The sequence below is a fragment of the Wolffia australiana genome, chromosome 9 (genome assembly GCF_029677425.1).
Source record: "Wolffia australiana isolate 7733 chromosome 9, ASM2967742v1".
NCBI classification, from domain to species: domain Eukaryota; kingdom Viridiplantae; phylum Streptophyta; class Magnoliopsida; order Alismatales; family Araceae; genus Wolffia; species Wolffia australiana.
In genome coordinates this window covers 7,667,805-7,739,893 of record NC_135843.1, presented here as the reverse complement: position 1 = coordinate 7,739,893, position 72,089 = coordinate 7,667,805, and the positions used below count along the sequence as shown (strand labels likewise).

Here is a 72,089-nt window from a genome sequence, read left to right as displayed (position 1 = left end):
TCTCAATCGGACTTCTGGATCAAAAGTTATAAATAAATGAATTTAAACCAATATTAGCCATTAGATTTAAATATATTTATTTTTATATATAATTTTTAAACTACGCGCTGATGTGTCGCTCTCCTACTGGCCGGAAAATTTTCAACTTCTCCAGGCGGGTTTCTTTGCGTTGCGCCTCATACCCCCCTGGTGAAAATAAAAACAGAAAAAAACTCAAAAATCACATTTTAAATACGTTTTGATACGCACGTATGCATGCGTTTAGTCTTTGCCCTGACTGATTAGAGCTCGCCACGTCACTGCCCAGTGCACGCGCATTGTACGCGCCATGCGGGCGGTGAACTTACCTCCCGACGTTGGTCTTCATCAAACGCCGTCAGATTCTCATCCAACCGCAATGATGGGGTCACGTCAAGCAGTTGAAAACTTCCCTACGCTTTTGTAAAAAAAACCTTAAAAAAAAAACTGGAGTTGCAGTCTGACGCCACCGATAGGTAATTGTGTATATGCCCTTTGCGCACTCTCTCCTCCGGTTTCTCCTAAAAACATTAAAACAATTATTAAATCATTTGCAATAAACCCTAGAAGAATTTAAATAACATCTTTACGCCTGCAACCACGACCGAGAGCTTTTTTGAGGGTAAAATTGCAACGAAAATTTACGAAAAGCCCTTCAAAGTTCAAAAATTATCTTAATACTCATTTTTTTCTTATAAATGTCTTTTTTTGTTAGAAAAAATACATTTCTTCTTCAAATAAATCTCAGAAAATTCCTAGAAAATCCTAGAAAATTCTAGAAATTTCAGTGATTCATCCCCATACTGATAATTCTCAAAATTAAATATTAAACTTGCCATTTTCATTCCAAAATAATTATTTGAAGCTCAAATAAATTCCTTAAAATTCATACAATTAACAGAAAATTAGGGAAAAACCAGAAATCACTTGAAAACAATGTTTTCATGTAAATAGATGATAACAACCCCATTTTAAACTCTTTAAATGCATAAAATTGTGCTAATAGCATGAAATAAAGACCGAATCAGGGTGTTATCACAGATCTATGTAAAGGAATGTGAAGGCAAGAAACCAATGTAAGGCAAGAGAGTAACCTTAGATATCTATGTTCCTCTAGGATCAAGGCATTTTCTGATGCAGATCCGCCTCTCCATTTCTGCATTGATCTTCCCCAATCACTCAAAACACCAACAATATCTTCATGGACCTTCAAAACCCTTACTCTCTTTCAATCAGCCTCTTTAGGAGGAAGTGAGTCCAAAGATAATTCTTACAAGAATTACGAGGCTTTATTTATAGATCCAACCATATGGATGGAAAGAAGTGGAACAAATGAAGCCCTACTCAAACTTTCAGCCCAAAACTTCTTCTGGATCCTCAGATAACGTAATTTGAATTTGGATCATTCTATGTCCTCCCGATTCTCTCTTTCCTCTAATCTTCTCGCCCCTAAAATTTCCGAGGAGTCTAAGAGCCATTAAATAATTCAATAAAGCTAGATATCAATTCATAAAAAGTAAGAAATATATATTTTGAATTTAAAAAATAATAGCTCCTCGAATGTAATGCCAAACAACTCAGGAAAAATAATATTTTGGCTCCAAAAATTATTTTCTAATAAAATTTGACTCCAGAAAAATTATTTAAAAACTGAGAAATTCATAAAATTCAAAATTTGTTTTACGCTTGATAACACGCATATATAGTTAATTTAATGGGAATAAACATGTAAATATGACCATATTAACCTACCGAAATGTGTGTTATGGAAAATAAAAAGAAATAAAATGAAATTACCTTTCTGAAAATACTTCAAAGTGCTTGTACTTATGGAGGACTTGATATTGTGCATCTTATATGTATGTTATACAACCTCGAGTACTTGAATTCAAATTAAAATTTAATCTCAACCTTTAATCTTCTTGAAGGTTTAAATATTTATCGGCCGCTAAAAATGAGAAAATATCATGTTTAAATGCAGGCCACCTCAATGTGGTCCTTGGAAGGCCGTTGGATCTTCCAAAAGCCATCATGTTGTTAGTGTTGAAGAATAATGAGTTTTACTCTTCAAAGCACAGAGAAAACGGCTACAAATCAAGAAAAGGAAATCACAAAATGAGGGAAACGGTAATGTTCAAAATAAGGAAAGTGTAGTGGTTACTTCCTCTCACTCACCCCTATAAATACCTCCTCTTTCTAATTGTTTTGACACGGGATTTCATAAGTACTATCGATTCTTTCTTTCTTTCTTTCTTTCTTCTTCCTCTTCTCCCTCCTCTTCTTCCTTGTCTAGAGTGCATTAGTTCCTTTTGCAGTTAGAATTTGGCGACCAGATGAAAGGAACAATGGCTATGGGTGGAGAAGGACGGCTCTACTGCTCTTTGACTTATTTCTCTAATGGGCGGGGCCAACTGCTGTGATTAAATCACAATCATAGACATTCTCATAAATAGTGCTCCCCCAGCCTCCTCATATCCACCGTCAACACCATCAAATTGCCACCCAATCATCTCGTTGCTCAAGTGGGCCTTGGCATCATTGTTAATGGCTGCCGACCAATCCCGACATGCAATAAAGAGAAAATATGACACTTATATTAGGTAGTTTAATCTGAACCTTCAATCTTGTTCAATAAAGTCGGATGGTCAAGATTATTGTTATTCCTAATGAACACATCTGTTATGACACGCTTAAGGCTGGGTCAGCTCAAAACGGGTTCAAGTTTTATATATGATTTCATTAAGATCAGGTCTTGTCGTTTTCATTGGCCTTGTCTGTGCTAAGACATAAAAGAATAGCAGGTTAATTCCACTTCTGACGTAGGACGACAAAGGAAAAGGGCGACTAAGGAGATGGATGGGTTGACGATGGGAAATGGGTCTCTAGGGACGGATAAAACAATCCACAGAAATTCACACGGTCGGATTCGGACTTTAAAACCGATGAAGATTTGGTGGTGCAGCTCCGACCCTTATCGAGGGCGAGAGTACTGTCTTCCCCCACTGCGATGATGCCTAAGCACCAAAATCAATACCCGAATTCACTTCGCGAAGAAACACTGGGGAAATAGAGAGAGAAGAGGTGGAAATCCAAACCAAAACTAATTCTGACGGCGGTGGAAACTTCTCGAGAACACTTTCGACACCAAAGAGTTCAGGCGTACCTCGACACCGTAGTGCGTGAAGAGGATGCGGGAAATTCTGATCGTGACGAGGCTGGGTGAATCTGGGCGTTGAGTGGCCCACTGGACGAGGACGATACAGGGCGTTCCGGGCGTTGAACGGCCCTGGTTGAGTGCGGATGTTGTGGTCGCAGGGTCAAGCGTAGGCGAACACCCGCGCGCGCGAAGCGCGCGCGGCTTGGAGCGTCGGACGACCTCGACGACGACCGACGGCCTGGGACGCTCTGGGTGGCGGCCTAGGACGTGGCTTGGGCGGCCTTGGCGAGGACAGCCTAGGCGTCCTGGCGGGGCTGCCTGCGCGGCCTTGGCTGGGGCGGCCTCGGCGTCCGTGGCGGGAGGTCTGGGCGGCCCTAGCTGGGTGGCCTGGGCGTCCTGGTAGGGCGGCCTGGGCGGCCTCGGCTGGGGCGGCCTGGGCGGCTTGGTTGGGCGGCCTGGGAGAGAGAGAGAGTGTGTGGGAGAGAGAGAGGGGAAAGAAAGAGAATAGGAGAGGGAGAGAGGATGGTGAAAGAGGAAGGAGAGGGGACGGGAGGCCGACGTCGCAAGGCGGCGGCGGCGGCGGTGACGGCTAGGGTTCAGAGGGGTAGGGAGGTTGGGCAGTCCTCCAAGAAGAGTTAAACAAAACTCAACTCTTGAAATTATGACTGCCTAAGAGTTTCTTGAAAACAATGGCCTTTAGATAGGCCTTGGAGGAAAGAGAAATTGACGAGAAAGTAAAGACGTGCGCCGTGTCACGCCAAAGGGCAGTTGTGGATCTGCCTTTGGCGTCGTGTCATGACGCGTGTGGAGACGTGCGCGGGTGGAGACGTGCTAGTTGGCGGTTGTGGCGTGTCGGCTTTAGTGTTGACTCTGGTTGACCGTGGTGGGTTGACTTCTGTTGACTCCGGTTGACTGTGGTCTATAGCAGGCATGTTGACTCCGGTTGACCGTGGTCCATAGCAGGCATGTTGACTCCGGTTGACCGTGGTGACGCGTTCGTCGATGATATGTCGGCGTCCTCGCCATCAATTTCTGAAAGTTTCAAATTCAAAACTGCTCTATACATTGGAAGTCAGTCACATTTTGAAATGCAAAAATGAAACCTTTCCTCACCGTGTGAGCTCCATTAATGCGCCTGTAGCTGGCTTGAGTCTTGCACTCGCTGGCTATGGTAATGAGCATTCTCTGCCCGCTGCATATTATTAAACAATGTTTGCTTTGACAGTATGACCTCAAGGTCATGGCGCTGTGCCTGAAATAAAGAGAGTGACTGGCCGTGGAAATAACGGATTATTCAGAGAAGCATCTGCCGTGTTTGAACTAGTCGTTGATAACCACACAGATCAAACCAAATAGTCCAAGCAAAGGATAAGGATAGTCTACACTCTACAGAAACCCACGCATTGCTCCTATAAAAGAGAGCAAAGGGAGAGTACCCAAACCGTACAAAGTGAAATGCAAAGACTGTCTCCCATAAGAAGAGAAATATGGTTCCCAAGTGCCTATTTATCGTCATTACTGTTCTAGTTGCCGGACAGTTCATCTCCCTCAGCCGAGCCACCTCTCCCACCAGGTAATAAAAATAGGAGAAGGAAGAAGAGAGAAAACGTGATTTAGACAACATACTAGTTTGAATATAAACTATGTTGATAAACGAAAACTCATGCAAAATATATATTGTTTTGTACAGGTATTTTTCCGAGTGAATTGTGTCATTTCTTTTTGTTCCGTCGGTTGTTTATAATGTTCTTGCCTCTAATTACACGTTTAGTGTCTTCACTTCAGAGATGCTTGTGACTGACCACTAAAATTAACTCGATTAGTATTTATGTCAGTGTTATTCTCCATGTAAGTGTTACTCTCCTCGATGTAAAGTGCTATTTAACTACTAAAGACTAAAATTAAAATTAACCTAATTTGTAAAAGTAATTAATCTGGACATAAATGTTATTCTGTTGTCTATTTTTTTGACAGGCGGGCCCTTCGGCTAAGCCTAGTTATTGTGGGGAGTGATAAATGTATGATATGCTTAAGTATTTTTTTTTGTTGCAGGTGCCACGGCTGTGGCAGAGTGGAGGACCCCAGATTTCCTGCCAAGCGCAGCACGCTATCAATTATGTTGTTACCGATGCTGCCTTTACATCGGCTCCAGGTGCTTTGCTTGTTGCCACCGTCCGATAATACTTCCCTTGTGTTGTTCCCAATGCTGCTTCTGGTCTGGCGGGTACTGTCGTAGATGCTGCTAGAGGCCCAGCGAAGTTAGCCCGTCAGCTTCCTCATTCCAATACTTAGTCAAATAAAAGGAAGAACTAGAAGGAAGATAAGACTGCATGAAATTAATAGAATAATTGTCTCTACGAGAACTACCTAGTATTAATCTCCGTTGATCTTGAATGTTGTCACTTAGAGTTTCCTTGGTTTGTATGGGGTAGAGATATCAATGCGATATCCCCGTGACTTTCATAAATCAGGACAAGGCTGTATGCAAATCTAGCTGACTTCTGAGTCCATAAAAATACTGAAGCGTTTGCTTGATTAGACGCCAGTGGCCATAACTTAGCCTAAAACTATAGAAGTCTGTTAAATGAAACGCCTAATTGAGCAGAGTCATCGTGCTTATTCGTCCTGTTTAAGAACAGACGGGGACGGCACAGTTGTGGTGCTAACGAACTGTACGCGATTAGAAAACAGCATCAAAACGGAAATGAGCTAACGGAAAAATAAAATGTTACTAAAAATGTATGTTTTTTATCTTTGACGATGTGATGATATAAACGATATATAAATGAAAGTCGACATAAAGGATACAAAAAACAACAGAAAAATAAACTTGTTTTGTTGTTTTTGCATTGTTAGAAGTTCGCCTACTGAAAAATGAATACACGTCGTATCGACGGAAGTCCAAGAGAGTATCTGACGATCAATATTAAGTCCAAAATACGACGTTCTCTGTGTAAACGTGATTATGCAAGAACGATTTCTTCAACCATCAGCCTTGCCTATCCATCTATCGCGTTCTACGACGATACTTCCTCTTTCACGTGGTTATGCAAAATACTTTTCATGTTTGACAGGTAATTCGTGGGTCGAAAAAGGCATAGTTTTCTCAGAAAATAGCTGCTCACTATTTTGGGGGTTTTATATCATTGTTTTAAGTTGGACTTGGCCAACAACAGTTCTGAAATTTTTCCATTCACGTAATTGATAATTGATACTAATAAGTGAGATCCACAAGGACGCAGAAAGTTAATTTCGAATTTTTTCTTAGCTTAAAAATGACAGAAACGAGTTAGAAACGAGCCCTATATTAAATGACTTTTGTGAATTTAATTTATTCCAGGATAACTTTCTTAAAATAATGTTCAATCACAAATGAAACAAATACGACGACATAACTTATATATTACCTTTCATAATTTTCATTAACATTTTAAGTGCAGAAAAACATTAAATCTAATAGTAGAAATGATATATACATTAGATATTTAGGAATCGTATATTTTAGAGATTTTTTAAAATTAATTTTAAAGAAAGAATGATTAGAAATGAGTGGTATTATTTCGGGGATTTCCCACTTTTAATATCTTAAATGCAGAAAATATCACAAATTACCTCTATGATGGTCTATGGCAGGTAGGTCTTGGGCATCCTGGTTAGGGTTGTGTATTGCTGGGTCTGCTAGCCCCGTTCAAATGGTTCGGCCAGATTCATCAGGTTTGCCAGGTTCCAGGCTATTAAATTTTGACAAAGTCTCAATGGGGGCTCCCTTTGGACCACTAGGCATGCTACTGCCCTCAACATGGGGGGGGGGGGGGGGGAAGATATAATATTTTTGTGATTCTTTAGAGAGAAAAACTAGAGGTCCAGAGGGTGTCGAGACTGGTAGTGTGGTGAATTATAGAGAGAACAGCTGATCTACATGAAGAGATATATATAGAAACATAGAGAATGAAACACAAGGAAGGTGATGATGGAGATATAATTTGGATCTGCTAATAGCTGAATATTTTATGAAATTAAGGGAAAATAAACAAGAGATATGGATGAAGACTTAGAATCAGAATAAGATGGTTATAGAGAGACAAATAAGGGGAAAGAGGTTAAGAGAGTAAATGAAGGAATGAATGGGGAAATGGATACAAAATAATAGAATAATGTGGATAAGAGTTTTTAAAAAAAATTAGTGATTATCTCTGGGTCCCTCAATGGTTTCCTCTCAAGTCTGGTTCATTCTCTTCCACTGGTATCTGATTTTCATATCAAAGAAGAGAATATATTGAAATAAAATCTCAGAAAACTCCAACAGTTTGAACTAACTCAATCCAAGAGAGCCTAGTCCTGCTGGTCAGCCTGTGTTTGAACGCATCCATGAATAGAGAAAATGAGAGGCTAAGAGACAAGTTATACATTGGGGATACTTATTAAATACTGCTTCAAGGATTGTATATTCTATTTTATTGTTATTTTTTTTCATTCCCTCATTAGTTGAGGCCTTTTCATAAATTTCATATGCCTTATTTTTGGAAGTAATTTGGGGTTAAATGAGTGGATGAGGTTAGATCCCAGGATCTTATGATTTATTCTTTGAAAGCCAAAAACTGAAATTGAACTGTTCAAGCCTAAAGGTTAGATGAAATAATGCTCCAGTTTCATTCCTATGAATTCTTACACGACTGAAAGTAAAAATTTTCATCAATAATAAAACCACTTTACTCCTACAAATTGAAGTAGGGTATGTAAAGTATCCATAATGTGGAGAGCCTTAGATTTATAAGCGATGCAAGAATATTAGAGGATAAAACCAAGTTTAATGACTCTAAATTCATTTACAATATACAAAGAACATAAAAATTAGTGTGTTATCACCCACACAATATAATATTGCGAAAAATTATAAAGGAATTGATATAATTTATCTGCTATGTTAGTCCAATAATAGGTAAAACTGTGAAGGCGAATGTTTTTTTAAATTTATCTACATACTATAATCTTTTGTCTTTCCTAGTTGAATGCTTCCCATTGGAGATGAACACATTATCACCTCCACTGAAGGTTCATCTAAAACATGAAAATTCAATGCCAATGTACACATTGAGGGGATTTTATGAAGTTAATACTTTGATCTTATAAGCATGTTGGCAAGATTTTCATGATAAGCTAGTTTGTTTGGGATTGTGGTTCTTCAATAATTTTATTTTATCAATCAACACTACAAAAAATCAATTTCATAGTCATGCGATGATAAACCTTTTCATAACCCAATATTTAATTTCTATTTTATATTTTCTGCTCAGCACCTAATGCACTTATCAATTATTCTCAGTTATGCTATTCTTTAAGATAAATCCTACAAGCTAAATGGAAAACATAGGAACTGACAGCTGCACAAGTTGGATTAGAAATATAATTTTTTTTTAATGTGTATTCATTATTTCACTTAAACAGATGAATCTGATTAACACCCTAGCATCCTTTATTATTTTAAGAAACACATTATTTATATGAAAATCCCTTATTCATATTACGTGTAAAATATTTCATTAACTTTAAAAAATAAACCAATGTCTTGATTTGAAACACAGAATAGAGAAATAGGAACATTACTTATAAATTCACATTATTTTTCATTTTTATACCTTTCTTTAATTTCTACACTACATGGTCATTCATAGTAACCTCACAGAAAAAAATACAATTTCAAGGTGTTTAGGTGTTTGCTTATTTATATTATGTTGTCGTCAACCAATCACACATATTTGTAAATTTTTAGTTCATTAAGAAAATATTAATTAATTATTGTGTGATATTTGTAATTAAGTTCATTAATTTGACAATGACTTTGTGAATAGGATTAAATCATAATACATTGATCACTAATCTCTAAGTATGTATTATACCTGTTCCTCTCAATGCATACTCAAGACATACATCAAACTATCTGGAAAGGATAGTCCTATCTAATCCTAATTATACAATAGTTAAGGTTGATCATATGACCATAAGTGTATAGACACTAAGGACAAATGGTGGGTGCTATTTAGAGAAAGACTTAACGACATTTAGCCTTCACCTCAATAAGGTTCATTAATGTCATGACGGTATAAGTGCTACATATATGTGAGACTCCTAAAACGTGGATGGCTGTGTTGTGACTAAAAATTATGAGTCCCTTCTCACTGGATCCAACCCTGAATCAAATAAGTAAATGAAGTATGTGATTGAGTGTTCAAGATGGGATTGTGCACCCTCAATATACACTATGTATTTGCCTCAATGAAAAAAATGCATTAAATTTTTCTCTGGGTTAGTAGGGATGGTGGAAAAGATAGAAGACATTATACAATGATCTCTATAATGCATCAATACTAACCTGAATGACGGTTTGGGGTTTCACAGAGAATCATGCCCAAAGTCACTCTGGAGTATCACATTAATAAAGGACTATATGTATATGAGAACTAATGACAGTAAAGGGTCAACTAAAAATTTAAATCATTACTATGGGTATTATATAATATGAGGTCTACAAAACTTAGCCTATCTATTGGGTTATATCGATCCTTGATTAATTAATCTATACGTCAATATAGCTAACTAATGAGATCGGCCAATAAGGATTATTGAGACATTTAACTTTCTAACTATACTGAAATATGAGCCTATAGGATCACACAAATAAAATCTATGGACACTGATGGATCTATTTATGCTATAAAGACTTTTATCGAAAGTTCCAAAAGTACGTAGAAATAGGAGGAGGCACCCATTTTTTGTCCCCATACCAGCCATATTATGTCCCCCTCATCTTCTGTTCCACTCAGAACGATACGTCTTCAAATTCTAATAAATGTTATAATCACTGGCATTAAAATATGTATAAACGGAACACAACGTAAAGTTAAATGAATTAAACACATATTATGACACAATTATAAGTATTTATATAATTAAACATATATATATCCTGACTAAAAATATTATTTTCTGAATTTAAAATAAAAATTTTCTGATATTCTAAACTAGCTCTATTATATTTTTTATTCAGATATCTAAAAAATTATTCCTTATTTCCATTTTTATATGTATTATTTATTCCAATATGCTAATAAAAAATTTTCAGTACCACTAAGTATTATGAAACCATATAATATATTTAATGTATTCATGAAACCATTGTAAAAATATCAACTTGCATATGGACTTAAAACATTAAGGCGAGCTAACCCTCCCCACAGTCAACACGTAGTTCAACATTATTCATGCCTAATTTTACCAACTTGAGAATTATTGGATATTTTTTATTCGTTTTCTCTTCTATTCTTTCTCACCAGTGTTTTTCGTTGATCGAGTGGATTGATAAGAACCTAAAAGACTTCTAATGCAATGCAACAATTTTTGAGATTCATGACATATTTCATCATTTGTTAAGCATGACCTTTCAGGGCCATTGATTGAAGAAGTCTGAAGAGAAGAAAGACAGAAAAATAAAGTTACAAAAGAAAATTGAAATATGAGTCAGAATATTTGTTATAAGATTTTATAATGTTTTGTAGTTATAGAATGACCAATAGGAGTCCATTTGAGAAGATTTCACCTTATTTGTGCAGCAGCTATATGTTTTGAATTTTGATTAATGGCCACACCTGGAGATTTGTAGAGTAAACTAGAGGACCCATTTTAGAAGTTGTTACCTTATTTGGACAGCAGATATATGTTTTGAATTTTTATTAGCTTAGTCAAATAGTAGGCGGGATACATGTCTTATTGTTATTGAGTAAGGCTTCTACTAAGTCCTATTCACTTCAAAAGTTATATTAGTCAGATTCATTAATGGGTACACCTGGAGCATACTTTAACTATTGACCAAATAATTAATAATTGGGAATGATATTGAATCCTTAGAGATTTTAGAAATTCGGAAATCAGCATGGTGAAAAATGATGGAAATATATGTGGCCGGCAAGCCAATCACACATTCCATAACTCAATCGATGTCCATAAATAGAAAATATTGAACATAATGCACGTTTGATGCTCATAATAAAGTCCATGAGTACATGAGCATACTTTGTAAGTTATGATGAGATCGTCAAAAATAGAGATCACTAATCTTCAAGCAGGTGTTCTAAATATTCCAGTTTGAAGGATACTTGAGAAGGACAGGAAAGTATCCGAGTAGAATTGTACTATCTAGCCTCATTCTTATGATGAGTATGGCTGATCATGTATGATGAGTTATATCCAAATGGAATCGTTCTAATGATGATTAGTGTGGAGACATTAAGGATAGATTGTGGGTGCTCTTTAACGTAAAGAGTTCGCTGAATCGATCCGTGAATGGTATTATATTGAAGTCAATTAGGTTGATTCATGTCACGGTTGTGTAAGTCGTCCTTAGACTTGAGACACCAAAAAAGGTATTGTAGATGGACAGTTGTAATTTCACTATCATCTATGAATCTCCATCATGGAGTTCTAACTAGTCTTAGTTCAAGTGCATCAAGAAGTTCATGAAGATGATTGAGTAATCAGGATGGGATTCTCCACCCTCGGCATAAGAAGTCACAACTCAAGGAAGACATGCAATGAATTTCTTCACCAAGGTGGCAAAATATTGAAGAAGAGTTCTCCGATGATTTTTGAACGCATTAGTACTTACTCGGATGATCTATTAGGGTTTGAGAATTGACCCCCCTAAGTCGTCCTAGGAACATCAAGTCAATAAGGTACTGTACATACAAGGTAATCGATGGTGAACAGTTTAATGGATATTATGAGGCCGTCAAGCCAATCACACTACCATGTTTATTTAGGTTCATTGAATAAAATATTTGCGTTCATTATTATTCCGTGTGATGTTAATAATAAAGTCCACAAATACATGCAATGACTTAGTGAATTATGATAATATCATAATACAGTGATCACTAGTCTTTAAACATGTATTCTAAATATTCCTATTCAATGGATAGTCGACACACACATCGAATTATCCGGATAGAATAGCACTAACGGATCCTACTTAAATGATAAGTATAGCTGATCATGTAGCTATTAGAGTGGCAACACTAAGGACAGATAGTGGGTGATCTTTGGATATAGATTTCACTGAATTGATCCGTACGAATCTCTGAATGGTATAATACCTAAACGTCAATCAAATTGATTCAAGTCACACTTGTATAAGTGATCCATTGACCTTAGACACCAAGGACATCTCGTGAGTGGACGACTATGTTTTGACTATGATTTACGAGCCTCTAATCATGGGATTCTAATAAGTTATAGATTGAATGTAGTAAGAAGCTTATGGAGATGATTGAGTGGTCAAGATGGGATCATCCGCCCTCGGTATAAGAGGATATTGACTCGAGGAAGACGATGCAGAAAAATCCCTGGCCAGGGTCTTGAGGATATTGGAGAAGGCACTCTCCAAGGATCCCTGTTACGCATCAGTACTAATCGAATGATAGATTAGGGTTTGACAATAAACCATACCCTAAGTCATTTGAGAGTCTCACGTGGATGATGGATTATACATTTACGATAACCAATGACAATTAAGGTTCCATGAGAGAGTTTGAAACTATTCAGTATCTTATGGAGCACGAGGTGTAGCTTGGCACCCCCGTCTGGAAACTTAACCTATTAATTGGATTAAATTGATATATATTTAATTAATCTATATGTTGATATAGTTAATTAATAAGGTTGGTCAATAAATATTATTGGGCCATTAAAGTTATTAACTAGAACGATACATGGGCCTAGAGGGTCACACTCACAAGGTCATAAGGGCATTGGTGGATATATTTTACTCTAGAGGGTTTTTGAGAAAAACCTTAAGTGAAATATAAAGAGGGAAAGGGGTCTCATTTTAAGCACCCATGCAAGCCTGATTTCAGATCCCCCTTCTTTCTTCATTCTCAATATCAAACAAGGAGAGAGTCTCTAAGAAGAGTTGAAGAGGAAGAGGTGGAGATCCAATCACCGAGTGATCGCGTGGATACTTCTAGAGGCCAAACGCGTGAACGGCTTCAGAAAAATCTCAAAGTGAGCATGTCAAGGGTGGAATAAGTTCCCCAAAAGGTAATTTCAATGTTTTGTTTTAAAAATTGATTGTGAATCGATCGACACGCTTCCGCATCCATGGAACATGTTTTCCATGGCCGAACCAAGGCACCGAACCCAACACAGTTCCATGCGTGAGTCGATACACACTCCTTTGTATCTTCTAGAGCACGAGGAGTAGCTTGGCACCCCATGTGTTGGAGACTCAACCTATTGATTGGGTTAAATCAATCTAACTTTAATTAATCTATATGATGATATAGTTAATTGATTTGAAAGACCAATAAATGTTATTGAGCTACTAGAGTCATTAACTAGGCTGATACATGGGCCTAGAGGGTCACAAACAAATGGTCTTTTGAATTCGGAAGATATACTTAGCTTTTGGGGTTTTTTATGAAAAGTACCCTCTTCGTATTAATAGGGGAAGACCTTAAAAAAATTCACCTAGTCCATAGTTGTTGAGGGGCCTTCCCCTTCTTCTCCCTTCTCCCTACACCTCCTCTCCACTCTTGACAATGACAGAGGGTGAACGGAGTTCACAAGGGTGATGGAGGAGATTCGACGTGTCATGGATCGCGTGGATATGTCTAGAGGCTGTACACTTGAGTAGCTTGAGTCAGATCACTCTGAGATCCAAGAAATCACTGAAGAGATCCTTGCACACGTATTTCATTTCATGATTTTAAGGATGCCATTAAAAATCAGTTTAAGTCTTCCTATGGATCATTTTGAAATCTTCATCCATTTCTAAGCCTCTAGAACCCAACAAAAACAAGTCAACATTCAGTCAAGTATGTGTTGACTTAAATTGATGAAGACTTACACTAGTCTATAGTTACATTTTATACTCATGTTAAAGAAAACTACATGTTTATGTTAAATGTTCTTCTCTATGGTGGGATGCTAGCAACTGTTGAGTTATACATGCACATAGAAAGATAATATAACTCAAGAAATCCCGTCAATTGTAGTGTGTCCCTTGTCTTTTTATATGTAAATGTAACTGAATCAATAGTTACATTCTAGCATTTTTCTCTTTGTGTGAGTGGACCCTAAATTTACTCCATGTTTCTTTTCAAGGAATGCAATCTCTGCCTTAGCGAAACGATTCATACTTACATAGTCATTGATTCCTACTTTTCTCAGTTTTCAACTATCGTTCGATATTTCCTTGGCTTTATTTGTTGCTCTTCTTGATATTTATGCTCTCTCATTGACTGTAATGATTAAGATAGTGAATATATGAAAACTGCAAATGGTGGTTTGAACATTCAACCAATCTATACATTTAAGTCGGACATGATTTCTGGGGACATAAGCACGGTAAGAGTTTCTCTCTAAATATAATTTCAACACATTACTATAAGGTTTCCCACCCCATTATTCATCCCTCCTTATGTTCCCCAAGTTTCCCGTCCTGCCAAAATTTCCTGAGTTTTTACTTTTATTCTTCACTATAGGCCCTTGCAGATCAAAGAGTGTAATTAAAAGGCTAATATTTTAAGTCTGATGTAACTATCTTCAACATTGTACACATAATTCTATGGATATTATGTGATCGTCAAACCAAATCATACCAACATGTTTTATTTAAGTTCATTGAATAATTCTAATGTAATGTTTATAATAAATTCCATGAATACGTGCAATGACATAGTGAAATATGATGAATCATAATACAGAGATCAATAATATTTGAATATGTATTCTAAATATTCCTATTTCATGGATAATCGATTGGACATGGATTTACCCAAATAGAATAACACTATCTGATCGTATTTATACAATAAGTATAGTTGATCATATGGCTATTAGTGTGGGGACACCAAGGATAGATAGTGGATGCTCTTTGGATAAAGAGTTTACTGAATTGATTTGAGGAATCCCGAATGGCATTATACTTAAACACCCATCAGGTTGATTCATATCACAGTTGTATAAGTGATACATTGACTTGAGACATCGAGGACTCTCATGGGTGGACAACTACATTTTCACTACGACTATCATGGGATTCAAATAAGTCATAACTCAGATGTAGTAAGAAGGTCGCGGAGGTAATTGAGTGGTCAAGATTGACTCAAGGGAAACAATGTAGTAAATCCCCGGCCAGGGTAATGAGGATATTGGAGACAGCATTCTCCAATGATCCCTGTTTGACATCAATGCTAATCAAATGAAGGATTAGGGTTTGACGATCAACCATACACTTAGTCATCCAAGAGTCTCGCACGGATGATGGATTATACATATACGATAACGATGACGATAAAGGTTCCATGAGAGAGTTCAAACACTACTTAGTATCTTTTAGAGCACGAGGTGTAGCTTGGAATCCCACTAGCTAGAAACTTAACAAACCAATTAGATCAAATCGGTCCTTAATTAATATTTATGTTGATATTTTTAATTAATAAGGTTGACCAATGATTGTTATTATGCTAGTAAATTTATTCACGAGAATGATACATGGGCCTACAGGGTCACACGCATAAGATCGTAGAAGCATTGGTGAATCTATTTTTCTTTATGGGTTTTTGAGAAAATTTTAAGTAAAATATAAATTTTATGGCACTCATTTGAATCATCCAGGCCAGTCAGAATTGAGAGTCTCCTTATCTATACTCTACTCTCTTCTCTATTCAACCAAGGAGAGTATCTTCTTGGTGAGAAGATCTTCAAGATTTTCAAGGAGTGTTGAAGAAGAAGAAGTGGAGCTCCACAAGCAACGTGAACGACTTCCAAATGATCTGAAAGTGAGCAGGTCAAGGGTGGAACAAGTTCCCCATAAATTACATGTCATATATGATTTCATAGATCAACTTTGAATTAATAACACACTTCCATATCGTGGAAACCATGTTTTCCATGGTTGAACAAAGGCAGAGAACCCAATAATTTCATGAAGTCAACTATGACAATGAAATGTGTTGACATAGGGAAAAAACATCGAATAATAAGTTTTTCAATAAACTAATGCATATGCTCTTGAAAGATCTATTAGCTTCTGACACTATTTTTATCGATGTTAGAGAGTTTGTGCCTGATGAATTATAGATACAATGTAATTGAATAACAGATGAGCTCAATGATGACTTGATAAAATTTATTGTAACATATTGAACACACTTTAAAGCACCTCCATGTTGGAGACTCAACCTATCAATTGGGTTAAGCCAATCCATAATTAGTTCATGTTTCTTTTATAATTGATTTATTTGGTTACTCAAAAAAAGATATGGGTGTATGGGGTCATCCACTAGGCTAATGAAGTCGTTTACTAGGTTGGCACATGGATGTAGGGTTCACAAATGTAAGATTCCTTAGACGTTGAAGAGTATACCTAAATTGTATGGGTTTTTTTAAAAACTGCAATAAAATATAGGAAGATTCTTACCAGAAAGTGAGAGGCACCCCAAATGTTTACAGTAGCTGTGCCCTTCTTCCTTGTACTGCATAAGTACTCTCCCCGCGTGGTACTTGTCCCATATATCAGTGATATTTCTTAAGAAGAATATGATCAGATATGATAACTAAATGACTATGTGGATACATCAAACAAACAAATATTTGTGTTGCTAAAATCAACATGTTGAAGAAACCAAATGGCAATGGATTCCATTTTGCCAAGGGATTTCAATCATTAGAGTTATTTTTGCCTTCAGTTCTTTATGTCAAATTTGATTTATGTTGATTGTGTAGTGTAAGTATTGCCTCAGATGTAAATCGTGTAAAAACCTATGTGATTTACCATTCAATATGATAATACATTTATGAATATATTTTTCAAAATATTTTGTGTCATTTAATATATATATTCCACAAGTATACATCCACATTTCAATAAAATAGTAGGGCATGTGATGCTTAACTGTAAAGTTACTGTAATAGTTACTCTCAACTTTTAGTCTATGAATAATAGTTTTCTGAGTAATTAGTAGTATGCTAATTGAGAGATTCTCTCACAGTATTATACAATCAGGATCATCTACCTTTTCATTAATGCATAATCCATAAAATTATCCTCTCAAGATTTTTGAACTCACAAAATAAACAAAACGATAAACAGGGCATTGATTCATTTTTCATATGTTTTTATAATAAACAAGCATTAAGTAATCCTGAAATGATAGTTCTCACAAAATTACTTTTATCTTTCTGGTACATACCCTTAAACGAACACATTTTTCAACTTTTCTTGAAAAATACCCCCATAAAGCTAGTTAACTTTCATATTGACTAGTATTTTTTATTCAAAAATAAAAATTTACACTTGAGGCATCCAGTTTCAAAATTGTTTATTTATTTAAGGTTTAGGATATCTCAACTTTCAGGGACAGAGGTATGCAATCATTTCCCCAATAAATTTTGATGAATCTGCAAATGTACTATTATAATATGTCCTTAAGTTTGAAGTAAAATGTAAAATATATTAGGATAATATAAATAGACTAACATCACGTAACAATTTTGAATTACTTTTTGATGCATCAGACGTGTTTAACATCACCATTTGGAGGCAGGTATATCAGTGCAAATATGCAAAGCATGAGTAAAAGGCTTGGGGACCAAAAACATGAGTAACAGATTTCCATCACAACAAGAAGATGAAATATCAATTCAGGAACTTTATGAAACAAGTTATTTAACTAATATTATCATATAAGTTAACAATTTAGAAGAATAAAGTCAGCCCTATAAATATATCATCAATAAACATCTGTATTTGTCATGTTGCAGTCATCAACTTATACGTTGAGCAAGTTTAGAGGCTTATGAGAGATTTTTAGGCTAGTCTTTGGAGGCCGAAGGAGTGACCTGTGTGGTCCACAGAAGAGGTGTAAGAGAAATGCATCTAACAATGCTAAGTAACGGAGTTAAGAACTAGCCCTATCCTATAAAAAATATATGACATTCCTGTCCAACCTTACTACACTAAATAGGCATAAGATATTATAGTTATGTTTAAGTTTAACCATAAAATTTTAAAAGGCATAATTGAATCCTTCCCTCTTAGGTGTAACCTAGCAATGTCAGTCTGCCAATCATAAAAGTAACATCAGATAATTTACATGAATATTGTCCGTAAAATGATCATCTACGCATAATATTAAAGAATTTATCATATTAATTACTTTATTATTTTTCCAAGTTTTAAGTATTTTAATGGAATTTCATAAGCTCAAAATTTTAAAAAAATACTTCATTCTGGTTAAGTCTCCACTGTTATTTCCCACAATATAATGTATTTATAGCAAATAATCAGGTTTTGTGTCGAATGATAACTTTGCAAGCCACATTGCCAAGTATTATGACTTTTGACTTCAATAATGTGACACCAACTGAAAAACAAGATGGTGCTTAACTCGCAATATATGTGACATGGCACAATGGAAAAATGCATCTGACCCTTTAAATGTACCCATAAAAATTTTAAACTGGAATTTGTATGAGGGTAAAAATACATTAAATGTCAAAAATTTACCTTTTATTTCATTATTTTCAGGTCGACTCCGTGAAAGTTGATTGGGTGCAAAACTGAAATGTGGATTTTCATGCCAATCATTGGCCCATTTTTTGGTGATTTTGTGGACAAGTTTCAGCAGATTATTAATGCACACTTTAAGTTGCAAGAATAATCTTGAAGGACATTAACACACAATTTGAAATATAATGTTCTTAAAATATGAGAAATCAACTCCCACTGTGACATTTAATGAACTGGATCAAGGAGGAGAGAGAAATAATCAACAACCCACATTTCTCCTAGTTTAAAACACAATATCTAACATATTTTGAGATTTTTTGGCTGAATTTTTCAGGATAGATATGTTTTCTCTCCTCTCTCCATTTATGATCCCACATAGGTTACTAGACCCCCGTGTATCAATGTAAAAAAAGAAACCTTATATTGTGTTACAAATTAAGTATAACAGAGTCAGTTACTCATCCACAATATTTTAGGTGTGCATACTCATTTTGTAAGAGCGAGAGATCGAATGAGCCGCAAATCAGATCAAGAGTCATGGAGAAAGAGTACCACTCAGTTTCTCGGGTGCATGACAACAATGTTAGTGTTGTCTTCTCTCATTTTCAGTCACATATAATGACGTTTTTTTTCTATATTCACAATGATGATAATTCCATAATCTATTTTCCCATGCTTCGATTAAATATAATTTACATAATATTTATTCAAATCACACCAAAATAAATTGTCTTCACTCATATAATCTGTAGGACAAACCACGACTCAACATTGGAGAGCTTTCAGAAAGGGAACAGGAGGCTGCTAATTTTTTGCTTGACGATCCATATTAATTGATCCACTAGACATAATATTACTCTTATTATTCCCTTAACCTGAAATTTCATCTGTAGCATTTTTATCAAGAATTTCAGGCGCATTGTTTTTGAAACAAACAAATCCATATCTATGTCATTATGCAAGGCTTCTATGCAAATGTTATCAGAATTACCCAGATAATTTATCTTTTCATTATAAAAAAATTTAGGCCCCTCCACCAAATCCATACCACATGAAACCTTCTCATTTCATATTTATGCTGCTCCCTCTAATGGTAGGCCTTCAAATAACTAATTGGTCTACTTATCAGAATGGCACCTGTTAATGTTCCCAGTACATTTAATGTAATGAGAATTCATACTAGTGAAACCTTCTATTTTGACCAATGTCCTGTCATGTCATCCAATGAAGTACCACGTCAACCCAAAATAGGTAGCATAGGACAAAAAGACTAAACATCACTCAATAATTATAAGGGTACAAATGAATGAGGGATCACACTTTGTTTTTCCACTATCATATCCTCAGTTTCATTTGGTTCAATTTCAATATTAGGCATATAAAAAATTATCAGACATGTAGTGGGGAACTTTGTCTCTGAAATTTACTTATTTTAAAGATAAAATTTCTCACAATACACAGCTAGTTATGGATTTCTTGTTGAAACCTTCACTCATAATGATTCCTAAATGTTGGAAAACTGAACTAGATCTTACAATTTGGGCTTATCGATAACATTTTCTTTGAAATATTGTTTACATAAAACATCATTCTCATGATTACCGTCTACACAATCAAGATTTTTACCAGTTCAGCATTGGCCAGGGATCTTGATAAAATGAGGATGCGGATAAGCAAGATGTTTCTATTAATTAAGTTTCTCTAATTTCATTATATGTTCTATTCAAAGAAAATATATGATGAGATGAATGACCATAAACTAAATAAATGGTGTATGTATGGTTTCATAATTTAAATTATCATGATTTTATGAAGGATATTCATAGGCATTTGTACAATTTCGTGCAGTTTGACTAGGGACTTGACCATTCATGTCCTAGCTTCTGGGGCTCTGTTAGACCTTCTGATTTCCTTACACTCTTCTTTAATTTTTTCTCAACCCTCTTTTTCAGTCTCATATTGTTCTACCGATACTCCCTTACAAAGTCTAACATGATTTTATTAAATTAATCAGTAAAAGTATCATAATGACATGAAAATAGACTATTACAAGAGAAAATAACCTGAAAATCACTAGAATGAGAAGTAGAGCAGGTTTCACTACCACCAAAATCTTCTCAAAAATTTCCATGTTTTTCATTATATAAATTTTCATTAGGATGATATGATTCATGAATATAATTATGTGAAGCACAATCTGTACAATATTTATCATCATGCATAGCACCACAAGAAAAGCAAATATGATTGATTTCAGGAAGTCAAAACTTGACAATTTTGACAAGTGAACATTAAAGAATAATTTCTATATGATGAAGATTCTGAATGTGGTGATGGATAATAATACATTATATTATGGTTATTTAAGCATATTCAGTATATGAGGAGTTCTCAAGGTTTTTACTTGTAGTTCTAACATCACGATGAGAGTATTTGATGTTTAAAGATGTTTACGATATTGAGAAAATTCATTTATATAAATATCTTGAAAATTAACATGACGTTCATCCCCATCCTTCCCACAATTCGATGGTCATCATCCCCATCCTTGACAGTCGTCTTCCACATAGCCGACGGTCGTCGACCCCATCATTGACGATCGTCGTCCCAGTTGCCGACAGTCATCCCCATTCAGGAGATCAGTGTGCCAACGATGATAGTCATCATCTTTGTCCACAACTGCACAAGGGTCCAGTCCTCACTCACTTATGTCCTCATCCCAGTGAATGACAGCTGTCATCCCCATCGACGACTATTGAATCCCCGTCAATGATTAGGTTGTCCTCGTCATCGCTGTCTACATTGGTTTTTGTTCATACCTTGACTGCCACCGCCATACTCATATTCATCATTATGAATTTATTTCTCCATAAATAATCTGCAATATAAACTGTATTTTAAATTATCCCATTTTTTATTTTTTTACAGACTCCATCTTCCAAATACCTTCGATCATCCTCGGCCAGCCAATCACTTCAATATTTATTCATCAAGGACGAATGACTGATGACGGTAATCATTCCATTTGGTCTTGCCACTTCTGCCATGGAATGGATGATTAATGACAGAAATCATTCCATTCAGTCATCTGTCCATCACTCCATACAATGAAGGATGACAAACTCAGATGGAACAGACAACCATCCCTCCAACAAACCTATAACTGCTAGCCTATAACAGCCATTCCTTACACCAAGACAACTAATCCATTTGCCACACTCTCACTCAGAAAAAAATTCTGAGAAAATTCTCAAAAGATCAATACCAATCGTATTTCTTCGCCATCTTCCTTCATCAACCAAGGAAATGGAGTGAAATGAGAAGGCATATTTACACATTAAGAAGGCCAGAAACATCAGGAGAGGCCGGCGGTGCCCGAGATCTTCGCCGGCGGCCAGTACCTCAGCAGCGACCTTCCGACAATGTTCTTCACCGGCAGCGGCCCCCTGAGAACACCAATCAAAATTGTCACCAGGGAAGGAAAAAAGAGAAAAGAAGGTAATGAAAGACGTACCAGTCGTGGGAGTCGAAGCTGTTGTTCCTGTTGTCTCCCATGACGAAGATGTAGCCTTCCGGAACCAGCTGTCAGAAGAGAGGAAAGTATTAGAAAGGCAGTTGAGAGAGAAGAGAGAGGGTGAGAAATTAATTGAGCTTAGAGAAAGAAAGAGAAAGAGATAGATAAAAGAATTGAGGTAGAAAGAGGGAGACAGATACAGAAATAGCGACAAAGATTTACAGATAGAGATTGATAGAGAGAGAGATAAGATAGATATAGAGATATATGGATAGAGAGAGAGAAAGTCAAAGATAGATAAAGAGAGAACACAAATTGGGACAGAGAGATACATATATAAAGAGAGAACGATATATTAAGAGAGGTCGACGGATATAGATATAAATAGAGAAAGAGAGAGAGACTGATAGATAGAGATAGATGGGAAGAGTAAGGAGATAGAAAGATCAAGAGAGAGAGACTGATAGATAGAGATAGATGGGAAGAGTAAGAAGGAGATAGAAAGATAGAGGGAGACTGATAGATAGAGATAGATGGGAAGAGTAAGAAGGAGATAGAAAGATAAAGAGATAGAGACTGATAATAGAGATAGATAGGTAGAGTGAGAAGGAGATATATGGTTAAAGACAGAGAAATGAAGAGAGAGGGAGACAGAGAGAGAGTGAGGGAACGAACTATAGATGAGGTGGGAGAGAGAGAGAGGGAGAGAGAGAGAGAGAGAGAGAGAGAGAGAGAGAGAGAGAGAGAGAGAGAGAGAGATTGTTCATACCACAGGCTCCATCTCGTAGGCCAGAGGCTCTAGGATGAAATCTTCCTCTTGAGGGACGCCATTCACCAGGAGCTTCCCGTCACGGACCTGGGCAAGAAGAAGGGAAGGTGAGGAAGAAGGAAGAAAGAGCACTTCAAACACCACAGAAGAAGAGAGAATAGTTCTACCTCAACGCAGTCTCCCGCCTTCGCCACCACTCTCTTAACGAAAACGTCCCCTGGCTTATACCCGATCGCCTACAAGCAAATAACAAGTCAGTGAAAGAAAAAGAAGAAGACGAAAAAATACCAAGAAGAAGAAGATGATAATGATGGCGAAGAAGAAGAATAAGATGATGATGATGATGATGATGACAAAGAAGAAGAATAAGATGATGATGATGATAATGATGATGATGATGATGATGATGATGATGATGATGACGACGAAGAAGAAGAATATGATGATGATGATGATGATGACAAAGAAGAAGAATAAGATCATGATGATCGCGAAGAAGAAGAATAAGATGATGATGATGATGATGATGACAAAGAAGAAGAATAAGATGATGATGATGATGATGATGATGACGAAGAAGAAGAATACGATGATGATGATGATGACGAAGAATAAGAAGATGATGATGATGGAGTGTTACCTGGAGAACTGGAGGAGCTTTGAAGATGACGATGTCTGCAACGTCAGGGCCCTTGAAGAGATAGGAAACCTGAAAGAATTGTACCCCAGGGAATCGCGTTAAACATGAGAAAACTACAATTTTGCAATTCAAAACAACGCGATTCTTTGAATCAAAATGAAAGGGTGTATATTTCTTCCTTCAGCCTACGTATAATCTCAAGAATTTCTCATTCTCTACTCGATTTTCAACATTGAAAGGAGAGGGAATTACCTTCTCGGCCAAGATTCTGTCGCCCACATCGAAGGTCGGGTACATCGATTTTGAAGGGATCATCCGCGGCTCGGCCAGGCGGGATCCGTAAAGCAGAGGAACGGCGAGAGCGGCGAAGATGGTCTTCGTCTCCTGCGATCGAGACTCAATCCACCTGTCCAGCCACCTTCCCTTCTCCAATGGAATCATGCTTTCGCTGTTGCTAGAACTTCCCAACGACGGAGAAGAAGAAGAAGAAGAAGGAGAAGAAGAAGAAGAGGAAGGAGGGGGGGAAGTTCTCGCTTTGCTAGATCCCTGGAGGAATTCACTGCAAGGCAACCACTTTGATCCGTTAACAAAGGAGATCAGAGAACCGCGCTTCAGCTCTAGAACTGGCGAGGAAGCGACGCCGAGAGCACCGGAGTTGCCGCCGGAAACAGTAGAGATTGCAGAGAGAATCCCAATTGAGAGAGAAGGCTTCGGTTTTCTTCTTTCTTTGGAGTCAAGAGAGTAGACTGCGGAGGCAGATCGATCGGGCTTCGGCTTCGCCAGAGGAGGCTTAAACCGCCCGTCGCCGTCCAAGGAAGAGCTCACCGACGGCCGAAAGAGGCATCCGAAGCGAAAGGAACGGCCAGAACTCGCAGATCTGAGATCGGAAGGAGACGTAGAAGACGTCGGAGTTGAGATCAACGCCAAGGAAGGGCTTCCGGCGGATTCTTGGAAGAGACGGCAACTGGAGCTGCAGCGAGACGCCGCAGAGGAGGCGATGCAGTGCGCCAGGTACCCGGAAAGCGACATGGTAACCCTAATCGCCATGGCCGCGAGCTCGGATGCCCGCAGGAAGCAGAAATTCAAGATAATAGCAGCAAATTGGACGGGGAAAGGCAGAAAATCGACATGGCGCCGTAGAAGGTGCTTGATTCGGCTCGCCGATCGGAAAATTGGCGAGTTCTTCCTCTTCGAAGGCAGTCGGAGATGGCGAAGAATCGAGAAATTACCGGAAGAATTCTACCAGATAGATTTACAGAAGGAGATCCTCGCGAGATCGTCGAACTCCCCCGCCTCTCCTCCGCCGAGCGCGAGGAAGAAGAAGGACGAACGCTCGAAGAAGACGATCTCGCAGGTTTACTCGTCTTAGACGCGTTTTACCCTCCGATCGGACAGCCTGAAATCGGCCTAGTTGTCTTGTTCCAAAGAATTGAACGGTTAGATTTCTTCCGAGTAGACGACAGGGCGGGCAGTTGACTTATCTTCTTATGAGGTTCCAGGTAGCTTCCGGAGGAAGAATCCGAAACCCATTAAAGCCAATTCGGATTCTGTCGGTTATAGTAAGGTGACGCGTGGCAGTTGATGACATCAGCAATTACGTGTTTCGAAGTTTTTTGAACGGATGACGGATGACGTTTTTTGACCAACGAGATGGGGCTGAATGGCCGCAGTAATCTATTCATGGCATTTGATTTTGTCCAGATGGATGATTATTTTGATTTCTTTTTATCTTTCAACCCTCTTAAGTTAAGTTAGGGGTGCTATTTTGACCTTTTTAATTTATAAACTACTTAAAATATAGATACATTTACTCAACAAGCCTGTTATTCTTCAAACTAGGTTTTTTTTTAGCATGTTATGAAAAATTCAAGCAAGATAAGTAAATAACTAACATTAAAAAATAAGGGTCAACAATGAGATTCATAAGGCCATAGTAAGAGATTGGAAATACTTTTTTAATCGTGATTGAAAGAGCCGATTTGAAAATAACAGATTGTCATCCAATTGAAATTGTCATTTTGTTCTGCTCGTCATTCGTTAAAATCGTCATGTCATCATCACCATTTAGTCATCAATTCTTTTTTATCATCTGTCCTTGATGAAAAACTGGAGCGCATGATAGAATTTGGATGACAAAATGAACGAGATAGGCACTAAGCGAGAGAGCAAGAGCAAGCGCGGAGGATAAATAGGGGGAGAGCCAGAGAGAGATAGAGACTACAAGAGAGTGAGAGATATAGTACGAAAGATAAATATATATAGAGAGCTATAGGGAGCCAAAGAGAGAGCGAGAGGGAAAGAGAAAGCAGACAAGCAAGATGAGTGAAAGAAAGAGAGAGAGAGTGAATGAGCAAGAGCAAGTGACAGAGAGAGAGAGAGAGAGCAAACAAGCAAGAGGTAGTGAGAGAGACAGAGATAGAGAGAACAAACACGCAAGAGGGTGTTAGAGGTATATAGAAAGATAGAGAAGAAACAAGCAAGAGGGAGCGACAGAGAGAGAGAGAGTACAAACAAAAGGGAATGAGAGAAACAAAGAAAGGGAGAGAGCAATCAAGCAACCAAGAGAAAAAGAGCAAACAAGCAGAAGGGAGTAAGAGGCATAGACAGAGAGCGAGTGAGAGAAAAAGAGCAAACATGCAACAGGCGCTGAGAGAGTCAAATAGAGAGAGAGGATGTGAGTTGGACAGTGAGAGTGACATCGCGAGAGGGGGAGATAGAGAGAGAGATAGAGAAACAAGAGAGCTAGACTGTCCCCATCGAAGATGATGGTCATCATTGTTCATCATGTTTTCTGTCATTATCGAGGAAGAATGTCATCCTCCTCATCCCTAGTCGGGATCATCTATATCCATGTCAATAGTAATCGTAGTAGTCATTGTAGTCCTCATCCCCTTCACAATGTCAATAACAATCAATGTGGTCATCATTGTCGGCATATCATCGACAGTGGATGGCGTTCTCGTCAATGCAGGTCATCATCTCCATCAACACAAGTCATTGTCCCCATTGATGCTGGCAGGCATCCTCATCAATGACAATTGTCATTGATAACATGTAATTTCCAATATTACTTTCATATATATTGCATTTTTATTTGCATGAAAATGATTATAATTGATGTTATCATAGTAAAAGTGAAAAAAATTGTCTTTAGTATGCTCTCCTGAATTTCCCTATTTTTACTATTTGTTTAGATTTGTATTGAAATTATCGAGTGGAAAACAGGAAGAAAAAGGACCCTAAAAATGCTCTTGGTAGTTTTTGTAGGCGTAAATCTCCAATTTCATCGAAGTTTTTGGTATTAACTTGTTTTGGAAGAATAGAAGGCTTTTCATAATTTTTCAGGTGTAATAGGAGAGATAATGAAGGTTATTGAGAAACAGAGGGGCATATATCCAAAATATTTCTTAGAGAGGTGTCAAAATAAATTATTGCCAAATTAGAGGGGTTTTTCTGTAAATATTGTGGAGAGAGAGAAGGCCAAAATGATCAAGCACCTTAGATTCCATACATTCAAACCTTGATATCTGAAGATCCAACTGTCAGATTGAGCTCAAATTTTGAGGGCTAGTTCTTTATTGTATCCTCTTTCCATCTATTGGATGTATTGACCACAAGAGCACCAACCTAAAGAAAATTAAGGAAAACCTAAGGCCAAAATGGGATTGTCTCACCCCTCTACCGATGTATAAATTCCTAATTTTCTCTCTCTTTCTAATTTATTGGATCCCTCCTTGCATCAACGTTTTTTTACTCCGTATAGACAATTATCATACAGAATAATACTCTGAAAATAAGATGTACTATCTATTCCGTACTTTCCTCTAAACTGTCACATAATTCACCAACCATTATTGTTTAAAAACCCTATATAAACTACTATGATTATCTCATTACACTTCTGATTCCATATATTCGTCTGCACATTGAAAAATGACAAAATCAGACAAGAACAGATGCAGGTCTGTCATGTCTCCCATGAGGCTAATAGGGCCCATACCACTTGATTTTTATTGCGCCCAATCAGCTCTTATTCAAGTTGTTCATGTAAGCTGATTAATCCTAAGCTCCTTCTATCCTGAATATACCCAGATTATTTTATATTTACCTTCTTGTGAATACTAAAGCTATAGACAATTATTTTGAAATTATGTCTGGGGGGTAGCATATTTCAGAAATAGTGACTTCAACTTTGATTTGGGATGTTGATCTTTCATATCAGTGTGGTTGGAAATTTAGTACCTTTGAATATAATTTTTATTTTTTCAAGCTTAAGAGATGCCGCCTTTTCATGGAGATACTAGAAAAATAAATATGGCGGGGCAAAACATTAGCCTATGGAAACTTAAGGCTGATTGTCTTTGATAACAATGTTTTCCTTGGTTTTCACTAATTTATGTGAAGTAAAATACAATATATTATCGTTTCCACTACAGGAACTTTACAATAGTTCTATGTGTTTGGTAAAGATATCACACAGATTAGCCATTAACTACTCTAATACTCGACTAAAGATAAATCATTGATGACAAGCCCTGTTTCATTTCTTCTAGTATGATACTTGTTTTCTCCTTCTATGATACCCCACATAATTTTCCATATAGTATCAGAAATTTATGAATGAAATATAAATACACTGAAATTAAGGCATCTTGGTGTGGTTTTCTTTTCCCAATGAACATATTTCCCATAAATAGGTAGTAAGATCAAATTCTACATATTTTAAAAATGTTTATCACATGGAGATTTAGTTATATTTTTATGCCGATTGTGATTCATTTTATTTCACGTATTAATTCATGTTCATTCAAAATATCCTAAAATAATGAGATATATTCAATCATTCCTAATGTGTAGCTTATGTATCTTTTCATTGCCCCAAATGTAATAATAATTTACAAGGAATGTTGCAGACACAATGTTCATATGATCAAGGAAAGTTTTTACCAATAGTTTTTCAGGGATGTTTTAGTTTAGTGGTATCAAAAGTGCCCCAACTGCTTCTTGTATAATTAAATGTCACTGAACTTCTATGAATTACAGAGTTAAATGAATTTCTGGCATTATGGTATGCCACTTTTAACTGTTGCGTTATGGCCATGATTGGCATGCAATTGGAATGGTTCTCGCGTGAAAGACATATAACTAAACAGTAACACACCTTTAGAACCGGATGATGATATGAACTTGGTATGAATATGATCAAGGATTTATCTACTTCCTAATGACCGTTAGTGTACAATCCAGTTAAGTAACTACATCAGTATAAGATTAATTAATGAATGACTGATTTAACCCAATCAATATGTTGAATTTCCAGTCCATGGGGTCTCAAACTACACCTCGTGCTTTAGAAGATATGGAGTGTATTTACTTTCTCATGAAATATTACTATAAATAGTTACTGTGTATCTACAATGCCTCATTCACTTAATGCTTGTAGGAAATTTTAGGATATGGTCAACTATCAATCCCTATTAAGTCACTCCTAACTACTATTGATGCATTCAAAATCATCAAATAACTCTTTTATCCTCTCCACAACACTGGCCAAGAACTTCATTGCACTGTCTTCCTTGAGCTGCCTCCTCTTATACTAAGAGCATAAAAAGAACAGATGCAGGTCTGTCATGTCTCCCATGAGGCTAATAGGGCCCATACCACTTGATTTTTATTGCGCCCAATCAGCTCTTATTCAAGTTGTTCATGTAAGCTGATTAATCCTAAGCTCCTTCTATCCTGAATATACCCAGATTATTTTATATTTACCTTCTTGTGAATACTAAAGCTATAGACAATTATTTTGAAATTATGTCTGGGGGGTAGCATATTTCAGAAATAGTGACTTCAACTTTGATTTGGGATGTTGATCTTTCATATCAGTGTGGTTGGAAATTTAGTACCTTTGAATATAATTTTTATTTTTTCAAGCTTAAGAGATGCCGCCTTTTCATGGAGATACTAGAAAAATAAATATGGCGGGGCAAAACATTAGCCTATGGAAACTTAAGGCTGATTGTCTTTGATAACAATGTTTTCCTTGGTTTTCACTAATTTATGTGAAGTAAAATACAATATATTATCGTTTCCACTACAGGAACTTTACAATAGTTCTATGTGTTTGGTAAAGATATCACACAGATTAGCCATTAACTACTCTAATACTCGACTAAAGATAAATCATTGATGACAAGCCCTGTTTCATTTCTTCTAGTATGATACTTGTTTTCTCCTTCTATGATACCCCACATAATTTTCCATATAGTATCAGAAATTTATGAATGAAATATAAATACACTGAAATTAAGGCATCTTGGTGTGGTTTTCTTTTCCCAATGAACATATTTCCCATAAATAGGTAGTAAGATCAAATTCTACATATTTTAAAAATGTTTATCACATGGAGATTTAGTTATATTTTTATGCCGATTGTGATTCATTTTATTTCACGTATTAATTCATGTTCATTCAAAATATCCTAAAATAATGAGATATATTCAATCATTCCTAATGTGTAGCTTATGTATCTTTTCATTGCCCCAAATGTAATAATAATTTACAAGGAATGTTGCAGACACAATGTTCATATGATCAAGGAAAGTTTTTTTACCAATAGTTTTTCAGGGATGTTTTAGTTTAGTGGTATCAAAAGTGCCCCAACTGCTTCTTGTATAATTAAATGTCACTGAACTTCTATGAATTACAGAGTTAAATGAATTTCTGGCATTATGGTATGCCACTTTTAACTGTTGCGTTATGGCCATGATTGGCATGAAATTGGAATGGTTCTCGCGTGAAAGACATATAACTAAACAGTAACACACCTTTAGAACCGGATGATGATATGAACTTGGTATGAATATGATCAAGGATTTATCTACTTCCTAATGACCGTTAGTGTACAATCCAGTTAAGTAACTACATCAGTATAAGATTAATTAATGAATGACTGATTTAACCCAATCAATATGTTGAATTTCCAGTCCATGGGGTCTCAAACTACACCTCGTGCTTTAGAAGATATGGAGTGTATTTACTTTCTCATGAAATATTACTATAAATAGTTACTGTGTATCTACAATGCCTCATTCACTTAATGCTTGTAGGAAATTTTAGGATATGGTCAACTATCAATCCCTATTAAGTCACCCTAACTACTATTGATGCATTCAAAATCATCAAATAACTCTTTTATCCTCTCCACAACACTGGCCAAGAACTTCATTGCACTGTCTTCCTTGAGCTGCCTCCTCTTATACTAAGAGCATAAAAAGAACAGATGCAGGTCTGTCATGTCTCCCATGAGGCTAATAGGGCCCATACCACTTGATTTTTATTGCGCCCAATCAGCTCTTATTCAAGTTGTTCATGTAAGCTGATTAATCCTAAGCTCCTTCTATCCTGAATATACCCAGATTATTTTATATTTACCTTCTTGTGAATACTAAAGCTATAGACAATTATTTTGAAATTATGTCTGGGGGTAGTATATTTCAGAAATAGTGACTTCAACTTTGATTTGGGATGTTGATCTTTCATATCAGTGTGGTTGGAAATTTAGTACCTTTGAATATAATTTTTATTTTTCAAGCTTAAGAGATGCCGCCTTTTCATGGAGATACTAGAAAAATAAATATGGCGGGGCAAAACATTAGCCTATGGAAACTTAAGGCTGATTGTCTTTGATAACAATGTTTTCCTTGGTTTTCACTAATTTATGTGAAGTAAAATACAATATATTATCGTTTCCACTACAGGAACTTTACAATAGTTCTATGTGTTTGGTAAAGATATCACACAGATTAGCCATTAACTACTCTAATACTCGACTAAAGATAAATCATTGATGACAAGCCCTGTTTCATTTCTTCTAGTATGATACTTGTTTTCTCCTTCTATGATACCCCACATAATTTTCCATATAGTATCAGAAATTTATGAATGAAATATAAATACACTGAAATTAAGGCATCTTGGTGTGGTTTTCTTTTCCCAATGAACATATTTCCCATAAATAGGTAGTAAGATCAAATTCTACATATTTTAAAAATGTTTATCACATGGAGATTTAGTTATATTTTATGCCGATTGTGATTCATTTTATTTAAAGTATTAATTCATGTTCATTCAAAATATCCTAAAATAATGAGATATATTCAATCATTCCTAATGTGTAGCTTATGTATCTTTTCATTGCCCCAAATGTAATAATAATTTACAAGGAATGTTGCAGACACAATGTTCATATGATCAAGGAAAGTTTTTTTACCAATAGTTTTTCAGGGATGTTTTAGTTTAGTGGTATCAAAAGTGCCCCAACTGCTTCTTGTATAATTAAATGTCACTGAACTTCTATGAATTACAGAGTTAAATGAATTTCTGGCATTATGGTATGCCACTTTTAACTGTTGCGTTATGGCCATGATTGGCATGAAATTGGAATGGTTCTCGCCGTGAAAGACATATAACTAAACAGTAACACACCTTTAGAACCGGATGATGATATGAACTTGGTATGAATATGATCAAGGATTTATCTACTTCCTAATGACCGTTAGTGTACAATCCAGTTAAGTAACTACATCAGTATAAGATTAATTAATGAATGACTGATTTAACCCAATCAATATGTTGAATTTCCAGTCCATGGGGTCTCAAACTACACCTCGTGCTTTAGAAGATATGGAGTGTATTTACTTTCTCATGAAATATTACTATAAATAGTTACTGTGTATCTACAATGCCTCATTCACTTAATGCTTGTAGGAAATTTTAGGATATGGTCAACTATCAATCCCTATTAAGTCACCCTAACTACTATTGATGCATTCAAAAATCATCAAATAACTCTTTTTATCCTCTCCACAACACTGGCCAAGAACTTCATTGCACTGTCTTCCTTGAGCTGCCTCCTCTTATACTAAGAGCATAAAAAGAACAGATGCAGGTCTGTCATGTCTCCCATGAGGCTAATAGGGCCCATACCACTTGATTTTTATTGCGCCCAATCAGCTCTTATTCAAGTTGTTCATGTAAGCTGATTAATCCTAAGCTCCTTCTATCCTGAATATACCCAGATTATTTTATATTTACCTTCTTGTGAATACTAAAGCTATAGACAATTATTTTGAAATTATGTCTGGGGGGTAGCATATTTCAGAAATAGTGACTTCAACTTTGATTTGGGATGTTGATCTTTCATATCAGTGTGGTTGGAAATTTAGTACCTTTGAATATAATTTTTATTTTTTCAAGCTTAAGAGATGCCGCCTTTTCATGGAGATACTAGAAAAATAAATATGGCGGGGCAAAACATTAGCCTATGGAAACTTAAGGCTGATTGTCTTTGATAACAATGTTTTCCTTGGTTTTCACTAATTTATGTGAAGTAAAATACAATATATTATCGTTTCCACTACAGGAACTTTACAATAGTTCTATGTGTTTGGTAAAGATATCACACAGATTAGCCATTAACTACTCTAATACTCGACTAAAGATAAATCATTGATGACAAGCCCTGTTTCATTTCTTCTAGTATGATACTTGTTTTCTCCTTCTATGATACCCACATAATTTTCCATATAGTATCAGAAATTTATGAATGAAATATAAATACACTGAAATTAAGGCATCTTGGTGTGGTTTTCTTTTCCCAATGAACATATTTCCCATAAATAGGTAGTAAGATCAAATTCTACATATTTTAAAAATGTTTATCACATGGAGATTTAGTTATATTTTTATGCCGATTGTGATTCATTTTATTTCACGTATTAATTCATGTTCATTCAAAATATCCTAAAATAATGAGATATATTCAATCATTCCTAATGTGTAGCTTATGTATCTTTTCATTGCCCCAAATGTAATAATAATTTACAAGGAATGTTGCAGACACAATGTTCATATGATCAAGGAAAGTTTTTTTACCAATAGTTTTTCAGGGATGTTTTAGTTTAGTGGTATCAAAAGTGCCCCAACTGCTTCTTGTATAATTAAATGTCACTGAACTTCTATGAATTACAGAGTTAAATGAATTTCTGGCATTATGGTATGCCACTTTTAACTGTTGCGTTATGGCCATGATTGGCATGAAATTGGAATGGTTCTCGCCGTGAAAGACATATAACTAAACAGTAACACACCTTTAGAACCGGATGATGATATGAACTTGGTATGAATATGATCAAGGATTTATCTACTTCCTAATGACCGTTAGTGTACAATCCAGTTAAGTAACTACATCAGTATAAGATTAATTAATGAATGACTGATTTAACCCAATCAATATGTTGAATTTCCAGTCCATGGGGTCTCAAACTACACCTCGTGCTTTAGAAGATATGGAGTGTATTTACTTTCTCATGAAATATTACTATAAATAGTTACTGTGTATCTACAATGCCTCATTCACTTAATGCTTGTAGGAAATTTTAGGATATGGTCAACTATCAATCCCTATTAAGTCACCCTAACTACTATTGATGCATTCAAAATCATCAAATAACTCTTTATCCTCCACAACACTGGCCAAGAACTTCATTGCACTGTCTTCCTTGAGCTGCCTCCTCTTATACTAAGAGCATAAAAAGAACAGATGCAGGTCTGTCATGTCTCCCATGAGGCTAATAGGGCCCATACCACTTGATTTTTATTGCGCCCAATCAGCTCTTATTCAAGTTGTTCATGTAAGCTGATTAATCCTAAGCTCCTTCTATCCTGAATATACCCAGATTATTTTATATTTACCTTCTTGTGAATACTAAAGCTATAGACAATTATTTTGAAATTATGTCTGGGGTAGCATATTTCAGAAATAGTGACTTCAACTTTGATTTGGGATGTTGATCTTTCATATCAGTGTGGTTGGAAATTTAGTACCTTTGAATATAATTTTTATTTTTTCAAGCTTAAGAGATGCCGCCTTTTCATGGAGATACTAGAAAAATAAATATGGCGGGGCAAAACATTAGCCTATGGAAACTTAAGGCTGATTGTCTTTGATAACAATGTTTTCCTTGGTTTTCACTAATTTATGTGAAGTAAAATACAATATATTATCGTTTCCACTACAGGAACTTTACAATAGTTCTATGTGTTTGGTAAAGATATCACACAGATTAGCCATTAACTACTCTAATACTCGACTAAAGATAAATCATTGATGACAAGCCCTGTTTCATTTCTTCTAGTATGATACTTGTTTTCTCCTTCTATGATACCCCACATAATTTTCCATATAGTATCAGAAATTTATGAATGAAATATAAATACACTGAAATTAAGGCATCTTGGTGTGGTTTCCTTTTCCCAATGAACATATTTCCCATAAATAGGTAGTAAGATCAAATTCTACATATTTTAAAAATGTTTATCACATGGAGATTTAGTTATATTTTTATGCCGATTGTGATTCATTTTATTTCACGTATTAATTCATGTTCATTCAAAATATCCTAAAATAATGAGATATATTCAATCATTCCTAATGTGTAGCTTATGTATCTTTTCATTGCCCCAAATGTAATAATAATTTACAAGGAATGTTGCAGACACAATGTTCATATGATAAAGGAAAGTTTTTACCAATAGTTTTTCAGGGATGTTTTAGTTTAGTGGTATCAAAAGTGCCCCAACTGCTTCTTGTATAATTAAATGTCACTGAACTTCTATGAATTACAGAGTTAAATGAATTTCTGGCATTATGGTATGCCACTTTTAACTGTTGCGTTATGGCCATGATTGGCATGAAATTGGAATGGTTCTCGCCGTGAAAGACATATAACTAAACAGTAACACACCTTTAGAACCGGATGATGATATGAACTTGGTATGAATATGATCAAGGATTTATCTACTTCCTAATGACCGTTAGTGTACAATCCAGTTAAGTAACTACATCAGTATAAGATTAATTAATGAATGACTGATTTAACCCAATCAATATGTTGAATTTCCAGTCCATGGGGTCTCAAACTACACCTCGTGCTTTAGAAGATATGGAGTGTATTTACTTTCTCATGAAATATTACTATAAATAGTTACTGTGTATCTACAATGCCTCATTCACTTAATGCTTGTAGGAAATTTTAGGATATGGTCAACTATCAATCCCTATTAAGTCACCCTAACTACTATTGATGCATTCAAAAATCATCAAATAACTCTTTTTATCCTCTCCACAACACTGGCCAAGAACTTCATTGCACTGTCTTCCTTGAGCTGCCTCCTCTTATACTAAGAGCATAAAAAGAACAGATGCAGGTCTGTCATGTCTCCCATGAGGCTAATAGGGCCCATACCACTTGATTTTTATTGCGCCCAATCAGCTCTTATTCAAGTTGTTCATGTAAGCTGATTAATCCTAAGCTCCTTCTATCCTGAATATACCCAGATTATTTTATATTTACCTTCTTGTGAATACTAAAGCTATAGACAATTATTTTGAAATTATGTCTGGGGGGTAGCATATTTCAGAAATAGTGACTTCAACTTTGATTTGGGATGTTGATCTTTCATATCAGTGTGGTTGGAAATTTAGTACCTTTGAATATAATTTTTATTTTTCAAGCTTAAGAGATGCCGCTTTTCATGGAGATACTAGAAAAATAAATATGGCGGGGCAAAACATTAGCCTATGGAAACTTAAGGCTGATTGTCTTTGATAACAATGTTTTCCTTGGTTTTCACTAATTTATGTGAAGTAAAATACAATATATTATCGTTTCCACTACAGGAACTTTACAATAGTTCTATGTGTTTGGTAAAGATATCACACAGATTAGCCATTAACTACTCTAATACTCGACTAAAGATAAATCATTGATGACAAGCCCTGTTTCATTTCTTCTAGTATGATACTTGTTTTCTCCTTCTATGATACCCCACATAATTTTCCATATAGTATCAGAAATTTATGAATGAAATATAAATACACTGAAATTAAGGCATCTTGGTGTGGTTTTCTTTCCCAATGAACATATTTCCCATAAATAGGTAGTAAGATCAAATTCTACATATTTTAAAAATGTTTATCACATGGAGATTTAGTTATATTTTTATGCCGATTGTGATTCATTTTATTTCACGTATTAATTCATGTTCATTCAAAATATCCTAAAATAATGAGATATATTCAATCATTCCTAATGTGTAGCTTATGTATCTTTTCATTGCCCCAAATGTAATAATAATTTACAAGGAATGTTGCAGACACAATGTTCATATGATCAAGGAAAGTTTTTTTACCAATAGTTTTTCAGGGATGTTTTAGTTTAGTGGTATCAAAAGTGCCCCAACTGCTTCTTGTATAATTAAATGTCACTGAACTTCTATGAATTACAGAGTTAAATGAATTTCTGGCATTATGGTATGCCACTTTTAACTGTTGCGTTATGGCCATGATTGGCATGAAATTGGAATGGTTCTCGCCGTGAAAGACATATAACTAAACAGTAACACACCTTTAGAACCGGATGATGATATGAACTTGGTATGAATATGATCAAGGATTTATCTACTTCTAATGACCGTTAGTGTACAATCCAGTTAAGTAACTACATCAGTATAAGATTAATTAATGAATGACTGATTTAACCCAATCAATATGTTGAATTTCCAGTCCATGGGGTCTCAAACTACACCTCGTGCTTTAGAAGATATGGAGTGTATTTACTTTCTCATGAAATATTACTATAAATAGTTACTGTGTATCTACAATGCCTCATTCACTTAATGCTTGTAGGAAATTTTAGGATATGGTCAACTATCAATCCCTATTAAGTCACCCTAACTACTATTGATGCATTCAAAAATCATCAAATAACTCTTTTTATCCTCTCCACAACACTGGCCAAGAACTTCATTGCACTGTCTTCCTTGAGCTGCCTCCTCTTATACTATGAGCATAAAAAGAACAGATGCAGGTCGGTCATGTCTCCCATGAGGCTAATAGGCCCATACCACTTGATTTTTATTGCGCCCAATCAGCTCTTATTCAAGTTGTTCATGTAAGCTGATTAATCCTAAGCTCCTTCTATCCTGAATATACCCAGATTATTTTATATTTACCTTCTTGTGAATACTAAAGCTATAGACAATTATTTTGAAATTATGTCTGGGGGGTAGCATATTTCAGAAATAGTGACTTCAACTTTGATTTGGGATGTTGATCTTTCATATCAGTGTGGTTGGAAATTTAGTACCTTTGAATATAATTTTTATTTTTTCAAGCTTAAGAGATGCCTTTTCATGGAGATACTAGAAAAATAAATATGGCGGGGCAAAACATTAGCCTATGGAAACTTAAGGCTGATTGTCTTTGATAACAATGTTTTCCTTGGTTTTCACTAATTTATGTGAAGTAAAATACAATATATTATCGTTTCCACTACAGGAACTTTACAATAGTTCTATGTGTTTGGTAAAGATATCACACAGATTAGCCATTAACTACTCTAATACTCGACTAAAGATAAATCATTGATGACAAGCCCTGTTTCATTTCTTCTAGTATGATACTTGTTTTCTCCTTCTATGATACCCCACATAATTTTCCATATAGTATCAGAAATTTATGAATGAAATATAAATACACTGAAATTAAGGCATCTTGGTGTGGTTTTCTTTTCCCAATGAACATATTTCCCATAAATAGGTAGTAAGATCAAATTCTACATATTTTAAAAATGTTTATCACATGGAGATTTAGTTATATTTTTATGCCGATTGTGATTCATTTTATTTCACGTATTAATTCATGTTCATTCAAAATATCCTAAAATAATGAGATATATTCAATCATTCCTAATGTGTAGCTTATGTATCTTTTCATTGCCCCAAATGTAATAATAATTTACAAGGAATGTTGCAGACACAATGTTCATATGATCAAGGAAAGTTTTTTTACCAATAGTTTTTCAGGGATGTTTTAGTTTAGTGGTATCAAAAGTGCCCCAACTGCTTCTTGTATAATTAAATGTCACTGAACTTCTATGAATTACAGAGTTAAATGAATTTCTGGCATTATGGTATGCCACTTTTAACTGTTGCGTTATGGCCATGATTGGCATGAAATTGGAATGGTTCTCGCCGTGAAAGACATATAACTAAACAGTAACACACCTTTAGAACCGGATGATGATATGAACTTGGTATGAATATGATCAAGGATTTATCTACTTCCTAATGACCGTTAGTGTACAATCCAGTTAAGTAACTACATCAGTATAAGATTAATTAATGAATGACTGATTTAACCCAATCAATATGTTGAATTTCCAGTCCATGGGGTCTCAAACTACACCTCGTGCTTTAGAAGATATGGAGTGTATTTACTTTCTCATGAAATATTACTATAAATAGTTACTGTGTATCTACAATGCCTCATTCACTTAATGCTTGTAGGAAATTTTAGGATATGGTCAACTATCAATCCCTATTAAGTCACCCTAACTACTATTGATGCATTCAAAAATCATCAAATAACTCTTTTTATCCTCTCCACAACACTGGCCAAGAACTTCATTGCATTGTCTTCCTTGAGCTGCCTCCTCTTATACTAAGAGCAGATGATCCCATCTTGACAATTCAACCTTATTCACGAAGTTCATTTGCACCCTAGCTAAGATGGTTTGGAATTCCATATTAGCAACTGTGTCATAGTCAAAGCATAACCACCTATTCTAAAGATATCTTTATAGGCTAAAGTATAAGGACCACTTAAACGACCACGACATGAATAATATGATTAACAGTTACATATAATACTATTAGAGGATTCATGTGGATAAACTTAGTGACCTCTTCCCCTTGAAGAGCATCAACTATTTTCCCTTTCCCCTGTAATAAGGAATATTCTTAGTGACCTCTTCCCCCTGAAGAGCATCAAAAAACTTTGAAAATAATTTGCATTACCAACACATTTTCCAAGAAGTATATAAATTAAAGCCACCACCTAAAGCAACCATCAAATTAAGCGAGTCTTAACTACCATTTGTGCTATTCTTTTATGTTCTTCATGAGGTAGTATAATTTTTGGGTTCTAGTGGGCTAGATCTAGATGAAGAAATTAAGACGTTCTGCAACGAAAGACTTAAACGCAATCGAACGACATCATACGAAATCATTAAACGAAGTACCTTTGCACAGATCACATCTGTGACTTCTTGGATCCAGGAGTGAGATGAGTTGAGGTGCTTAAGTGTGCAACCACTAGATGTATCCACGTAGTCCTTGGCATGCTTGATCTCCTCCTCCTGACGAGCCTTGTTCTACCTCTATCGTCGTCTTTACGTCGTCCCGATAGCATCGGGACTGGAGAGGGGGTATGGGGAGAAGGTACAAGAAGGGGAACGCCCCTGAATAATTCTGGCCTAGGTGAATTTCATTTAGGGATTTCCTCTATTTATACTTATTGGGTATTTTTTATAAAAATCCCCAAAACTTAAGTATATCTTTTGACGTCCAAAAGATCTTTTGTGTGTGACCCTCTAGGCCCATATATTAGTCTACTTATTGACTCAAGCTGCCCAATAATCTTTATTGGCCTTCTAAATTAATTATTATATCATCATATAGATTAATTAAAGTTAGATAGATTCAACCCAATCAATAGGTTGAGTCTCCAACACATGGGGTGCCAAGTTACACCTCGTGCTCTAGAAGATATAAAGGAGTGTGTATCGATTTACTATTTGTCATTGGTTAATGTGTATGTATAGTCCCTTATCTACTTGACGCTCCTATGATGACTAAGGATATGGTCAACTTTCAAACCCTAATCGATCATCCGAGTTAGTACTGATGCATTCGGAAATAATCGAAGAACTCTTCTATGATATTTCACTACCTTGGCCAAGAACTTTATCGCATCGTCTTCCTTGGGGTGTCACCGGTTATACTGAGGATGGATGATCCCATCTTGACCTCTTAATCATCTTCGTGAACTTCTTGATACACTCGAAATAAAACCGTTTGGAATCCCATGATTAGAGACACATAGGTCATAGTGAAAGTACTACTGTTCGTCCACAAGATATCTTTGGTGTCTCAGGTCTAAGGAATACTTACACAACTGTGACATGAATCAAGCAGATTGACAGTTTGGTAAATGATAACATGCATTTCTAGTGCCTTATATTATTATATTTATGTGTATTTATGCATTAAATTAATCATATTTGCATGTTATCAACCTTAAAATGATTAAATCTGTTTTTAGAACAAATTTCTGAAATTTCTATATTTTTTAAGGATTTTTCTAAAAATATATTCTAAAAGAATATAAATTTTGAAACATAATATGATTTTTCTACAATTGTTTGATATTAATTTTGAAAATATATGATTTTTCTGAGTCAAAATATATATTCATACGTATTTTTTGGGATTTTATTTTATTTAATATGAAATTTCAAGTATTTTAGTTTTTATGGCATAAAGTGACGCGGCGCGCCGATGTGTCGCCACGTCAGCATCAAGAAAGAGTTTTGTTTTTGTTTTTGTCCTTTTGTCATGTACATGTGGCATGGAATGCAAAAAGCCACGGAATACGAAAAGCCACGGAATACGAAAAGCCGTGGAATATGAAAAGCCATGGAATACGAAAAGCCATAGAATACCAAGTGATTGCTTCAACTTCCAACAGCCATAACTTTTGATCTTCCCCTCCTCTTTCTATCCATACCCTCTGATCTATAAATAGACGCATGGATCAGTGTAAAAATCATCTTGAACTTGCTTCCTACTTTTGTGTGCTGATTGAAAGAGAGTGAGTTTTGAGATCCATCAAGATTTTTCTTGGTGTCTTGGGTGTGTGGGAAGAGACAAAAGTGAAGAGGGGGAGCTTACCGGCACTCGCAAATTGCCGTAATCTTGGCGGAACGTAATAATCTAAGGTAAGTGTCTTCGCCTTACGTTGTTTCTCTCCCAACATCATCGTTATCATAGTTATACTTTTTTTATCAACGTTTCATTTATCACTTCACTTACTTATGTCCCCACTCTCTCATCTCTCCATCCTTGCCATCGTACCATTCCATATCCATCCACTATCCTCGTTCATACCATCGTTCATTATAATGTCCGTCACAATCACTTACTCTTTTATTTAAGTTAAATTAACATATAAATTAAGTACTTCTTAATCAATATCACTCGCTCATATCCTTGAATTATATTTTTGTCGATCGCCCATTGATCATCACTAGTTTAATAAAGTAATTTCTTAATCATCGTTCCTTGTGGAAACGATCCGTACTCATCACTAAGTATTTTAAAGTATGGTCAAATATATTTTGTTGAATAATCTCACTCCACGCGATCCCTCGGTGCTTGGATCTCCACCTCTTCTTGTTCAACTCTCCTTGGATACTCTCTCCTTGGTTGAGTATTGATGTAGAGAATGAAGAAAGGGAGGGGCTCTCAAATAAGGCTTGCATGGGTGCTTAAAATGAAACCCCTTTCCCTCTATATATATTTACTTAAGGTTTTTCTCAAAAACCATAAAAGTAAAATATATCCACCAATGCCCTTATGACCTTATGCGTGTTACCGTCTAGGCCCATGTATCTTTCTAGTTGATAACTTTAATGGCCCAACAAAAATTATTAACTAACATTATTAATTAACTATATCAACATATAGATTAATTAACTAAAGATCGATTTAACCCAATCGTGACGGAGGACCAGCGAGAAGCTTCGATTCAAGCCCGCCACCAAACACGACGTGATGCCCGAGCGGACGCGAAGAACCCTACCTTCAAGTACACTACTTGACGACTGATTAGGTAAATTACGCATCTTATTTCAAGTATTTTTTTATGTGTAAGGACTTTCAAAGGGGGTCACTTGTTTAGGCCTTTGTTTTATTCTAATGTAATTTTCTTTAATTGGCCCATTAGGGGAAGGCGATGGCGAAGCCCTCAACGTATCCGCATTTTTTTTCCTAGGCATTGGGAAATTTTCATCTTTTAGGTTAAGTGTTTTTCCCCAAATTTTCCTCATGGGTCCTATATAAGGAACCCCAATGTAATAGACAGATAGATATTCCCTTTGAGAGAAACCAGTTTTTGGAAAGAGGTCCGAGTGACCTAGAAGAAGGCGGCTCCGCCTCCGCCGCTGGCACCATCCGGCTGTTCACGCGCCCGAGCCCGCGCCGCCCTCGCCCGCCCGCCGCCCCTGCCGCGCCCGCGCCACTCGCCGCCTCGCCGCGCCATGCGCCCCGAGCTCCGAGCTGCCGCGCCCCGAGCCGCCGCGCTCCGACCGCCGCGCCCGCGCCGCGCCGCCACGCCGCCCGCTGCTGCCGCGCGCCCGCCGCCCCGCGCCATGCTCCGCCATGCCCAGTCGTTGAGCCAGGCTGCCCCTCTGCGCGCCCAAGCTCAGTTGACCGGCCCAATCGGCCATTCGGCCTAATGGGCCGGCACCAGCCAGGCGGGCCCATCAGGCCCAGCCGCCGACACCGTGCCCCGAGGCGCCGCAAATCCGCGTCCTGAGGCGCCGCAAGTCCGCGCCCCGAGGCGCCGTTTACCCCTAGCCGCCGGGCACACTTGTCGAGGCGGCCACGTCAGCCCTAGCCCCTACGAGCCTTCGTTATGGGGCCGCCACCGGCTCATCGGGCCTTCTGGCCCATCACCGCGGCCCAGATCGCGGCCCAAATTGGGGTCCCCCTAACGGCCCGGACCTCGGCCCAAGCCACGGCCAGCCGTGGCCCAAGCCACGGTCCAGCCGCCGCCCAAGCCTCAGCCCAGCCGAGGCCCCCCCCAGCCACCGCCGCCGACACCGGCCGCTGCCACCTCAGGCCGCTGCCGCCGCCGCCATCACTGGCCGCCGCTGCCGTCACCAGTCGCCGCTGTCGTCACGGCCGCCGCCGCCTCGCCGCCGACGCCGCTCGCTGCCGCTGCCGCCGCTGCCGCTGCCGCCGCCGCCGCTGCCGACGCCGCCATCGCTGCCGCCAACGCCGCTGCCGCTGACACTGCCACCGCCGCCGCCAACGCCGCCGTCGCCGCTCGACGCCGACGCCGCCACCACCGTTCGCTGACGCCGCTCGCCGACGCCACCACCACCGTTCGCTGACGCCGCTCGCCGACGCCGCTCGTCGACGCCACCAGCGCTGCTCGACGCCGCCGCCGCTTGACGCTGCCGCTACACTGTTCGCTGCCGTATTCGTCATCCGGCCGGCTGAACCTACCCCCCCCACCGGTAGTCGGGTCCACCAGTGCCTCGACGACTATCCGTGGAGCATCGACCACACGAAGATAGAGACACCCTTCGGCCCCAACGAATTGAGGAACCTGCGCAGGACCTTTCCGGGACACCCCCAGCGAAAGCGGGACGTGCCGTCCATGATCACTGTCCTCAGAGAAGGACGAATGGACCACGCTCCCGCCGTAGGACGTCGATGACGTTCGTCCTGCATCAGAAGGTTTCTCACTTGGACCTTTCCCCTAATGGCCCATTAAGGCATCCACCTATATCAACAGGGGAATTCCTCAATGGAGAACAGCCTTGGCATTTGAAGATTTTCCGAAATTCGAGTGTTGTTTTTTTTTCACTTTCTTTAAATTCTTCTAGTGGGTGGGACCCACGACAGATCTATCAGGAGAGACCATTACAGTCGAGAAGAACAGTCGTCGTCGCCAAAATTCTTCGTCTTACTGCATTGTGGAGAAGAACAATTGTCTGCTTCTGGAGACCGTTAGCCTCTGATCATCCACGACAGCGCCACCTTTTCTCCACGTTGGGTGTGACACAGCCTCTCTCATTGTCGATCATCCACAGACCATAGCCAAAATCAGAATCGTCGGTCGAATATCTGTCACCTGAAGAAGAATTCAGAATTTCTTCCTTAAACACCTCTATTGTTTTCTCGAATTTGGTGCAAAATCCGTTCAGCCGATAAAGAATTTCCCAAATCTACGATCTTGGGGTTGCTGTGAATTTCCCAAGCCTACGTTGAACGTGATTTCTGGAAACCTCGACCAAGACTTCTCTGATTCTGTGGTGATCTCTTTCAATTGCTAGTCTTATACCGTCGTTCGCCGGTGATTTTTTGGTTAAAAAAACAGAAAATGATCAGATCTTGTGATCTCTCTTGGGTCATGGATTGGATTACGTTCATTTGAATCTTCTCCTGATTTATCATGGATCACGGATTCTTCCTCTGTTCGTGGATTGCATCTACCGTCTGCCAAAAATATCACCACTCAAAGGGAGTTGGAAGTTCTGATTTGGGGGCCAATTAAATCATTGTGAATTCTTGGACTCTTGATTCTAAAAGGGTCCTCTTGGACTCCGTCTATGGGGATCAATTGATTCTAAAAGAGTCCTCTTGGACTCCGTTTATGGAAAGTCTTATCCGTCACTAAAGAACGTGAAGATTGGAGCAGTTGAGACTGGATTTCTCCCACCTGTATTCCTGGTCATCGTCCACGTGATGGAGCTACATACAGGTCCATTTGCTCCTCCCAAATCCCCTTTAATTTCTCAGCCTAATTACTTTCTTCAGTGTCGACGATGTTGCTCCCCTGCTTGAGAGAATTAATATATGGGATTAGCCATCATTACGTTGAGAAATAGGAAATCTTCTTTCTGAGGTGTCGGTTTAGCATCGCCTCTGACGGGGTTGGAACATCTACGGGCAGTGATTGCTCACCTCACCTCGTTCATGTTCTGACGGTCCAAGGGTTATTGGGAGCCTTTCGCATTCTTAGTTTTCTTCTCAAAAATCCTTTCGGGTCTAAGGTCCTATCCGACGGCAATTGCGTAGTAATCGTTATTTTAAAGTTTATCATCCATTGTTGCATTGCCCATTGATTAATTCTTTCATTGTAATTCGATAGACGAATTTGTTGGATCGTGTTTAAAGACTTGTGATCCCATTGATTAATTCGCGAGCCCATTGATTAATTCGTTGATGTCCGTCTTGACTATCCATCGAATAAGAATATTTAGAATACATGTTTAAAGACTTGTGATCAATTTATTATGATCTCATCATAATTCGCCAAGTCCTTGCACGTATTCATGGAATTCATTATAAACATCACAAGGAATAATAATAAACATAAAAATTATATTCAATAAACTTAAATAAACGTGGTAGTTTGATTGGCTTGATGTCAGCCCACCGTACAGTGAAACTAAGTAGCAAATATTTAGAACCCTCCAAATCAATGGAGATTTTTTCTGTCAATGAACAGACTTTTCAAAGGAGGCCTCCCCTTCACTACTATCAGAAAAGACAGCCAAATGAGCTCCCTAGAGATTTGGCAGAGGCAGATCAAAGTCCAGAACGCGGACCACCTGCCCCATCGACGGTCGCAGCTTCATGTCCTCTTGAACGCACCACAGCCCCACTACCATCAGCCGCTCCATTTCTCCCCTGTCGAACTCCCCCTTCAGCTTCTCATCCGCTCCCTCCAACAGATCGCCCCTCTCGTAGAGAGTGAATAGCCACTTGAATCAGGTAAGACCCCGCTAGCAATCTCCAAAGCCAAAACCCCGAAGCTTAACACATCACCCTTACTGCTCACCACGCCCGATTGAACCAACTCCGGCGCTTTGTAAGGCCCCGGAACGCCTTCCCAAATCCCCTCATTCCTGGAGTCGCCATGATCGACGAAACTCGCGTACTTGAAGTCTCCCAGCTTGGGATTCAAGTCTTTGTCAAGAATCACTGCCGTCGAGCTCACCAGATGATGAACGACGCACCTCTCCCCTTCTTCGTGGAGATAAGCCAGCGCCGCGGCCACGCCCTTGGCGATGCTGTACCTCCTCTCCCATGGCAGCGGACTAGTGCGGTAGAGATGGTCCGAGAGGATGCTTCTGCCTGGCACGTACTCGTACACGACGAGGAAATTTTCCCGTTTATCGTGTCACCAGCCCACTAGCTTCACTAGGTTGGGGTGGCTCAAACGGCTGAGGACTTTCACCTCTCGAACGTATGCCCATCTGCTCCACGTCTGTGTTATCATCACTTCCATTTGCGGGTGCTTTAGGCTCCCGCTGTATACAGAGTGCCCGAGCTGCCTCTCCTGGGCGAAGTTTTTGGTGGCGCGAGCTAGTTCTGAGTAGGTGAAGCTCCTGGGCAGATCTTCTTCTTCGATTTCTTCATGTTCATCCATGGGCGACCTGTTTGAGCTTCTTCCTCCTTTCTCGTCTTTTCCAAGACTCTTCTTTTGCCGATAGAAGCGCGCGGTTACAGAGCTTAATGGGGATGATGAATCTGTCTTTTTTGTGGTATGGATGAGGAGAAATCGTGTGCTCGCAGCCAGTCCAACCAAGATTTCGAAGTTTCCACGGTGTTTCCGTGTTGACCATCACACTCGTCGAGGGGGTCTAGCCTTGTGAGACGAAGGACTGACGAAGCTTTTGGACGGATCAGAAGGGACTGGACGACCGTCCGTTCAGCTGATGGGAGTAATCCAGAAGAATGATCGTTGCAAAAACAGTTTTGCTTTCGTTTCCGATTCGGTACTACCGTTTCTCCCTCTTTTTGGACGGCTCAGATGATCACAAGTATGTGATTCATACTGGCCAGTAGTTAAGTGGCCCGGTGGCAGCCACATGGACTGAATAAATCCTTTCTCGGCCAATGATAAATCATGACGATAAGTGTTTTTCCTTTTTCGACTTTGAGTCTTGACTTTCTCTTTCTGAGTGAGCGAGAAATATTTCTTGCGTTCTCTCTTATTGCATTCTTCCCATCGTCAGCCATCTTTCTGTGGCATTTGATTTTGTCTTGATCATCATTCTTCTGAAATCACCATCGTCTTTATTCCGTGTTCCGCAATTCCTGGACAAAAACAGAATTGGTATAATGGAATGGATGAAATAGATAGATAAAGATAAGAGAGTAGAGAACGGCAGGTCCCAGGCGTGATGACTTCCACGTGATGGGATGGATGACGGTGGGTGATAGACCAGAGTGTGATCTCTCGTTCATCATACCTCATTTCCCGTGGTCAAATGTCCCTGTTTTTTACAAAACCCATTGCAATTAATGGGCTTGCACATTCCGTCTTCAGGCCATCACCAAAGTCATTCCCGTAATAGGGGATGGAAGGACATACGAATAATTTTTTTTAAGTTTCTCTCTCTCAATCTATTTCTTTTTCTAGGTGCGTCTCTCAGTCTCTCATTCAGTGATTGTCCAACCGATATCCGTTGGAGATCAGACAACAGGTATCCAATCTCTGGAAAAAACCCGGTACGGTGTCTGATATCTGATATCGGTTGATATCTGTCCTTTAGGTTTAGACGGATATCAGGGGGGTAAGGACGAAACAGATATTGGACACCGGTTATCGGATTTCAATATCCGGATATCGGAACCAGTATCCATTATAATAAATTTTATCATCACATTCAATGACTACTGTACATCAATGTCATATGCTTTTGATGTATTTTCAACCTCAGTTAACATATAGAGTGCAAGATTTTTATTTTCTTCCATATGGGATAAAAAGATTCAAAGTTTAATGTAAACTCCATATCATGTTATCCCACATGGAAGAAATTAGAAATTTTGCTCAGTATATATATTAAATGAGTCAGACTATACATTAAATAACATTAAATGATAAATAATATATTAATCTATATTCGTTATAGTTAATACCCTCTTATAATTGTTGGTTATTTGATATATTAACACATTGTCCAATGAATAGAGCTGAGAATTTCTATGTTCTTCCATATGGGATAAAAGGATTCAGAGTTTGATGTTAAACCCCAAATCCTGTTATCCCATATGGGAGAAATTGAAAAGATTCAGCTGTATATATTAAACGAGCCACTTAATCAATCAAAAAGCTCCCCAATTACCCTCTTGCCCACGTTGATCCATTCTAACTGCTGAATAATTATGGGTTAATTACATTTTTAAATATCCTCTCTAACTTGGATATCGAAATCCGATATCCACGCCTGATATCAGATATCGTCATCCTACCTAAGAGACGGATGCAAATGATGACATCGAGACGGATATCAATACTGGATATCGGTATTGTAGCAACCGAACAATATCCGATATCCAGATATTGAAAAAAATAGATACCAAAAATTTGATTCTTGGTATCCAGTACAGCATTCGTCCCTACACCGTAATCCGATACCAGTATCGGGACGGGCAAACCCTAGTCTCTTCATATCCCGCGTACCTCTCTCAGTCTCTCTCTCTCTCACACTCACCCACTTACTTTATCTCTGTCTCTCACCCAATTACTTTATATATCTCTTTCTCTCTCACTCACCCACTTACTTTATCTCTCTCTATCTCACTTTCTCTCACTTTCTTTCCTCTCCCTCTAAGTCTCTCCATCTCCCGCTTACCTCTCCCAGTCTCTCTCTTTCTCTCTCCCTCTCTCTGACCCACTTACTTTATCTATCTCTCTCTCTCACCCACTTAGTTTATCTCTCTCTTTATCTCTCACTTTCTCTCCTCTCTCTCTCAGTCTCTCCATCTCCCACTTACCTCTCTCTCTCTCTCTCTCTTGGTTTTATCTTTCCCTTTCATCTCTTTGTCTCTGATGGGGGACCATCGCGACGACACCGCCACGGGACGTGTTCGACCTCTCCGAGCCGCCCGCGCCGACGCCTGCGACCCCGACTTTAAGTATTCGTCGTAAGTCTCTCTTTCTTTTATTATTTTCCGACTTTGTTGTTCTGATGAATATTCGGACAGCCAGGTGTTAGGCCTCGTCCCCCCATTTTCCTTTCGTCCGTCTCATCATTTTGTGTAACGAGGAGGGTCACGTGTTAGGCCTCGTACCCCTCCTCCCCCCCCCCTTTTTTGGGCTCTTGGCACCCTTCCCCCCCCTATATAAGGGGAAGGCATGCCCCAAGAGAAAGGGGGTTCATTTTCTTGAGAAAAATCATGTTCGTTTGTTCTCCTCAGGTCACGAGTTAATTTTGGCAAGTCGTCTTCTTTCCTCACTAACCTAGTTTCTGAAGGCCGTTCCTCATTCCCGAGCCGCCAAGTCGCAACCCCTGATTGCTCGACGACGGAATTACTCTGGGGGCCATCACAGCGGATCACATACTCCGATTTGCCCTGCCGGCGTCCCTTCTGGAGGCCTCCCTTTGGAGGCCATTCAGCCTTCCCGGTACCGCACAGTGATCCGCCTGACCTGCCCGACCGCCAGGAGTTGTTCTGCCCTCGGCGGCCATCCCTCGGATTCCCCGGTGCTTCTGCAGTTCCCGAGTTCTCTCAGAAAGGTTCGGTTGACCAGGGTTCTGCCGCCCGCGGCTCCTGCCCAAGATCTCCGAATTCTCATCCCGACCGGCAACCTGGTTGTCTCCCGTATCGTTCCCCTCTAGCCGGGCTTCTCCGGTCGACGTCTGAAACAACGCCGCCAGAACTTCCGCGCGCCGAGAACGCCCGAATTTGCAATCGGTTGCTCGTCTTCTTCGCTCGCTGAACGACCACGCCGAGCGACCAGTTGGCTATCTGGCCACGCCACGACACGCTCTGGTTCCCAATTCTCCTCTCCTTTGAGCTGGGGTGGCTTTCGTGCATTCCTTCCACCTGACGTGCTACGGCGATTGACATTCGACCGAGTTCCTCGTCATCTCCCGGGGCCGTGTCGTCCAGGCTTCGCTCCTCGCCGTGGTTGGGGTCACTGCTGCTGGAAACACCTTGCTCTCAGGTACTTCTCGCCCACCTCCCCCCCTTGTTTTACAGTATTGTTATCTCCTTCAGTGTTGTCGTTCGCTATCTTTTTCTGCCGCCGTTATCGCTGCTATTGTGTTGTTAGGATAGCCACCTCCCCCCGTGAGTGGTAGGGTTGATTTCTTTGAGATAGACGGCCGAGTTATTGTCGTGGAAGGAGAACTCTTGTGGGTGGTCGAACACCCCTCTCGTCGTGCTTGAGCGTGGGACCCCGTGGGTCACCTGGAGTCGAGCCAGACCTTGCCGTTCTCCTCGTTCATACTGGATCCTCGTCCCCCCCTCGGCCCGTCCTCGTCACTCAACGAGGGGACTCTTAAACGCGCATTCACTCGTTACATTGATCGCATCCTTGCTCTGTTGTGACGTAACACGAGCCGTCGGTCCCGGCGTTACCGTGTTACATCAGTCTCTCTCCCTCTTACACCCTTGGTCTCTCTCTCTCTCTCTTCTCTCTTCCCTCTTACTCTCTTCTCTCTCCTTCTTATCTCTTTTGGTCCTCTTCTCTCTCTCAGTCTCTCTTTCTCTCCTCTCTCTTGATCTCCTATCTTCCTCTTATCTCTCAGTCTCTCTTTCTCTTCTCTCTCTTGTTCTCCTATCTTCCTCATATCTCTCAGTCTCTCTTTCTCTTCTCTCTCTTGTTCTCCTATCTTCCTCATATCTCTCAGTCTCTCTTTCTCTCTCTCTCTATCGTTCTCTCTTTTTCTCCACTCTCTTTGTCTCATATCATTTTATTCACTCACAATCTCTATCTTTCCCTCTCTCTTGGTCTCTCATTCTCTCCACTCTCTCTTTTCCTCGTCACATTTTTTGCCTCTATTTCTGTATTTCTCTTTGTATATCTCTCCCCTAGTATCTCCCTCTCTTTCTCATCATTTAAAAATCTTCTCTACCGATCGCTTGTCCAAAACCCTTTGCCACTGTCACATTATCCATCAATGTGACAGCTTATGGAGTGAGCAAGAGAGTGCTAGAGATAGAGAGAAGGACAAAGCGATGGAGTGAACGATCATAAGAAAGATTGAGAGAGTGAGGGTGCTAGGGAAAGCGAATGAGAGAGGCTTAGAGAGTGCCATGGAGAGCTATTCAGAGGGGGCTAGAGATTTCCAGCATGAGTGAGAGAGAGTGAGAAAGAGAGAGACAGAGAGAATGAATGAGACATACATAGATAGAGAGGGAGAAAAAGTGAACAAGATAGACTGTCCCGACTGATACCCCTTTCAATGATGGTCACTGGACCACCAACAATAGTGAAAATCCAGGTTCTCCAGATGGACAACAATCATCATACTCTAAAATTGTCTTATAACCTCAAACTCTGACTATGATGATGATGCGACAAATTAAAAATCTCATCAAGATTGATATTTATCAAGATTGGTATTTATCAGTTATGATAATCTACTGCTGATAAAGAGTTATGATGATTGTTAGTGAACGGGAGGGTAGCCATTGATGATGGGTTAATGAACGAACATGACCATTATGACAAAGAATGATGACAAGGATGATGACCATGGACAACAAGGGACAACGACCATCACTGATAGGGAATAAAACCATGGATAGTGTGTTGGAAATATGTGTAGCCAATGAGAGCCAATCACACATTCCATATCTGATCCCATGTTCATTAATAGAATGTATTGATTAGAGTGCCTTGTGATGCTTATCATCAAGTCCATAAATACGTGATTGAACTTTTTGAATTATGATGGGACCATTACATAGATCACTAGTCTTTAATCATATTTAAAGGATACTTGAAAAAGACATTTAAGTATTCAATTTGAATAACACTATCTAACTTAACTCATACGATGAGTATGGCTGGTGCCATAGCTATTGGTGTGGACACACTAAGGATGCATAGTGGGTGTTCTTTAGTGAAAAAAGATAACTTAATTGATCCATACAAATCCCTGAATGGTATTATACCAAGATGTCAATCATGTTGATTCATATCATAGTTGTGAGAGTAGTCCTTAGACAAGAGACACCAAAGACATCTTTCGGACTGTTAGTTGTATTTTGACTATGACCTACGAGTTCTTAATCATGGAATTTTAAACAGTTTAAGTTTGGGTGCATCAAGAAAATCGTGAAGATGATTGAGTGTTTTAGATAAATTGTTGGCCCTTGGTATAAGTGGATATAGCTCAAGGAAGACGATGCGATGAAGTCCTTGGCCAAGATAGTGAAATATCAAAGAAGTGTTCTCGATACTTTCTAAACAGATAAGTACTAACTCATTTGCCCTTATAGATTTTCATCATTAACCATACCCTGAGTCATTTGATAAGTGGCAAGGGGATGAGGGATTATACTTACACGTCAGCAATGATAGACGGGTTCCACGAGTGAGTCAATACATACTCCTTTTTTATCTTCTAGAGCACAAAGTGTAGCTTGGCACCTATGGGCTAAAGAGGACCTATCAGACTGGTTAAATAGGTTCAAAATTTATTAATGTATATAATTATAAGGTGATTAATTTGGAATGCCAACAGGGTTATTGGGCCATTGATAATATGCATATTTAGTACGTTAATTTCTTCATATTTACATGTCTATTTGCATTACCTCACTTATATTTGCATGTTATCAAGCTTAAATGATTAAATATATTTTCAGAATGAATTACTGAATTTTGTACATTTTTGTGTATTTTGTGCGAATTTTCTACCAATAGATTCTAAAAGAACATATTTTTTCAGACAGAATATGATTTTTCTAAAACTTTTTGACGTTAAATTTAGAAAGATATGATTTTTCTCAGTCAAAATATTTTTTAGATGTATTTTTTAGCCCTTTTATTCCCCCCCAATGTGTGGCCATTAGATTCATTAAATGGCAACAAATTATAGCGCCCGATGATGATTGGTGCCAGCCAGTCATTAGCTAAGTTAATGATTGGCATCAACCAATCATTAACCATGCTATCATCGCTTTGTGATTCGGGAAGCGATTACTGCACAATGACTAACACATTTTTTGGTTGTTTTTGGTGTAGGGTGATGTCGTGCACTTGTGGCCACTAATTTAAAACAAAAGAAAAAAAGAAGAACAAGAATGGCAACATGGCGCACTAATGCTCCGCCACATCAGCCTCAAGAAAAAAGGTTTTTTTCTCATTTTTATTACTTTGCCCCTTTCTTTCTTTTTTGTCTTTTTTCAGGTACACGTCTTCTACGGTCTTCTACGGTCCTCTACTCACCCTCGCGGTTCATTCACTGTCTTCTACGGTCCTCTGCTTAGTGGAACGACTATGAGCACGTTTCTTATGGTTAGGTCACCTTGAGGGAGAGTACCACCACCATTGGGTTTCTTGGGAGAAAGCATGTCGGCCGACGGAAGAGGGGGGTCTAGGGATCAGATGCCTCACGGATGTCCAGGACATGCTCCAAAATAAGCTCGTATGGCGATTGCACACCACATACTCATTATTGGGTTGTTTTATTTACGCCAAGTATGGCGAGTGGGCCCATCGAGAGGTTGATATTAGAGGTCCTCGGCGATGGCAGACATGGCAGTGCCACTGGCTTCAGCTTGCCCAGGTCACCCGCTGGCACATTGGATGAGGCAAGATTAGCGCCTGGTTTGATACCTGGCATGCTGATGTACCACTCGCGCACCACCCATAGTTTGCCTCACATGATGTGCACCTAACAGTGGCTCAGCTACTTACGGGACACACGCAACACCTACTAGAGTAGAATGGCCTCCCTTCAGCTACGCTACCTGAGGCCCAGAGCACCTCAATGGGGTCTACTCCCGACTTTGCCATTTGGACGCTCACCCTGAAAGGAACATACTCGTGCAAATCTTCATGGGAGCATTTCCGTGAGAAATCCCCCATCCAACACTAGGGTCGCCGCATCTGGCATCCGGCGATCCTTCCTCGAGTATCCTTTTTCCTCTGGAGACTCTTGCATCGCAGCCTACTGACTGATGATCGACTGACCCGTAGAGGTTACTCCCTTGGTTCCCGCTGTCACTACTGTCCCACAACTCCACATACTGAGACCATGGACCACCTTTTCTTCTAGAGTGAGACATCATTCACATGCTGGCGTCTCATCACTGACCGTTGTCATCCACTAACCCCGCTTGAGTGTTTTGACAAGTTTCTTATCTCGCCAACACACTCTACACGGAGCCCCATCCTACATATCACCATAGCTTATCTACTATGGGAGATATGGAAAGAGCGAAATTCTTCTCGTTTTGCAGGTACACCCATGTGCATCGTGGATATCATGTGTCAAGTCCAGCTGTGGCTAAGGCGCATCCATCATCTAATCCCCCCTCAAGCCAGCAGATCAACACTTGCATGCGACCTCCTTCGTTCCGTGGGCATTCAGGTGACCCCCGTCCCCATCCGCATTCAGTATCGAGTTGTTTATTGGCTTCCACCGCCTATAGGCATCCTCAAATTGAATGTGGATAGTGCGGCCAAAGGGAACCCGGGGCTAGTAGGGGGAGGAGGTATCCTCCGGGAACATACGAGGAGTATACTCTTTGCTTTTTCTTCATTCTACGGCATACAAACTAATACAGTAGCCGAGGCTATGGCGATCCGTGATGGTCTACTCATCTGTGAAGAACGGAACCTTCATAATATCGTCGTGGAATCGGACTCACAGATATTAGTTGATACGCTTCGTCTAGGTAAATACTCCCAGTGGTGACTACACCGCGTATGGCAGGACATCATGCGGTGCCGACCTCATACAAGATGCTTTCGTCATCAGCTGTGGGAGGGCAACCAGATAGCAGATGCTCTCGCTAACCATGCGGTACATGTACGAACCCCCTCCTCCATCTTTCTTTCTTGACAGGTGCTCCCTTCGACTGCTAGAGGCTGTTATCGCGTCGATCGTCTCGCCATGCCGACCCTCTGCACACGGCGCATCCTCGTAAGCCCGCAGGATTGGAGGATTGCGTGGAACGCTGGAGCAAGAGGGGTGGACTCTGCCCGCCTCGACTAGCACCCGCACCATGCCCTTCATCGACCCCATTCTACGGCGGCGTGGACATCTCCTGAACGACATCGTCATCGCGGGGCAGCTCTAGTGGGATGACGACGTGCACACTTCCCCAAGCGCTTGAAAGGTATCTTTTATGTATTTTTTATTTTTCTCAACATGGGTGTGGACGAGTGGGATCCGAGTGTAATTGGGATATTTATACACGTTCCACACCTATAAACATTGACAAACACTTCACTTTATAAATAACATCCCCATGGCTGGCATCCAGGGCACGGATGGATCGGACTACGGGCACAATCCTAGGGTTGGACGTACCAGGCACCGTGTTTTTTGCTAATTAAAAAAAAAGGTACATGTGGTGCAGAAGACCAAAAGTCAATTACGTAAGGTGAGGGGATGCAGAAAACTTGAAGCAACATGATAGTTAAACTAAATACGGAAAACGAGGAAGCAGATGATGAGGAGAGAGAAAAAATCAAGGGCCAGGATTGGCACAACTTGAAACGACCATAACTTTTGATCCACAACTTCGATTGAGCTGAAGTTTTCATCATCGCTTCATCTTCCCTACCTCTTTCCATCTATTCACTCTGATATATAATAGAGGCCTAGATCATTGTGAATTTCATCTTGAACTTGCTTCATACTTGTGTGGGCTGATTGGAAGATAGTGAGTTTTGAGATCCATCAAGTGTGTTCTTGGTGTCTTCAGTGTGTGGGAAGAAGCATTGGAGAAGACGGGGCGCTTACCAGCACTTGCAAATTGCCGTGATCCTAGCAGAACATAAGGATATAAGGTAAGTGTCCTCTCCCTACATAGTTTCTCTCTCGACATCCTCGTTATCATAAGTATAGTTTGTTATCATCTTTTTATTTATCATTTCACTTACAACCCCATTATCTCTTCTCTATCTTTACCATCATACCGTTCACACATTCGATCACTATCGTCACACCCTCTACCTTATTTTCAAAACACTTCACGAAAAATTCTACTTATATTTCCTTGATATGGCTATCTCGCCAATTCTATTCTCATATCTATCTCTTCTCGTATGGATAATCACTAGAGTAAGAAAATTAAAGTCTTAATCATCATTCCTTGTGGAGATGATCCGTCTCATCACTAACTAAATATTCTTAAGTACGGTTAAATATATTTTTTCTAAATGATCTCAATTACCCACGACGAATTAAATCTCCTAAGTTTGAGATTATCAGCCATCGGAGTTATTAACGAGAATGATACATGAGCCTATAGGTCAAACACAAATGGTCTTTTGGATGTCAAAAGATGTAATTCAAGTTTGGGGTTTTTAATGCAAAATGTACACTTAATATAAATAGGGAAGGCCAAAATTGTTCACGCACCTTCCCCTTTTTCTCACATCTCCCCATAACTCCTCTCCTTCTCCATCCTACTGGGATGAAGTAACTAGGACAATAGAGCATGAGTGGAGTTTGTCATAGTGAATGAGGAGATTTGATGTGCCATGAAGTGCGTGAATACATCTAGAGGCTGCACAGATGAGCGCTCAACATGACTGACTTGAGGACCAATAGAATTATGGATGTGATTAGTGATCCGATGATTCAGTTCATGTTTTTAAGGATGTTGTCACAATCTCATTTTAAATATTTTTCTGCGATTAGTTTGCAATTTTTCCACTATATCAAGGCCCTAGAATACAGTACTTATGGAGAACAATGGCCATTGACATCCATGGGATATGATGAGAATACGGGGACAACAACCATGCATATCAAGGAAGATGGCCCTCTGATGGAGATGATTAGTATCCTCGATGACATGGTTAATTACCATCATGGAATACGATGAGACTGCTCAATATGTATGATATTGTGTTCGACATGGATGAAAACCATTGTGGATGGGGAGAATCAATGATGATGGTGACTAGTATCCACTAAGATGAGGACCATTGATTTACTCTCTCTATCTCCATCCCACTATCTATCTTTCACTCTTTCTGTATATCTTGCTCTCTTTATTGGATGTTTGGGCGCTGATACGGATTAAACTGAAGTGATTCAAGCAACATAATGCTGGGTTCTAGAGGCCTAGATCTGGATGAACAGAACAAAACGATGCGCAGCGGAAGACTCTTTACGAATCGAACGACATCAATGAAAACATTAAAACGAAGCACCTTTGCACGAATCTCATTCATGATTTCTTCAATCCCGGAGCAAGACGAGTCAAGCTGCTCAAGTGTGCAGCCTCTAGATGTATCCACGCGGTCCTCGGTGCGTCGAATCTCCTCCTTCTCATAGATGAGCCCCGTTCTATCTCCGTCGGCGTCATTACGTCGTCTCGATCACATCAGGGATGGAGAGGGGGTGTGGGGAGAGTAGAGAAGAAGGGGAAAGGCCCCTGAACGATTCTGGCCTAGGTGAATTTTGTTCAGGGCCTTCCCCTATTTATACTAAGTGGCTATTTTTCATAAAAACCCCCAAAACTTAAGTATATCTTCCAACGTCCAAAAGACCATTTGCGTGTGACCCTCTAGGCCCATGTATCAGTCTAGTTAACAACCCCAGCGGCCCAATAACCTTTATTGGCCTTCCAAATTAATTAACTATATCATCATATAGATTAATTAATGTCGGATCGATTTAACCCAATCGATAGGTCGAGACTCCGACACGTGGGGTGCCAAGCTACACCTTGTGTCCTAGAAGATACAAAGGACTGTGTATCGACTCACTCATGGAACCTGTTCATCATCGGTTACCGTGTATGTATAATCCCTCATCCACTTGATGCTCCTTGAACGACTTAGGGTATGGTCAACTATCAAACCCTAATCGGTCATCCGAGTTAGTACTGATGCATTCGGAAATCATCGGAGAACTCTTCTCCGATATCTCACTACCTTGGCCAAGGACTGCGTTGCATCATCTTCCTTGAGCTGTCACCTCTTATACCGAGGGTGGACAATCCCATCTTGACCACTCAATCGCCTTTCATGTACTTCTTGGTGCACCCGAACTAAGACCGTTTAGAATCCCATGATTAGAGACTCGTTGGCCATAGCCAAAGTACAACTGCCCATCCACAAGAGGTCTTTGGTGTCTCAGGTCTAAGGACTACTTACACAACCGTGACGTAAATCAACCTGATTGACAGTTCGGTATAATACCATTCAGGGATTTGTACGGATCAATTCAGTGAACTCTTTCCACTAAAGAGCACCCACTATCTATCCTTAGTGTCATCACACTAATGGCTACGGGACCGGCCATACTCATCATATGAGTGAGGCTAGATAGTGCTATTCTATCCAGATACTTCGAGGTCCTTCTCGTGTATCCTTCGAATATGAATGTTTAGAATACATCCTTAAAGACTAGTGATCTTCGTATTACGATCTCATCATAATTCACTATGTCGGATCATGTATTCATGGACTTCATTAGACGGATCACACGTGCACTATAATGAATATGTTCTATTAATGAATATGGAATGAGATGTGGAATGTGTGATTGGCTTGCCGGCCATATATATTTCCATCACATAAGACATGAAACTGAATCTTAATGTCAATTTTCAAATAATAATCAAACCACAGGTGCATGGATTTCTCCCCTCCTCAACAAAGATGGGTTGAGTAATTCACCTTCACTAGATATATTCAATTAAGGCCCTTACACATGAATCTCTTCCTTCTTCTTTGTGAGCTTTGTTATTGCTCTCACATCGTCATTATAGTACCTGAATTTTCCTAGAATTAATTTAAAGTATAACTTCTAATATCAAAAAGACGACAAATTTGTTATTTTCCATGATAATGTATAAATCTAGTTAAAAACTTTGCTTTTTGAATGAAATTTAATGTCCTTAAAAATTAATTATATGTATCACTCTATAGGGTAACTAGTGGAGCTGCTCGCAATGCTCACTTGGAGTAAAGAGAGAAGAGAGAGAAAGCAGGGCCGTCCTCGTAGTGGGAGAGAAGGAAATCAGTTTATGAAGAAGTAGGACAGTAAATCTGGTGATGATTTAAAGAATTCTTTCAATCATAAATGTTAACAATAAATCATCGCCAGATTTTGAAAAACTTAAAAAATCAACAAAAAGGATAAACCAGTATTAAATCATTGCGTAAAATACATTTTGAATAACTCATTTCTGAAAAATCTGGTCAGTTCTTGACTCGTGTCGCCATATGCTATCCTTGTTGATTCGTGTTGCCACTTCTTAACTCATTGTTGACCCAATCATCTGTTGGGATATCAAAATTGACTCTGTAGAACCCTTCCACCTCAGTTTTACTTGCGATGTTGTCTCTTCTGCCGGCTGCCACCTTAGATTATAAAAAAAGATGAACATAGCTGAAATCAAACTCAAACCCATCAAATTACCACAATTAATGATGCTGAAAATACTGATTGTGTCATTCATTTGATTCAACGGAAGAACTTACTGCTATATTGAGAGCAAGACTGCCCGATGGTAAGCAACAGTGACGTCGAAAAGGGGGAAATGCCCCCCTCTCCACACTTTCTTCTTCTCACACTTCTGGACAGTATTGTCTGTAGATCTGAGGATATATAGAAAGGCAGCGAGAAATTTCTCATTCAGTGAGTCACCAACGAATGTAGTAGGAAGTTAGAAATCACTAAGTTCTAACCTACTCATTATAAAAACCCAGTCTAAGAAGACCAAATGCGCATCCACCCATTTCATCAAATTTCGGTCTTATCAATCAATCGACTTAATCTCCGTCTGAAATTAAAACCCAGATTAGAACAACAAACTGTCCTTTACCCATAAAACAAAAATTCACAATCCGTTCTTGTCAATTAAGCAAAACTAATCTCCATCTGAAATAATAAAAAACCTGCTTAAAAAGACCAAATGTCATTGAACCATGAGACAAAATCTCGGTGGGCATCCGCCCAATTCACCAAAATTTTTTTATTTCAATCAACCGAATTAATCTCCATCTGAAATTTTTTAAAAAACACCAAGCTAAGAAAGAGAAATGCCTTTTACCCCAGAGACAAAACTCAGTTTACATCCGCTTAATTCTTTAACATTCGTTCTTGTCAACCACCCGAACTAATCTCCATCTTAAGTTATAAAAACCCAGCTTAAAATACCAAATGGGCATGCAGCCATTTTGGCAAAATTTGGTCCTGTCAATCAACCAAATTAATCTCCATCTGAAATTAAAACCCAGATTCATATGACGAAGTGGCGTTTAACCATGAAATATAAACTCGGTGTACATCCACCCATTTTAATTTACTACACTGAATGGAATTTATCAAAACTTATAGATATGGATTTACCTACCAGTGACCGGTCTAAAAAAATAGAATATCGTAGAAGTTTCTGATGTTGATCCAATCATCTGTCGGGGTATCAAAATTGACTCTATAGAGCCCTTTCACCTCAGTTTTACTCGCGTTGTTGTCTCTTCTGCCGGATGCCACCTTAGATCATAAAAAAAGATGAACAGAGCTGAAATCAAACTCAAACCCGTCAAATTACCACAATTAATGATGCTGAAAATATCGATATTTTTGTTCATGTTAACCAAGGGAAGAACTTACTGATATCCTGAGAGCAAGACTACCCGATGTTAAGCAATGGTGACATCGAAAAGGGTGAAATACCCCCTCTCCATGTTTTCGTCTTCTTCCACTTATGCGCAGTATTGTCTACAGATCTAAGGATACATATTTGAATTACTTCAGATCCGGTGGTTTTGCTTGGCAGAAATTAGGGCAATAGAGAAGGAAAAAAATTAGGGCCCCTCAATCAGAACTGAAAGTTAATTTTCTGTCAAAATGTTGGGATCTCGATCGGATGTGGACTCTTCAATCAGAATTTGGGGCTGTCGAACCGATCAAATGTGAACTTCGAGGTCAAAATGTATGGATATGAACTTCTCAATCACAATTTAGGAATTTCTAGAAAAATCAAAATTTTCTCAATCAAATTTCTCCATCGAATCAGAATCTTTTCAATCAAAATTTACTACTCTAGGTTATTTCTAGATAAAAAATTAGAGCTCTCGATCGAATATGAAATTTTTTTACTCCCCGTAGAGTACAAAAAGTTCTAAACATTCCTGTTTACGACCCAAACATTTGAATTTTGGTTTCTGAAACAATAAAACAACTAAAAATTAGATAATGAAACACATGAAACAAGTAAAACAACAAAAAATTAGAGTATGAAACAAATAAAACAACTACAAATTAGAGCTCTCGATCGAATATGAAATTTTTGACTCCCCCCAGAATATGAATTTCTAAACCAAAATGTTTGGCTCTCAGTCGGGAGACTGAGATCCAACTTTTAGAGCAAATAACTTCTGATCAATAAAAAGATTTTGATTTGGTGAAATGATTCTGATCGATGGAGAAATTTGGTGTCCATCGGTCAAAATTTTTCTCGATCTTTTGTCCTTCTTTATCACTGAGATCTAAAATTTAGAGCAAAATTCAGACAAAATTTAGGGGGCCTCTCAATCAAAATTTAGGTCTTCTCGAATGAAATTTAGGATCTCAAATTGAGATTAGAAGAAATCACCTTTTTGCTCAAATTTTGATTGAATTTTGCCAAACATTTGAATTTTGGTTTATGAGCCAAACATTTTGGTTTATGAAATAAATAAAACAACTAAAAATCAGAGCTCTCGAACAAAATTTGTATTCAAATCACTAAGAGACAACGCCACTAAGATAACCAGACTGAGAAAATGTCAGCAGAATGCCGATGAAACCATCATCCCCGCAGCAATTACGTCTCTCGGTTGCGTGCCAAGCACATCAAATTCAACCCTGCAACAGACTCGGCAAGAATTGGCTTGACTATCGACGATTGCAACTCCTCTGATGACGAAGAATATGACCAAATCAAAGGCACTAGCATTCTTCAGAGCACTGATGACCTTAGTAAATAGTTAAGAGAAGGGAAAAATAAGGCCATTGAAATCATCAGTCCTTTGTAAAAGGCTGATGAAATTCAGACTCATCAAAGGAACTAATGTGTGCAACAGACAAATAAATTAAACAGAGAAACACTGCAAAGAGCATTATAGATTCTGATATAAAATAACATTGGTAATTCTTGTGAAAGACTTGCGCTCACCCCGAATTTGAATGATAAAGAGAAGCTTAGCCTCAGGTTCAACATATAATCCACCTTTCAATCTGGCCTCCCGCTTCAACTGGCTCAGTTCCTTATCCTAAAAATCCAAAAGAAATCAGGAGATTAACAATATGAAATGGGTAATCTCAAACTATCTAATGAACTGTATGCCATCTTATGAATGTACTACCTTGGATTCATACATCTTGGAGTACTAGAGAGCCCTGCTGAAAATAATTTTGCAGTTTTCTGCATTCTACTTCTTCTGCTACTTGAGATCTTTCTTCTTGGTGGATGCCCATGCCTCGGCATGTTTCCTCTTCTTCAGAACTGACTCGGGGATGATGGCAGTCTTCACCCCCTCGGCCATGTCGATTACCTCTGATTAGCGTACCTGCGAGAGATCACCCAAGAGAAATTTGCAAACTTATAGACGGAGAACGCCGTGGGGGTAGGAGAAGCAAGGAGAATCGAGAGTGCCGGCGGGGTTGTTCACGCTAGGGTTTGGCTGCTGGCCTCCACGAACAGGAAGAGAGGTATAGGAGAAAGAGCGAGGGCACAATGGAATTTTATACCTTTGATGTAATACGATAAGCGTGCTGGGATCGGACGGCTCGTATTACGTCACAGGATGAGGATAAATAGATTCGTAATTAATGATTGGAGATGAATCACTTTTAAAATACTCTTTAAATGAGCAATATGGACGGCCACGGAAGAGGAACGACGATCAACATCGTCCATAGGGGAAGATATTGATCTGATTAAACTCCCAATGATCCTCGGGATCAACTAAGACGCCTAAGGAATGAGGGGCGTTTGACGGCCCAAAGGAGTTCGGCCCCAAGGTCAACAATTAACCCGCTACCACAAGAAAATCCTCCCCCTCGACGAAGGTGGCTATCCTACCAATAAAGTGATGAGAACCCGGCAGAGGACGAGATAGTGGACGACGGCACTGCAAGATGTAATAATACTGGAATAAAGAAGAGGAGACAGGTTGGTACCTGAGTCGTCGATAGTCCACGGCATGAGGGGGACGTCGCGTAGTTGACCGTAGATGAAGGCAGGTCCATCGACGAGCAGATCGCGGTGTCGGTGCTCGCAAGCGGGGCCAGCGCGAGAAGTCTGGCGCGCAGCGACCGGCGGGCGGAGAACACTCACGCGCCGAAGAGTTCCACACGCGCGGCTAAGGATGGTCCGCGTGGTCGGGCACGGACACGGAGAGGGCTGGCGGCCAGGAGGACCGTTGCATGCAAGGAGGAGGCGCGCGCACGCACGGACAAATCCCGTGCGCGGTGACTGGCGGGTGGAGGGGCACCCGCGCGTGCGCTGAGGTAGCCTGCACGCGCGGTTGACAATGAAGCACGGGGGCCGTGCGCGGTCCCGGACCTGCACACACCCACGGGTGGCGGGTATGTGCGGATGGTGCTCCGTGCACGTGGAAAGCGTTCGAGCGTGGCAGATGGTACGGGCGGAGAAGGGCCAGATGCGATGGTGAGCACCTGCACGCGGCATGACAGCGAGGCGCGGCGTGTAGCAGGGAACGGGTGGAAGAGGTTGGGTGCGGATGTGGGCCGGCGCACTCCAAAAGGGAAGGTGCGCGCGGGGATGATGACTGGCGTGTGGTTGCTGGTGGGCGGAGGTCGATGGCGAGCGATGCGTGGGCTTCCAAGAAATAGTTTCTTGAAGGCTAACCTCACCAAGAACCTCAAGAACTGGCATTTCTTGATCTGGAGAGGGTTATTGCTGGCGGTTGGCAGGCCCTTGGGAAAGAACGTGGTCGGCACGTACCCGGAGTGGTCTCGATGAGGACGGCTGGCGACGCTTCTCCCTCGTAGATGCTTTCTTGAATCCTTGAGAGTCCTTCGGAGTGATCTCGATGGAGGGTCCCTTGGTTCCAAGAAAAGGTCAACTTCTTGAATCTTTAGATGTCTTCGAAGTGATCTCGACGAAGACAATTGAATGCGTTCCCACAAAGTGGTCTCAACGTGGGGGGGCGCAGGCTCTACTCCACGGAGTGGTCTCGACGTGGGCGAGGATAGCCAATCCCCTCTACAATCTAACTATGATATGGTGGAGACAAGAGTTGGAACTTTTCTTCAACAAATGACTCAACCTTTCACTTGGGCATGCTATCCCCATATATAATGAGGATAGGTGCCAAGTGAAGACGTTGGGAGGACGAATCGTCATGAGGTGTGGTTCGGCCTCTCGTAAACGGTTACAATTGAAAGTAAAAACATGATAAGGACGAGGCCCAACACCGGCCCAGTCCATAAAATCCAAGGACGAAAATAACAAAAAGATAAAACAAATAAAAGGAAGATAAGCTGCTTACGCGGAGTACTTAAACTCCAGGTCATGAGCATCGGCGCGAGCAACTCAGCGTAGCTGGAGTCATCCGGGCTTGGTGTCCGCTGGATGGTCCTCCATCAACCTTGACCTGGAAAGGAATGCGCTTCGATAATTCATCGTGAACGTTAATTGATAAATGAGGGGCATCGATGGCTGTGGATCAATAAAATGCCCCTCTCTCTCTCTCTCTCAATCTCTCTTGATATATATTCTCCAGGGTCTCACTTCTCTCTTCACTCTCTACTACTATAATAGGTACTACATCTAACCGGATTGATGTTGGTATAATATACTTCAAGGATTTGTATAGACCATTTCAATGAAATATGTCTGCTAACGAGAATCTAATATATAGCCATAGTGTCTCCACACTAATGGATATAGGATCAGCCCCACTCATCATATCAGTGGGACTAGATAAAACTATTCTATATAGATATTTCACTGTCCCTCTCACTTATCTTGTAAACAAATATATTTCAAACACATGCGTATTGACTAGTGATCTTCATATTATGATCCCATCATAATTCACCAGGACAGATCATGTATTCATGGACATCATTATAAGTATCACACAGGTAGTATATGTAATACATCAAATTATTCATGGACTCTCTCGCTCTCGCTCCCCGAAGAAAAATGGAATGAGCCTAATGATGAAGTTGTGATGATGTCAAAATGGTGACAGATACTGCTTTGGATGAAATGGAATGTGATGAATAGATGACCAAATGGATGTCTATTTAGTCTCATTACGTATGCCTATCTGGATTGTACATATTCATCCAAAAAGACAAAGGGAGAGCGAGGGGGTGTTGTGCATAGGAGGTGATGTCATCTATTGAAGTGTCTCACTTGAATGAAGCATTGGTATCATTACACAATAAGGTAGTACCACAATCTAAGTTGACTTAACACATCCCGACGGTCACAATATTGTGGATGTTACATATCCCCTCCTGAGCATTCCTGCATAAAAAATGATATCAGTTCCTATACATTGATGTCCACAATTACTTCTTTCAAAAATATAGCAATAAAGTTTCATTGTCTTCTTGGCTTTATCTCTCTCTGCATCATCCTTTTACTAGATCTTGATTACTCTCTCCTTCCCTCACATATTGATGTTTAACTGATCTTTAATCATGCTATCAAAGAAATTCCTCTCAGACCCTAAAAAAGCCTCTGAATCAAATAAACTTTTGTCCAAACAAGTTGGAGGTGAAGAATGAAGTCACTAGAGTATACAGCTATACAAAGTGATCAAAGTCATATTATCCAAGTGGGGATGAAGCTTACATGGTTGAATTATCATCTATGGGTATGACATCTTCATGCCACTATTATTGAAAAAGGACTACGTAAAGACTTATGAAAGCCTTCATTGTTAACTATTATTTCAGATCATAAACATCCAAGGCGAAAGAATGACATGGCTATAATGGCCGTCATCATGTCATCCATGGAAGATGAAGTGCTACCCACTCTTCAAGACTACATCATCACACTTGAAGTGAGGCTGACACTCAATTGTGAACTCTACTCCGATTTAGGAATACTTGGGCTGACAAAAAATCCTTACAATCTGTGACAAGGTAGACAAATTATTGATGGATTTGTTCAAGAAATCTATAGCATTTCCACATATCTAGGCATTGTACATTGCTCTACAAATGAACTGACATTGAAGTTCATCCTTCTAATGTGTTGGAACCAAACTATCAAGTCTTTAATATCAGCATAAAGACAGACACTAGTGTTAACTCATTTGGCACAATCATTGTTATTCTTTGTTCCTAAGAGAATATGCTTTGGTTTGGCAATGAACAAGGAATTACCACTAGTGGCCAACTAGTTCGATGTTGGGACCAAACAACATCAGAATGAGAGGTGTTATTTTAGAAGGATATTCCCGAGGACATGGCCAACATGGGTATGCTAACTCCACCCAAAACCATTAATGACAAGTCAGACTGAAATGCCAAATATTCTCCCCTACTAGACGCGTGCCTGCATATGGTATGATCTATTTATGAGAAACAAGCATCTTCAATCATCCACCCCCACAAACATATTTCTACCTAGGGCTCTACTTCCACTCCTAGTAACACCCCAATGAAATCCAAACAGTGGAGCCACCCATGATGTCACTATTTAACCATGCCACTCCCTACTTAGGGTCTGGCAAGCTACTCGTCAGAGATGGCCCAGGTTTGCAAACCTCATCTAGGCATATTGTGTCATTCCCACCACAAAAACACCAAACTCCTCCAAAATCCTTTAAATATTACAAAAAACTTCAGCTTTTTTACAACCTTACCTTTTCATCATCCTACTTACTTTATCAATGACCATCTAACTACGGGAATGATTCTTAAGCGTGACATATGTAACTGGCAATTTTATCTACATCAATCATCACCAGCTGCACATTTTCAAACGAAGGCCACCCCACCATTATAGAATCAATTACTTGAGCATCCAGACATGAACATTTTGGTAAATATTATTACTTGTTTAAATTTCTTCTTAATTTAACTGCCCAAACTACATGTTTACAAATCATACTTTATTTTTAATGCCACACTAAGGTCATTTTCTTGATCTGATCATATGCTTTTGAAACCAATCAAACTCATTCCCCCTGATCTTTGGAGACCGTCCTTTGTCTTATCTCATTCCGGCTTATCTATAATGTTACTTTTAGGCATGATGCATCTTTAAATCCATGCCTCACCGATTTTGGAATGAAGCTACCACTACTCTTTTGTATCGAAGTAATTGACTTGACACATTGATTTTTGATAAACTAAAATTTTGGATATTAAAATTTTGTAGTTTGTTTTCTATTTTAGTCAATAACAATTATAAAAATTCAATGAATAAAGGTATATATGGGTAGTGATGAGAAAGTATTATCTCTGTAGGGAATGGTAATTCGTATTGAAATGATCTTTAAATAGTGATAAGAAATATGAGGGGAATATACAAAAAATATGGGACAGTGAGGTGAGGAAAATATGAGGGGAGAAGGTGGTAAGTACTAATAAAATTAAGATCATCAATATAAATTATTTTCCATATGAGATAGTGATATTTGTGAAAAAGAGTGAATGAGATACATGACCAAGTGATGATAGTGATAGAAGATAGATGGATTAATATGTGTAACGCATGAAACATCATAGAATTGTGGAAAGATGTGATCTAATGGTGATAATGAAAAAAAAGAATGGAAAGTGAGGATACTTTCCACAAATCCTGATTTTTTTTCAGGATCATGGCACTTAAGGTGTGTAGGTATGCGTCCCCTATTTGCTGATGCCTCTCCTCAAACACCCAAGACATCAAGAGTTGTCTTGATGTATTTCAAAAACATACTCTCTTAAAATGTTTCCAAAAATATAGGAAACACGTTTTCCATTTAAGGATGAGTTCTACAAACATCCATGATGCAATATGTAGAGTGAGGGCATGTATGAAACACGGAGAAAAAGATAAAGCTGCTCTCAAAAATTAAGCTCGATCGGTTTTCGTAACATCAAATATCAAACGTTAAAGTTGGGGAAATCCTACCGGTCCATTAATTAAAATTTCTCTCTCCTCATCAACTGCATAATTGTTTCATTGTTTTCCATTAATGGTTTTGCATTTTAATCATCAGCAGCTATTGCGAGGCATCATTCCACATCTCCATGATAGGTGCAGAAGTGATAAGTCTCATCCATGGAATAAGAAAAGATTAAAAGTGTGACATGGTGACGTGTCCCCACATTATTATATATTCTGCTTTTGTTTAATGCCACGCCAGAGGGTGTCATTCTTGTGGAATATGAAAAATGCACCTAAGGATTGCATGATGTGCTGATCATTGTATTTTTTAAAATTTTGTCATTTGCATGAAGCGTTGCAAGCTCACCATCTTTATTCACTTAATTTTCACTTCGAGGAATGTAGCGACATAATGATTTCTTTTAGCCTCTGTGCATTTTTATTGTGATTTTGGTCCACATCACTCTATATTTTATGGACTTTTTAAAACAGAATTGTGATTGTTAATCATTGGCCATTATGGCCTTATGACTTGCAACGACATAATTACATTTTACAGTAATTAAGTACAGGAATCATCATTGATCTTTGATTGGCCCCCATTTGATGAAATTGAATGATGGCACATCGTTGCAGAGCTGGAAAAATATTAAAAATTCCCTATAAAATAAATTTTATGTCATCAAAATATGATAAATATATAAATATATCAAAATAAAATATAAACATGGATTTAATATCAGAAAATTTTAGAAAAATATATTCTGAATGAGAAAACTATTTTCTTTAAGACCAAGGTGTAAAAAATCCTTAAAATACCAAATAAGCCACAAAAATTAGAATATAGCTCTAAAAATATATTTAATCATTATAGGCTTGATAACAAAAATATATAATCATTCTAATGTAGACAACATATGAATGTCATGATATTAACCAGAAATTATAGTGTTATCAACAATGAGTCACAAATCCCCCTATGTGGTACATAACTCTACCCCTCTTGACTACAATTTACATAAATATTTATGCTATTTGAATTTTCCCAACCTCGAGTCATAGATCACGTCTTAACAGACTCAACATTCTGAATGTTGCATCTGGTTCAAGAACAGTGGCATCCCCTCCCTGGAATGCCAATCCCATTTCTTGGGACTCTTCTCATTCTCATGTTTCATTATGATTATCAATTGTTTTGCATCCCCCCGCTTCCACTTGTCTCAAATTCTTCCAAACATTTTCCAAACTAGCTGCAGATTCGTCCAAATACTCGTTGCAGACTCTCTCTGTCTTCTCCTGACGTCCTAAGCAATCCTTTGTATCCCATGTACATCATTAGTCTCTAGGGCTTCAAGCTATGTGCGAGGAATACCAGGCTCTTCTTTGCAATCACATTTGGGTCTTGTCCATGCTCCATCTCACACTAGATATGTTGGCTTATAATGCATCTTTGAGACCAAACTCCACAGTGATTGCACCGTGGAGCGCTGCATAAGTCTGTCTGCTTGTCCAAGACTATAATCAAATTACAGGCATTGCCTAGTGTTAATGACAAAATAAAGGAGTCACTTTTGTTATCCATTCATTGGATGAACGACTAAATGAGACGGACGAGGGACTAGTGTTAATGACAAAATAAGGAAGGAGGGTTGAGACAAGATGAGAACAGATGAATTGATGTCTGAGTGGACAGCTGTTCAGTCATGTCTTATCCATCCATAATCATCACCCATCTGCCGCCTCTATTTGTCATAGAATCCAAATTTATTTCTCTCTCTAAACAAGTTAAAAGAATTATGTAGACACTAGGGATCAAATCAAAAGTAATTAATCATATTATGGTGGAATGATTCGACCAATCAATACCGAATTCAATCCCATGCAGTTGCATTTATCGATCGAACGCTGCATTAGATCAATATTGGTAATTGATGTGATTCAATCGATTTGATCATAAGCCAATATCGCTAATGTTAATGCGAGTCAATGGGTGGATCTGAGTTAAAATAGAAATTTATGCACAGTTGATGGATGATCGGATTCAACCAATTCAATGATTGATCCAACCGAAGACTCAACCAATGCCACTATAATCTTCTATGTGTGACCCTCTAGGCCCATGTACCCGCCGTGTCTAGAATTAAGGTTCATGGACATATGATAAACAAGACATGGCAGTCACAAATATGTGATCAGCCATTGGTCTTGAACTTCGAACAACAGTCAAGACAAAGCCCTAAAGAGTTCTTATATCTTATTATATTCCTTAATCAGTCCACGAACCATAACGGGAATAATCTATATATTGATTAATCATAAATTCTAGCCGACATTCTCAAGGCCCGATGGGTTCTGATCTACAGATCAACTACTCTGTGTGATACTGCTTAAATGCTATTTACTGCTTTTAATAACGTGTTATCCAAGGCCTCAACGTTTTAGCGTCCTTGGGAAGTGAACAGACCAAATAAAGAGGCGAAATAATTCGAGAAATAATACCCAAAAAAAACTAAAACACCCCAGATCGTTGACATTCCAAAACAAGCAAAAATCTTGAAAAAGTCAATAGACATTACACAAGCAAAAACTTGCAGAAACGCCCTCGTGAAGAGCCATAATTTTCATAAAGGACAAGAAGAAAAGAGTATTGTGAACTGCGAGGAGAATTAATGGCGGATCGACGTCTCCTCTGCCCTCCGCCTTAAATGAGTTGCAGAAGAGAGAGACAGACAGCGAGATGTAGAGAGAGGAAGAGGGAAAGAGCCGATCGATCAGCTCAAGCTCTGCAAAACGGGGGGCCGATGGGCGTCTTCTTCTAGGGTTTTGGCTCTCGATCGTTTGGTTCTTCATGCGGCTATCTCTATGGAAACCAATATCGCAGTGCGCGGCCCTGATCATGGAGAAGAAGCGGCGACAGCCGTCGGATCAGCCATCCGACGGCCCCGGCGGCGACGAAAGCGGCGACGTCTTCTTCCCCGGCGACGTTATCCCCGACCTGGACGAGGCCATGCAGCGGTTCCTCGCCACGTACCCCAAATACCGAGCCACGGAGGGGATCGAACGGCTGAGATCCGCCGAGTACCCCCACATCGACGGCCACCGCGTCTGCCTCGACTACTGCGGCTTCGGGCTCTTCTCCTACCTCCAGACGCTGCACCTCGGCGGTTCCTGCGCCTTCTCCTTAACCGAGGTCTCCGCCAACCTCAGCAACCACGTCCTCCACGGCGGCGCCGAGCCGGGCACGGCGGAGCACGATATCAGAGCGCGGGTGATGGACTATCTTAACGTGCCGGAGGGGGAGTACGGGCTGGTCTTCACGGCCAGCCGCGGCGCGGCCTTCAAGCTCCTGGCGGACTGCTACCCGTTCCAGAGCGGCCGCGGCCTGCTGACCGTGTTCGACCACGAGTCGCAGGCCGTGGACTGGATGGCTCAGGCGGCTCGGGACCGGGGCGCCAGGGTCCGAGCCGCCGGGTTCCGCTGGCCCACCATGAGGCTCTGCTCGGCAGAGCTCCGCAAGAGGATCTGCGCCGGGCGTCGGCGCCGCCGCGGCGGGCTCTTCGTCTTCCCTGGCCAGTCTCGCGTCTCCGGCGCTAAGTACTCTTATCAGTGGATGGCGCTCGCGCAGCAGAACAAGTGGCACGTTCTGCTGGACGCTGGGGCCATGGCGCCCAAGGATATGGACTCGCTGGGGCTCTCTCTCTTCAGCCC

At 39.3% G+C, this 72,089-nt stretch overlaps 2 protein-coding genes, 2 long non-coding RNA genes and 1 pseudogene across 11 annotated transcripts in view; 2 read left to right on the top strand and 3 right to left on the bottom strand.

Moving 5' to 3' along the window:
* Nucleotides 1–21,987: 21,987 nt before the first annotated feature.
* On the bottom strand, nt 21,988–25,016 carry LOC144707507 (thylakoidal processing peptidase 1, chloroplastic-like). The gene is made up of 6 exons (XM_078580645.1): nt 23,916–25,016; nt 23,664–23,732; nt 23,191–23,259; nt 23,024–23,110; nt 22,255–22,322; nt 21,988–22,186 (listed from the first exon to the last, which is right to left on the bottom strand). Exons 1-6 carry the CDS (start codon nt 24,708–24,710, stop codon nt 22,096–22,098), a joined length of 1,179 nt encoding a protein of 392 aa, XP_078436771.1. The 5' UTR covers nt 24,711–25,016; the 3' UTR covers nt 21,988–22,095.
* A 20,704-nt stretch (nt 25,017–45,720) lies between these two features.
* On the bottom strand, nt 45,721–46,913 carry LOC144707951 (L-type lectin-domain containing receptor kinase IX.1 pseudogene; annotated as a pseudogene).
* A 2,490-nt stretch (nt 46,914–49,403) lies between these two features.
* Nucleotides 49,404–56,231, top strand: LOC144707892 (uncharacterized). 4 transcript variants are annotated; one of them, XR_013582573.1, is made up of 4 exons: nt 49,440–50,322; nt 53,356–55,457; nt 55,605–55,724; nt 56,049–56,231. It is a non-coding gene; the product is annotated as an uncharacterized LOC144707892 (long non-coding RNA). The 4 variants fall into 4 exon arrangements; XR_013582574.1 differs by having other exon boundaries at nt 49,441–50,322; nt 55,605–55,685; XR_013582575.1 differs by lacking the exon at nt 55,605–55,724 and having other exon boundaries at nt 49,442–50,322.
* Nucleotides 56,232–59,410: 3,179 nt separating this feature from the next.
* LOC144707725 (uncharacterized) lies at nt 59,411–62,989 on the bottom strand. Of its 5 annotated transcripts, none has more exons than XR_013582527.1 (7): nt 62,659–62,989; nt 62,469–62,565; nt 60,923–61,038; nt 60,663–60,830; nt 59,995–60,089; nt 59,788–59,904; nt 59,411–59,667 (listed from the first exon to the last, which is right to left on the bottom strand). It is a non-coding gene; the product is annotated as an uncharacterized LOC144707725 (long non-coding RNA). The 5 variants fall into 5 exon arrangements; XR_013582529.1 differs by having other exon boundaries at nt 60,663–60,802; XR_013582528.1 differs by having other exon boundaries at nt 60,659–61,038.
* Nucleotides 62,990–71,107: 8,118 nt separating this feature from the next.
* LOC144707782 (uncharacterized) overlaps nt 71,108–72,089 on the top strand; it is a 2,518-nt gene continuing 1,536 nt past the window's right edge. Inside the window, exon 1 of the mRNA XM_078581025.1 lies at nt 71,108–72,089. This exon is cut by the window's right edge and continues 1,536 nt beyond it. Within this exon, the coding sequence (XP_078437151.1) occupies nt 71,230–72,089 (860 nt within the window). The 5' untranslated portion in view covers nt 71,108–71,229.

Excerpts from the sequence above, each read along its gene's own strand:
- LOC144707507 (XM_078580645.1), bottom strand. The coding sequence starts at position 24,710 with ATGGCGATTAGGGTTACCATGTCGCTTTCCGGGTACCTGGCGCACTGC. Across the intron at positions 23,260-23,663 it reads AAGCTCCTCCAGTTCTCCAG|GCGATCGGGTATAAGCCAGG; the intron begins GTAACACTCCAT and ends ATTTGCTTGTAG. Across the intron at positions 22,187-22,254 it reads AGCTTCGACTCCCACGACTG|GGGGCCGCTGCCGGTGAAGA; the intron begins GTACGTCTTTCA and ends TGGTGTTCTCAG.